Here is a 70,108-nt window from a genome sequence, read left to right as displayed (position 1 = left end):
CAATTAATTTTAACACATCAGTTAAGACATTTTACAACTCATTTGGGTATCTCCGTGTTTTGGGTATCTTCATTAAGTAAAATTGATACCACATACTAGGTGCACTTTCAAGCCGTTTCACAGTTAAAGCTGTTTTTCCTGTTCAGTGAGGGCAGCACGGGGAGCTGCTTAAGAAATAATGACTAAAAACATCCGAGGCATCTGGAATCTTAGACTTCCTTCGCGATCGGAATGTTCCAATTCCCTTGAGTGACCTTTCGGATACATATCTCTTATGAGTACTTCTGTTTTATTACCCAGCCCATCTCCTGTATGTTGTGTTAATTTTGCGAGATTGATAGAGTAGCAGTTTCCCCCTGCCCCCTTAGTTTGGTCCAGGCTCAGATAACATGTACTACAAAAAAAGCAAAAAAATCCAGTTGTTGATGCTATTTTAGTTTTTAATACATAATTGTTCAAAATTATACCAATCTAAACTAACTTTGATCAATTCCAGGAGCTCAAATGGTGCTTGAAATTTCCAAGGAAACTAGAAAGATAACACAAACACTGGAGCTCTGGAAACTCCTTGCTGCTAAGATATCACTGGCAAAGGAGACATAACGTTTAGCAAAAGAGAGGTTTGTATACATTGGAGTGAATATTAATATTGTCAGTAGTAAAATTAAAGGGACTAACAAAAAAATATTTTGCAAATAGGGCTCAGCCCTCTTGTGTATTTACTTAGTATGAGGCTTCAAAAAAAAAAATAATAAAAAGAATGGAAAGAAATTATCTGGTCATCGTATGCAAAGGAAAATTAGAAATGGTCAGATATTTAACAGTTCCTAGTTCCTAAGATATAACTGATGAAGCTAAAAAGTCAGAATTGTTAGTCACTATTAATGATTTTTCCGTTGCGTCAAGGAAGGTAGAAAGATAACACACATTTGGAAAATAGGGCCAAGCCATTTTTTAGCCCGTGACCCTGCACAAAGTCAAAATTTTCAGTCTTTCTTTTGTTTAAAGGATCAGTTGCGTCACACTTGCACAACAACTGCTGGTGATTACATTTGCTGCATTGTAATGAATAGCTGAGTAACCGAACCAGTGAAAAACTTATGCCACACCATAACACTTGAGTTTTCCTACTGTATAATATCCTTCTTCGTATGAGTCATCCAAGTCTCCGAGTCTGATTTGTGTCACAGGCAGAGCAGATTTATCAGTCAACAAACCGCTGTCCTCTCTCCAGCCACTGCCACTGTTACGACAGTTACACTTCTTACCATTGGAACACGAATTTGTTACTCCGCATGCGCACATCTTATAAGACCCTTTAGCTCCTCCCCAGTAGTTCATCTGTGTTCCATTACGTGACACCCACCAGGCGTCTCCTTCCTCAACGAACGCTATGTCATTGTTACATTCAAACTTGATAAACTGTTCACAATTCTGGGAGACTGTAGTGAGCGCTGCTAGCTGAGAAGTGCTGAATCCAGTATATTGCACATCTTTACTGAAACATCCTAAGTTTCCCACATTGCACCCAGGAATGTTCCCAACATGAGTTTTGCTCTCACTATCATGACTGATGACTGTCACACCAACTCCACCTTTGTCAGTCATGTCACAGTACACGCTGAGGGGTGTCACGCTTCCTTTGCCATCAGGGTAAATCATATAAGTACCTGAAGATAATCCTCTATTGTGGGCTTTTATTTCACTACAAGAGGTTGGAAATCCAAGCACGGTGCTTGCAGCTATGGAGCGATGAAAATTTCTCGCAATGCAAGTGTAGGATCCAGCATCAGTCGGGGAAACATTTTTAAGAAGCAGGGAGCCATTTGAATAAACTACGTGACCCGAAGGCAGACCTTGGCCTGTCCGCTGCCACACAATCTCTCTTGCTCCTTGTGCTTCGCAAGTCAGTAACACATTTTCTGAGAGTTTGGCTGAACGTTTAGGTGGAGGGAGTAATGTAAACTTGAGTTGTTCAAACACGATGACTAGTGTATGGGCGGAGTCCTCGTTAATAATATTCTTTGCCGAACATATGTAGTCTCCACCGTCTTTTTTAGTCACACGGGTTATTTCCAGTCTGCCATTAAGAACTTTTGATCTTTCCTTCGACATGTGACCGAATGCTTTTCGCCACGTGATGGTTGGTGTGGGCTGACCAGTAGCTTGGCAGACCAGATTCACTTTGTGTCCCTCTTCAACAATAACCCGAGGTAAGGGTTTCTGAATTATCAATGCACCAACTGAAATGAAACCAAGAGTTAGAAGAGGTAATGACTACAATAATATTTTTTTTCCTCATGGCCAATTTGAAACGACAGAGAAAAAACTTGAATGAAAGTGTTTCCTCTCTGTTCAGTCGCCTTGATCCATCCAAGCACAAAAATAAGATTTACTCTCTACATTAACTTGTGTCAGAACAGTAAAAAAAAAAAAAACCTTGGTTTGTAACGAATTTTTGAGTCGACTGTATAACGACGGAATGTAATATTTCTTACCTTGAACAGTCAACCTAGCCAATGACGTCATAACCCCAAGAATATTCCTTGCTACACAAGTGTAGGTTCCGTCATCTTTGGACGTAACATCCTTGATCAGCAGGCCTCCACCAGTTGAAACAATGCGTTTATCCGCGAGAAGACTGGAGTTATCTTTTAGCCATGTGACTTTTGGCTGCGGATTCCCTTCAACCTCGCACTGAAAGGAAGCTGTACCAGTTTCTTTCACAGCTACAGACGTGGGAGCTGTCACAATAGAGGGAGCTAATACAGATTTACCAGGTTCACCTTTGGCTCCAGGAGGGCCCATAGGTCCAGGAGGTCCCTGAGTGCCCCGAGGACCATGGTTTCCCTTAGGGCCCATTATTCCTTGCTGTCCAGATGGTCCGTGTTTACCTGGAGGGCCTGGAGGTCCAGGTGATCCTTTTTTTCCAGGGGGGCCTCTCTGACCGGGTCTCCCTCGTCTTCCCCTGATGCTTTTTGGGCACTGAACACTACAAGCCTGGCTGTTCATAGCAAGTCGCACTTCTTTTCTGATCGCTTCACGATCGATGCTGACATTGGCGTTCGATTTCGCGTCTATATTTTTCACTTGCCGTTTTTGACGAGTTTGAAGGTCTGCAGGAAACATAAGAGAATAACTACCGCTACCTTCCAACTTAGCTTATTTCACTTTCAAGATGCCTAAAGCCTCTGTTTTAAGAGTCTGAGCTTCAAAACCTCTTACAGAGCAACTTTTTCTTTTTAGCTATGCACTTGGCTTAATTTGAGAGTGAGGTCGTCTAGAACTTAAAAATGGCCCATACAAGTTGGCGCAACTCGTAGCAGCTGTTTTGGAATTTAGTGGACTCGACAAAACGACAGGAAAACTAGAGATTAGTTGCGAAACCGATTTGCCATTCGATTTGTTTCTTGAAGTGTTCATTATCCTCTCGTGTGAATAGTTATATTTAACGGGGTGTTACTAAATAGCCGATCAGCAGACCACGTTAGCCTCCAGATCCTGCGGAACCTGGGGAACCATTAACTTTTCAATAAAAAAAAATAGAATTAAAAAACTAAATTGAAAAAACCTTAACGCTGTTCGAAATTTCGTTTCGGGTGTAAAAGGACGACATTAACAGAGAAATGTTTTTAACGGACTTGACGTCCACCTAGAGATAATTGACTTTGGAGCGACTTTCATCATACAAGGGTCACAAAGAGCAATCATCAGTCACCTAACCCGAATACAAGTAATATAAACCATAATTTGAAAGCTCTAACGGTTTGGCTACCGTGATACCCGTATAACGCATCGTCCGAAGGCTGGAATTGCCGGCCTTTAATTTCATTTAATTGTACATGACCGTGGAATGTGGAACACTAGCAGGGTGATAGGGGTGTCTGGAGCGAATTTACATCTTTTCGCTTCCAGTGGATTCGTTTAGTGGGCGTTACCATAGTTAGTACTGAATAACTATGGCGTTACTCGCAGACATATCTTGGAAAGGATTATGTAGATGGAAAAGCAGATGAACTAAAACCGAGCGAGGTGGCCCTAAATCAGCCCAAAAAATTCACACAATGCAAAATAACAACCACCTGACCGGGGTTAATATTTTTAATTCAAAAATAGTCCAGATTTTTTTTAACGTTTAGAGTGCGACTGTTCAGTCCCATGCAAATCCTTATATATAACAGTGTTCAGATATTTTTAGTCTTTATTTTATTTCATTATGGTTCCGCAGGATCTCCCGGTTTCTCTGGTTTCAGAGGTTTGCAGTCTGCTGATCCATAGTTTGGTAACACTCATTTAAACGTTGTTATGTCCAGCGTATATTCATCCACGTGAGTTTGTTACAAATCTATAACCTCTAGCGTACGAAACTCTCCCCTTTAGCCTTTCTGTGTGGTATCATTGGTGTGAACTGAATTAAGATTCAGCGTCACCGGTTGTTGGAGCTAAATTGGGTATTTCTTTAATAAGAGTAACCATCAAAGGCAGAGAAAGTATTATCTCGTCGTTAAAAACAGCTCTTGCTTATATATTATTTTTTTAAAACAGACCTAGAAAGTTTTGCTTTAAAATCAGAACGACACAAACAGAGTCAAACATATTTTCATTAGAATAGACTCTTTGACATTTGATTGCTGCATCAATGTAAACCTAAAGAATTTTTAAACTGTAAAAATAACCTTTACTGAAATTCTTGCTGTAAGGAGATCGAACGAGCTCGTAGGAAACAGCAAAGAGGGAATAAACTGTATTGAGGAAGTGTTTTTCTTGTCTTTATTGCTGAAAGGCTCAACTTTCGACCTAAAAAAGTGTCATCCCATATTGCTTGCAGTGGACTAACTTCCTTGTTTTGAGTATCGCAATGATACTTTTGTTTTGCGATAGAAATTGTAAAGCTTTAGATACTCGCTGGCGTAATTTTTAGTTCTTATCCTATGAAATAAGGGTAATGAGCACTTATTAAAAGATAGAAAAAGCGGTGCTTCTTATAATCATAAACCAAGCGTGACACCTTGAGCTTACTTCAAAGAAGCTTTCGTTGTGTTGAGATATTCTACACATTATTGATAATTTTCTCCCGCTAATTATTACGAAACTTGAAGTATCCAAACATTTTGCTTTAGTTGAGTGCCACTTGCTTTAAAACTCAAAGATACACATGAAAGAACAACGAGACCAAAATTCAAATGAATTTCAAATGAAAATCTTTAGAATTGCAGTTCAACTTTTATAAGGTTACTCAGGCCCTGAAGTATGGAATTCTAGTTAAAAGTCATTCCACTCTTCTAATTTTTATGTGCTTAAACCCACCTTTTTCTGAGTAAGGGTATAAAATATTCATCTCATTTGTCTTTTCTTCGTTTGCTGTATTCTTCAGTGCGAGTTTCTCGTCTTTTGGTTGATTCAAGACTTGAAGCATTTGTCGATGAGCGTGAAGCTCGATCTCGACGTGAATCAGTCCGGCGAAGCAAAGTACAACGGAGAGAAATAACGTTGAAAACGCCAGAGAGTTAGAGATTGGTTTTGTCTTTGATTTCTCCATATCGCGGAACGTACTGCACAAGTGTCAAGTATGAAAATAGTGTCTTTCACAGAGTGCAACACACGTATTTATAATCACAGCGAGACATTACGTGTGGGTGTGGGGTTCTTATCAACTTTCGCTGGTCACGTAGCATCATATCTTTTTAAGTCAAAGACTCATCGCTTCCTTCAGCTTAAGATTATTATTTGTAATAAAGGCGATGCGTGAACTCGTTTTTCAGTATTGTCTTGCGCTGGTCACGATTCGTCTCTTTTTTAATCCAAATAATCCCTCCGATCGCGAGACATTTTTTAACAACTGGTGGCGTTATGTCGACCGCACTAGCGACCACATTTTGACAGGTGATTTCAACTGTGTACCAGACCTCCGGTTGGATAAATGGGGTGGCGATGACAGTCTCGGGGATCGGGGGATTCCGCAGTTGAACGCAATTGCGGATTCTCTCGCCCTCGAGGATGTTTTTCGGGCCAAACAACCAGCTGCGCGGGAATTTACCTGGTTTAATGGCCCACACTCGGTCGGTTGTCGTTTGGACAGATTTTATACTCCTAGAGCGTGGAGATCGGAAGTGCGTGACCACAACAGCGCATATTTTCCGTATTCGGATCACCACCTGGCGTCCATTAAAGTATATTTGGGGCATTCAAATCCCCGGGGTCGAGGTCTATGGAAATTGAACACGCGGCTGTTAAAATCAGACGAGTTCTGTGCCGACGTGGAAAACTTCTGCCCTCAATGGCAGTCTCAAAAGCCCCTTTTCACCGACCCTAGGGTCTGGTGGGACGCGGGCAAGTTACAACTAAAAGAGATTGCCATATCTCATAGCGTGACCGCCGGAAACACTCGCCGACGCGAGCGAGCCGCTCTTGACCAGGAATTTCGCGATTTACAGGCGCAGGCAGATCCGAACAACGCCGATCACCGTCTTCAACAGCTTGAGATCAAAGATGGCTTGAGAGCAATTGACGACGAAGCGATTTCTGGGTGTATTCTCCGGAGCAAACAACGGAGGACCGAGCAGGGGGAAAAACCCACGTGGTATTTTTACCAGCTTGAACAGTCCCGCCAGTCACGTAATACGATCGCTAAATTACACGTGACTCCCAACACAACCGTTACAACCTCCCGGGGCATTCTCCGAGAATGCAGAGCCTTTTATAAGGAGTTGTACACTGAGGAACCGGTCGATCGAGCGAGCCAGAATTGGCTCCTAGAGCAGCTCGATTCCACTTTGACATCCGAAAATTAAAAACTCTGTGAAGGCGAGTTGACACAGGACGAATGTCACGCTGCGCTCTCTAAAATGGAATCTGGTAAATCGCCGGGTGCGGAAGGCCTTCCTGCCGATTTCTACTCCCGGTTTTGGGGATCTATTGGGCACGACCTTGTCAACACGCTCAATTTTTCCTTCCTTGAGGGTTTTCTCTCGGCAACGCAACGGCAGGGTATCCTGCGTTTGTTATATAAAAATTGGCGCCCGATTTCGCTTTTGAACCTCGATTTATAAGATTGCGACCAAAGCTTTGGCCAATCGGATAAGAAAGGTTCTGCCCAATATCCTCAACGAGGACCAAACCTGCGGCGTTCCCGGGCGCAGTATTTTCAAAAATCTTTTTCTGTTACGCGACACGATTGACTTCGCGAGGCATAAGCAGCTTTCAGCGGCTGTTATAAGCTTCGACCAATAGAATGCTTTCGACCGCGTTAACCTTCCTTTCCTCAAGCGCGTTCTCGAGCAGTTTAATTTCGGGCCCGACTTTTGACGCTGGGTTCGGGTGATTTACACGGATATCACCTCTCGCGACACATGCCGGCTCCCCTCAGGGAGGGTTGTCCGTAGTACATCCCCTCCAAAAGGCGCGAGCTCTTAAACTCCGGTGGATTCCTTCGGTGGGCGACGCGACTTACACCGCTAAATGGGTCTATTTCGGCCGATATTAGGTCGGCTTTCCGCTGAGCCACAGAATTAAAAGCTGGGTGTTTCTCCGCTCTAATAACGTCCCCAAGCATTTAGGGTATGACCAACCCCCTATTTACCGCGCTGCACTGACCCTCGTTGACCGGGTGGGGGAGAATTTCGATTCTCTCCCTGACCACAGTGCTAGAACCTTTTATTCCAGGCTAACTCCCCCTCCTCCCCAGCGGCTCCCTTGTGTCACACGGTGGGAACAGAGGTTCGCGTGCCAATTTAATTGGCGCCACCAGTTGGGAAGAAATCTTTGGTGCTGGTCCGAGCACAAATTGGGAGAGCGAAATTGCGTGGCGGATCGCTCACGGGGTGGTCAAGACGCGGGCTTACTTCAAGTCCTGGCGGGGGCTTGCCGTGAGCGATCAATGCGCGGGCTGCGGCGAGCGCGAAACAATTTTCCATGCATTCTGCTCTTGTCATCTGGTGTCCCCTGTGTGGAGCTGGGTGTCGAACCTGATCAATCAGCTCTATAATTCCCCCTTTTTACTCACTAATTCAATTATTTTATTGCGGCAAGGACTGCCCCGTGGCACCCAGTTCGAGAGCTCAAACGCTCTTACCTCCTTTTTAATTAAACTCACGCTCAACGAGCTGTGGGCCGCCCGGAACCTCGGGACTTTTGAATCCCGGAGGCCCTCAGCTAAATCTGTAATCTCTAAAATCACTACCCGCATACGCCTCCGCATTAATGCGGCTTTCCACCTTTCGCCAGGCGCGACATCTACCACTCTCTGGGCTCATCGGAACGTTCTCTGCTCCTTTGAGAACCGTCAACTCAAAATCAGCGTAAATCGCCCCTTGTACATACTTTTTCCACTTCATAACACCCCTGTGCTGGGTCTCCTTAGCTGGTGTACTGCACAGAGAGCACCTTTCTCGCGTGTAAATAGCAAACAGATTTCTCCCGGAGCTGGGGCCCCTTCACTGGGGTACTGCACAGAGGAGCTAACCTCCCGTAAAACAACCTGTAAATAGTGATAACACCCAGCAACTGTCATAACCTAGCTAATTTACCCTGTGTTGGGTCTCCTTCACTGGTGTACTGCACAGCGGGCCCTTTACCATTAATTCACTTAAGCGAGTTTTAATTGAGTTTTGTTCTGTATATAACACTCATCATTGTATAAATAAAGTTGATTAAAAAAAAAAAAAAAAGTGTGCGCCCTCTCTGCAGTTATATATATATATATATATATATAACTAACTGCAGACAGTACTGTTTCGGCCTTCTGGGCCTCATCAGTGCAGTGCTAATGCTAGGATGGAGGAGAACCAATATGATCACCCCAAACGATCCAACCTTTGTGGTATCGTCTAAGTCATGCCAGAGTGCTCAAACTAGAGTACACTAGCGAGCATGCGCAATTGCAGAGCAATGACTCATCCTAGTTAGAGTGCTCAATTTGAACATGAAAGCAAAGCTTTGTATGCCAAAGAGCTATATCTAACTGCAGACAGTACTGTTTCGGCCTTCTGGGCCTCATCAGTGCAGTGCTAATGCTAGGATGGAGGAGAACCAATATGATCACCCCAAACGATCCAACCTTTGTGGTATCGTCTAAGTCATGCCAGAGTGCTCAAACTAGAGTACACTAGCGAGCATGCGCAATTGCAGAGCAATGACTCATCCTAGTTAGAGTGCTCAATTTGAACATGAAAGCAAAGCTTTGTATGCCAAAGAGCTATATATATATATATATATATATATATAGAACCTAACAACTCAAGTACATGTTGGTATGACGTCAGTACTAACAGTACTAATGCAGTGAATGTTAGTAAGAGTGGATTCAAGCTAAGGAAATGATCTCTCAATAAGGGAATCCTTGTTTACAATATTTGCCTCATTAGCATAAGCAATTCAGTTTCTGAAGGAGCTAAAAATAAATCAGTTCTGAATATCGAAAGGTCAAAGTACGATTAACTCGGCCAGTGAATACGAGCCTGATGCATTGAATACTTTTTGTGCGACACGGGTTTAAAACTCAAAATTTTACATAGAATGTATGAGCTCATTAGCGCTTTTGCCACCCAGAAATTTTGCAGTTTTGGATGGACTATTTCTCCTTGAATATTACACCCAAAGCGCTAAAAATTTCACCATGTACTAAGGTTTTCTAGCTCTTCAGCTGCCTGAAGTCAATCTGTATCTAACATGCTTCCTTCTTTACGCAAAGCCGTATGCAAATGAGCAAAAATGTTAACAATGACGTCAGCATGAATCTGCCAATACAAATAGACCTTATGTTAGTTAAATCACAGGGAGCCTACACAAGCGGCGTGTCTGGGCGTTTGCTCGAAATATAAAGAAATGTATTGGAGAATATTAAAGAGTTGTAATATCGTAAACTTATAGCAAGGAATGTCTATGTTAAGGTTCAAAATAAATGTAAACCTACCTCACTTGCTGTGTATTGTCGTTTCTGTGACTCTAAATGGCGAATTTAAGCGATTTGGTGGGTTTTGCGTTGACTGTTACTTTACGTTATAAAAAGGAGACGCGAAGCCGATTTTCACCCAGAAATCAGTAGAATCGCCCGGCTTCCATATCGAACACCAGATAAACTAAAAGGTTGACGCTTCTTCTCGTGTCATTCAATCCAAGATCCATTCAAAATCCAAGCGCTAACCGCCATAAAATTTTCGAGAAATGCAGCTTTCCAAGCGATCGGCATCCTCGGCACAGATTTCGTGTACCAGGGACCAACCGTCACACTGTTTGCTCCACGCTGATTGGATGATGGTAAACAATGCCCTGATTCAAATGCCTCATGTGAGAGGGGAGTCAGGGGCATATTCGCGCCGGCGAGTCATCTACTTGACTAGCCTGGTGTAAAGTTTCTGGCGCGTGACGGAAACCCGACACGACCTGAAACCTCTTTGTTCGCGAAACCCAATGAGCTTTGAGAGGATACTTGTGACAAAACCGCGAAAACCTCTGTGTTCCCGCCAGCGAAATCTTGTATGGAAGAAATGTATGGGAGAATGTTAAAGAGTCGTAATATCGAAAACTTAAACAGGTGAAAGTCTTCCTGTTTTGAGGTTGAACTAGCTCATCGGAATAGCTAAAAGGAAACTAATTGCGTTGACTCCAGAGGAATTATTTTTCCTGTCTCCACTGCTGAAAGGCTCATCTTACGACCTAACAGAGCGTCACCCTGACTTCCTTGATTTTGAGTGACGCTTTTGATCACAAATTGTTAGTTAACCTCAGATAAATCGCTAGGGCAATTTTTAGAAAATTCTCATTTGAATAATGATGATATGCACTTACAAAGAGATAGAAAAAGCGGTGCTTCTTACCATCATAAATCATGCGTGACCACTTGAGCTTCTTCAGAGAAGCTTTCTTTGTCTTAGATATTTTACGCATCATGGACAATTTTCTTCCTTTAATTTTAACGAAGCTTAAAATATCCAAACATTTTGATTAGGTTGGGAGCCACTAGCTTTAAAACTCAAAGATACTCATCAAAAAACCAGTAGACGAAAATGTGAACGAATTTCAAAAGAAAACCTTCAAAATTAATTCCAGTCAAAGTCTTCTCAGAGTTCTAAGTTTTATGTACTTCAGTAAACCCACCTTTGTCTATGTAAGGGTATAAAATATTCATCTCACTCGTCTTTTCGTCATTTTGCTGCGTTATTCAGTTTAAGTTTCTCTTCTTTTAATCGATTCAAGACTTGAAGCATTTGCCGATGAGCGTAAAAAAGTCGATCTCGACGTGAATCAGTCCGGCGAAGCAAACAACAGAGGGAACTAACGATGACCAGCTTTTTAGGAACTGGGTTCATCTTTGACTTCTTCATACTCTGATTTGCGAGGTTGCGAGGTTGCGAGATCTCGGAATGCAAAGTCTACGATGTAGGGACAGTGTTTTAACTCACACGTTTGAAAATACCTTGAAAGAAGTCCGCAAGGCGTTTTGCTCCTCTATCCTCCGGTCTGACCCTATGTGGTTTCCTCAGTTTTTATTTGATTTGATTCAACTGCATGTTAATGAGTTATGGCTTCGCTTCAGTTTTATTTCAACAGGTTTTTAAGGTCGTTGATGAACAAGTACTAAAGGTCAGGTAAAGAATTAGTTTTAGAAAACAAACGTGTTTTGATCTCGACAGGGCGTGCGCCTCACTCGTGGAGCTCCCGCGGCGCATCAACCTTACCCCAAGAGCTGCCCGCGGCGCGCGAACATCAGATTTTTTTTTTACTGGTTATATTTACTTGGGTGATGAACTTCGCCGAAAAGGAGGAACAGTTCGTAATCTATCTCGAAAACAGATTCCTTTGAGAAATAGAACAAAAAAGATCCTCAATGAGTGGTTTGAGATTATTTCTGGAGCTTTCTTCCTTTATTTTTTATGTTACATCCACGCTTTTCAATCAGATGGAACGAATCTGCAATATCGTCTACAAGCGTCCCACCAAGGAAATTAGACCTTGAACATTCTAGTTTCAATACTTTACACCATAGCGCTGCGCTTTTACTCTAAGAGAGAAAAATCTGCGATAGCCTCCCATGGTGAACAAAATTGACTCAGTTTAATTTTAACACTTCAGTTAAGAGATTTTACAACTCATTTGAGTAGCTCCGTGTTTTGGGTATCTTCATTAAGTAAAATTGATACCACATACGGGTGGTGATTTCAAAGCCGTTTCACAGTTAAAGCTGTTTTTCCTGTTCAGTGAGGGCAGCACGGGGAGCTACTTAAGAAATAATGACTAAAAACATCCGAGACATCTAGAATCTTAGACTTCCTTCGCGATCGGAATGTTCCACTTCCCTAGAGTGACCTTTCGGATACATATCTCTTATGGGTACTTCTATTTTATTACCCAGCCCATCTCCTGTATGTTGTGTTAATTTTGCGAGATTTATAGAGTAGCAGTTTCCCCCTGCCCCCTTAGTTTGGTCCAGGCTAAGATAACATGTACTACAAAAAAAGCAAAAAATGCAGTTGTTGATGCTATTTTAGTTTTTAATGCGTAATTGTTCAAAATTATACCAATCTAAATTAACTTTGATCAATTCCAGGAGCTCAAATGGTGCTTGAAATTTCCAAGGAAACTAGAAAGATAACACAAATCACTGGAGCTCTGGAAACTCCTTGCTGCTAAGATATCACTGGCAAAGGAGACATAACGTTTAGCAAAAGAGAACTTTGTATACATTGAAGTGAATATTAATATTGTCAGTAGTAAAATTAAAGGGACTAACAAAAAAATCTTTTGCAAATTGGGCCCAGCCTTCTTGTGTATTTACTAGTATGAGGCTTCAAAAAAAAAAAAGCAAAGAAATTATCTGGTCATCGTATGCAAAGGAAAATTAGAAATAGTCAGATATTTAACAGTTCCTAGTTCCTAAGATATAACTGATGAAGCTAAAAAGTCAGAATTGTTAGTCACTATTAATGATTTTTCCGTTGCGCGAAGGAAGGTAGAAAGCTAGCACACATTTGGAAAATAGGGGCCAGCCATTTTTTAGCCCGTGACCCTGCACAAAGTCAAAATATTCAGTCTTTCATTTGTTTAAAGGATCAGTTGCGTCACATTTGCACAACAACTGCTGGTGATTACATTTGCTGCATGGTAATGAATAGCTGAGTAACCGAACCAGTGAGAAACTTATGCCACACCATAACACTTGAGTTTTCCTACTGTATAATATCCTTCTTCGCTTGGGCCATCCAAGTCTCCGAGTCTGATTTGTGTCACAGGCAGAGCAGATTTATCAGTCAACAAACCGCTGTCCTCTCTCCAGCCACTGCCACTGTTACGACAGTTACACTTCTCACCATTGGAACACGAATTTGTTACTCCGCATGCGCACATCTTATAAGACCCTTTAGCTCCTCCCCAGTAGTTCATCTGTGTTCCATTACGTGACACCCACCAGGCGTCTCCTTCCTCAACGAACGCTACCCCATTGTTATATTCAAACTTGATAAACTGTTCACAATTCTGGGAGACTGTAGTGAGCGCTGCTAGCTGAGAAGTGCTGAATCCAGTATATTGCACATCTTTACTGAAACATCCTAAGTTTCCCACGTTGCACCCAGGAATGTTCCCAACATGAGTTCTGCTCTCACTGTCATGACTGATGACTGTCACACCAACCCCACCTTTGTCAGTCATGTCGCAGTACACGCTGAAGGGTGTCACGCTTCCTTTGCCATCAGGGTAAATCATATAAGTACCTGAAGATAATCCTCTATTGTGGGCTTTTATTTCACTACAAGAGGTTGGCTTTTGAAATTCAAGCACGGTGCTTGCAGCTATGGAGCGATGAAAATTTCTCGCAATGCAAGTGTAGGATCCAGCATCAGTCGGGGAGACATTTTTAAGAAGCAGGGAGCCATTTGAATAAACTACGTGACCCGAAGGCAGACCTTGGCCTGTCCGCTGCCACACAATCTCTCTTGCTCCTTGTGCTTCGCAAGACAGTAACACATTTTCTGAGAGTTTGGCTGAACGTTTAGGGGGAGGGAGTAATGTAAACTTGAGTTGTTCAAACACGATGACTAGTGTATGGGCGGAGTCCTCATTAATAATGTTCTTTGCCGAACATATGTAGTCTCCCCCGTCTGTTTTAGTCACATTAGTTATTTCCAACCTGCCATTAATAGCTCTTGATCTTTCCTTTGACATGCGACCGACTGCTTTTCGCCACGTGATGGTTGGTGTCGGCTGACCGGCAGCTAGGCAGACCAGAGTCACTTTGTGTCCTTCCTCAACAATAACAGATGAGGGTTTCTGAATGATCAATGCACCAACTGATATAAAACCAAGAGGAATACAAGAGGTGAGCAAACTTCCGAAGTGTCATCTCGAGGTGTTGACTATAATCGTATTTTTTCCTCGTGGCCAATGAAACGATAGAAAAAAAAACCCTATGAATTAAACATTCTGTTTCCTCCCTGTTTTAGTTACCTTGATCCCTCAAAGTACAAAAACATGATGTACTCACTACATTTATTTATATCAGAACAGTCCAAAAAAGCACAGTTTATGATGAATTTTTGAATCGAGTGTATAACAACAGAACATAATATTTTTTACCTTGAACAGTCAACCTAGCCAATGACGTCATAACCCCAAGAATATTCCTTGCTACACAAGTGTAGTTTCCGTCATCTTTTGACGCAACATCATTGATCAGCAGGCCTCCACCAGTTGACACAATGCGTGTATCCGCGAGAAGACTGGATTTATCTTTCAACCATGTGACTTTTGGCTTCGGATTCCCTTCCACCTCACATTGAAACGAAGCTGTACCAGTTTCTTTCACGACTATAGACATGGGAGCTGTCACAATAGAGGGGGCTGAGATAGATTTACCAGGCTCGCCTTTAGCTCCAGGAGGGCCAGTAGGTCCGGGAGGTCCCTGAATGCCCTGAGGACCATGGTTTCCCTTAGGGCCCATTATTCCTTGTTGCCCAGGTGGTCCGTGTTTACCTGGGGGGCCTATTGGTCCAGCTGGTCCCGGAATTCCTTTTGGCCCAGGTGATCCATTTTTTCCTGGGGGGCCTCTCTGACCGGGTCTCCCTCGTCTTCCCCTGATGCTTTTTGGGCACTGAACGCTACAAGCCTGGGTGCTCATAGCAAGTCGTACTTCTTTTCTGATCGCCTCACGATCGATGCTGACATTGGCGTTTGACCTCCCATCTGTATTTTTCACTTGCCGTTTTCGACGAGTTTGAAGGTCTGCAGGAAACATCACAGGATAACTACCGCTTCGTTCCCCATAGCTTATTTCACTTTCATGTTGCCTAAGCTTCTGTTTTAAAACACGGAAATCTCAGTCTGCTGAACCTCTTATAGATCAACAAATTTTTGTCATCATACGCGAATCATCAGTTTGTGAGTGAGGTCGTATAAACTCAAAAGTGGCCTATTCAAGTTGGCAGTTTTTTTTTTTTCGGAAATGAGAGGACTCGACAGAACGACGGGAAAACTAGAGATTAGTCGCGATACCGCGACAAATTATGTGTTATGATTATGATGCTCGATTCGCCGTATGTCTCTTGAGGTGCATGTTATTTATCCTCTCGTATGAAGAGTTGTTTAAACATTGTGTCCAAAGCATATTTATCTACGCGAGTTTGTTACAAATTCATAACCTGTTTTATTATTGGTGTGAACCGAGTTAAGATTCAGCATCCCCAGCCGTTCGAGCTAAATTGAGTATTGCTACGGTAAAAGTGCCCATCAAAAAGGGGGAAATTTAAAGCAGCTCTTGCTTATCTTTTTGAAATTTTTGAAACAGACCAGGGAAGTATTGCTTTGAAATCAGAACGACGCCGAAACAAAACCAAACATATCGTCATTAAAGTAGATTAGCAGCTGACTCTGGACGTTTGATTGCCTATGATTATATTTATCATAAATCTAAAGAATTTTTAAACTGTCAAAATAACTTTCACTTCCCGTGTTTTGAGATTGAACGAGCTCGTCTGAAACGTTTTTTTTGTCTTCAGATGTGATACGCATTATGGAGAATTTTCTCTCTTTAATTTTTACGAACAAATGAAACTTCCGAAACATAAAAAGATTTTGATTGGGTTGGGAGCCACTTGCTTTAAAACTCAACTTAATTTGGTTACATCAAGTAAGTTGTTATAGTAAAATGGCCACCGTAACGAGTTAAAAAGCTGACGTTTCGAGCGTTAGCCCTTCATCAGAGGGAATTAAAACTCTAAGACAGTCATGGAAGAACTAGTAGACGAAAATATGAACGAATTTTAAAAGAAAAGCTTCAAAATTAATTCTAGTTAAAAGTCCTTTTTAGAGTTCTAAGTTTTGTGTGCTTAACTCACCTTTGTCTGTGGAAGGACATAAAATATTCATCTCATTCGTCTTTCCGTCATTTGCTGCGTTCTTCAGTTCAAGTTTCTCCTCTTTTGGTTGATTCAAGGCTTGAAGCATTTGTCGATGAGCGTGAAGCTCGATCTCGACGTGAATCAGGCCGGCGAAGCAAACAACGGCGAGAAATAACGAGGAAAACACCAGCTTGTTATGAACTGGGTTCATCTTTGACTTCTCCATAACTGACTGAAGAGGTTGCGAGATTTCGAAAAATTAAGTCCTTCTTTTATGGACAGTATCTCAACGCAGTTCTTTGTAATCACAAGAGAGACATGAAAAATATATGCGCCCTGCGTTTTGGTCATCTAATCCTTCAGTCTGACCCTATTTGGCTCCCTCAGCTTTTATTGGACTTGATTCAACTTCTTGTTATTGAGTTATGGTTTCAGTCCTCATGTCAACAAGTTCATCTTTGGGTTGTTGATGGAGAGAGTTGTAACTCTCTATCAACAACCCACCTTCAAAAGGTCAATAGTCAGTCAAAAAAAAAAACCCTTGTTTTGTCTCTGACGTGGCTGCTCAAATTCCATGTTAAATCAAGGTAGAAAGACTCTCTTTAAGAACTAAGGATAGAGAAATGACCTTCAATGAATGGAACCTTGATGGAGCTTTTTTTTGTCCGATATTTCATGTTACCGCCAGACTTTTCAACCAGACGAGAAGAAGCTGTCAGTGATATCGTGCCGTGGCAAAAGCGTCTTACGGATAGAAATTAGACCTCGAACATTCCTCTAGCGCTACGTTTCATGATCGTGCTGGGCTTTCCACAAAACAGGAAGAATCTGTGACAGGGCAAATGCAAAAGCCTCCGGTCCCGTGAAACGAAATTCGACTTTAATGAAAAGTTTATCGCCCCACGTTATTTTTCAGCAGCGTGATAGTAAAAGTTCACATTCAAAACATGTAAATCTTGTGATATTTTTTTCCTTTGAGCCTCTGAAGTCTCAAACTCTGAAATGCAACGGAAAGTGTTGCTTAAAGTCAAACAGTTTTATTATCGATGTTATTTTTTCGCATGCTTGACATTTGACCGCTATGTTATCTTAGTGTCCTTTGAAGATAATTCATCAATAAAATTGTTGTTTTCCTCGAAGCGATTTAAGAGAGGAAAAGCGTTTCTTCCATGTTTCAGTCTCTTGTAAAAACGTGTTTCATGTTCTTCATCCATTTATATCTAAACAATCCAAAGTAATTGTAGCTGATGACAGGGTTCACGTTGGTGATAACTGATAGTGAGCCCAATTTATAACAAGTGAAAGTAATATTTCTTACCTTGAGCAGTCAACCTAGCCAAGGATGTCTCACCCCAAGAAAATTTTCCTTGCTACACAAGTGTAGGTTCCGTCATCTTTAACGTACGTTACTGATCACCAGGCCTCTACTTGTTGGCATCACTCGTTTATCCTCAGGAAGAGTACATGGTTGTTTTTTAATCATGTGACTTTTGGTTTTGGATATTCCTCGACCTCACATTGAAATAACGCTGTGCCAGTTTCATTTGCAACTACAGACATGGGGGTGCCATCATGGAGGAGGCTGAGATGGATTCACCAGGCTGCCCTCAGCTCCTGGAAGGCCCATACGACCGGGAGGTCCCTGAATTCCTTGGGGCCCTGATTTCCCTTTGGTCCTTGTGGCCTGGGTGGTCCATTTTTTCCTGAGGGCCCTCTCTCACCAGGTCTACTTCGCTTTCCTTTGATGATATTTGGGCAGTAAACGCTGCAAGCCAGGCTGTTCATGGCAAGTCGAACTTCTTTGCTGATCACTTTACGACTGACCTTCGATATCCTGTCGGTATTTCCCACTTCCCTCTTGTGACGAATTTGAATTCCTGTAAGAAAAACAACAAAATATATTCCGGTTGGGATCCACCTGGTTTAGTTCACCTCGGCTTAAAAAGGGACGCATTGATTTAGGAGACAGGGCACGTCGAGTAACACTTTTCGCTCACGTGATTATTAAGTCATGTAGGCATGGGGTCAAACTACGTTTCCTTTTTTGCATTATACTATTATACTTCCTTCCATGTGTTTCATATGAATAAGTATCTCTCCAGAGCATTGTGGCTTGACGCTTTAACTAGGCTATAAAAATTAAGTGGGCATTTGAATTTTCTCCAAAATACATTCTATCCGTGCGAGAACCTCATTAAAAATCAACCCTCCTAAAAAGGCGAACTGGGTGCACTTTTATTCGTTTTTCTTTTAGTAAAAGTATCCCTTAAATTTGGTCAAACCTACCTTCATCTGAGTAAGTACGAAAATTTTTCATCTCATTCGTCTTTCCATCTTTGCTGCGTTCCTCACTTCGAGTTTCTCTCTTGTTTTAGAGTGTGGGTGCAGACGCTTTTTATTTTCGCGCTCCTGCCCTCGTGCGTAGCTCTCGCTTTGTGCTCGCCCTGCGCTCACCTCTGTTAGCCTGAAAAAAAAAAGCACAACGGGTTGCTAACCTGCATAACAGGCATTTTTTCGGGTGTTTTTTTGGACTAACGGAGGTAAGGTCTTACGAATCAAGAATGGGAAAGAAGGCCAGCTGTTTTTGTAGCACAACAAACCATTGAGAGTCGTTTAGGCTCTCTTAGTTTTGACTATCTTCTACCATTTTTAGCGACCCCATCGTCGACACTCTACAAGAATTACGAACTAATTTGTAAGTTCGCAGTTTTCTTATCTGGGCGGGACCAAAGCGGGCAGTCCCGAGTGGGCAGGAGCTTGGGTAACCAATCAGAATACACGATTCGCTCTATATTGCCCACAGGCACTGCCAGCTATATAATGATAAAGGATAGTGACTGCTGACAGAAATGCACACAACTCATTACGGAGCTGTAGTAAAAGGTCGTCGTCGAAGCTATAGGTAGCTTGAATTGTCCACGTTTTAGAAAAAAGAGCTAAGAAAAGTCCTTTAAACGTACAGTAGAGCATACTGCTGTGAAGTGACCAAGAGATAATCTGTTGGTGGTGACAGTGTACCCCAAGACATGTAAGGAAATCATATATCAAACGCAAAAAGCAAGGAAGATTCGGGTAAACATTTAAAAATCGTGTAGGGGACAAAACTGTAAAATACGTAGGGGGAATGATATAATATTTTATCTCGTATTAGAGCTTTCCGCGCACTGATTGGTTGGTTAGGAGGTGATTAGGAAGTACGAGGGTCTGGATGGGGTTTGGTCAGGTTAAGTGTTGTTTGGCCTTTTTTTAATGTTTAGTGTTAAAATTTGTAAAATTTTAATGTTTAGCGTTTTAAAAACGTTAACTGTTAAGTGTTAAAAGGTGTTAGAACAGTGATTTCACTTGGGCCTTTCTCGATTATGCTAGCATTTTTTTTCGGCAGTTTTTGGGAAAACGAGCATTTTTTTCGTTTTTTCTTGAAAAAGAATTGCTAGCATTATCTGTCATTTATCATGATTGTGATCCAGATTTCAGCACTCAGAAGAATAAATAATCCTAAAGTTTTACAATTTTAATTGTTTTCTGTCTGTTTCGACTGTTTGTGCGTTGTGTTACTTGTGTACTTGTGTTGTGTTACTTGTGTGTGTAGATTGTATGTTTCCGTAACATGACGTACTAACACCAACGGAAGAAAGGTATGGGTGGTCAACGGGTAACTCTTTCTCTTGCTCAGCCAAGATGGCGTCGGCCACGAACTTGCAAGATAGACCAGTTCCATCATCTATAGCAAGAGATCGATCTCTACAGTCCACTACCGGTAAATACAAGCGACGAGGAAATAGCGACACTGTGAAAGTGCTGTTACACGAGCGAGTACGACAGTTTCCTGATGAGAACTTCATTGTTAGAGAAGGAAGCTGTTTTGCAATGCTTGTAGAAAGATCCTGTCGACGAAGAAAAGTGTTCTGAAAATACACGTCTCATCTAAAAAGCACCAAGACGGGAAGCAAAAGATGAAAAGATCCAAACTAAGGGAGCAGACCATGCTGGAAAAGTTTTAATTCTGACCCCAAGTTTTATAAACAAACAATGATTAAGTATCAGCTGTTGCTGAAATGAGCATAAAATGTAAGCGTTTGTACGTTTTGTTTGAAATAAAATAAAGCATTTTTTGGAATTCAAGTGGCATTTTTTAAAGAAATCAGGCATTATTTTAGCATTTTTTTGGCTTTATGCGAGAATTTTTAGTAGCATTAAATGCCAGTTTTACTAGCATAGTCGAGAAAGGTCTAATTTCACTCATTTAAGATCAACAAAAGTTTCATAGAGAAGGCAATAATGTTCATATCAAACTGTTTCCCCACTGCGATGGACATTTGTTTTTGTCGGTTCCAGCCTGGTGCGGCCGCTAACCCAGATGCCCTCCTAAGCAAATTTTCAAAATGGCGGACAAGCCAAAGAGAGAGATAAGAGAACCAAAGCGATTCTGCAACGAATACTCTACATACACCCCTGTTAAAAAGGTCATTTCACAGGGAAAAGATACAAAATTGTATGATGTTGAAGTCACGGAGGTTGACAAACCCAACAAGAGACTGAAAATTCACTACATTGGCTACAGTACACGGTTCGATGAGTGGAGACCCTTCGGGGTTCTGTCCTCGTGTACCGGTTCACAAGAGCCAATACAAAAGACCAAACAATACACAATAGCTAACCGATAACTCCTAAACAAAGAAAGAACGATGGTAATTCCCTTGTGAACCGGTACACCAGGACAGAACCCCCTTCGGGGACGGTGAAGCATCTGAATATTTTCCTTCGAAACTGTATAAATTAGTAGGCTGCAACAAAAATTTATTGGACGACGTTTAGGGTAAAAACAGAAATCTAACCTGAAAAAAATGTATTTATTCCGACTCTTTCGGAAAATAACTTTACAAATCTTACTTGTTTATCTCGTAAGTAAACGATGGTGAAGCGCTTTCCGAGCTACCCGATTCTTTTCCTACTGCTTTCACGCTTATAAAACAGGAAACGAGCAAAAGGAGAAAGGTGTGGCTGTTTTGACTAGCCATTTGACGAGGTTCAATCTGCTCCTTGTTCGACAATTTACATATCAAAACAAAGGAAATTTGTTCCTCTCTTTGATTTTGGCGGTACATTTTCAATTTACGCTTGCGTAAGAGAGAAATCGCCCAAGACTCCTTGCTCGGTCTTGTTTTGACCACGAACGCCTTCTTAATTTTGACGGACCCGCTCGGGAAAAGGTGAAAATGACGAGGGAAAAACTTTACTTTGTAGTACGAAAATACACAAAATGGAAAGCGATGATATTATAGTACAATATTTCGGTGGTACATTGTTAACCTTTTATACAGAGAGTCGGCAAAATGATATAACATCCAAAAATCGCGCTCGATTTCAGTGGCCGATGAACTGGGCGTGGTCACGAGATTCAGTAAGAGACTATTTGTACCCCGTGAGTTTGATATGGAAAAAAAAAGACGAAGATTCTTCAAACTTAGCTCTTATGATAAAGGGTGCAAAACTAGAAACAAAAGGGCCTGCGCGGAACTGACCGAATTGGTCAGCATGCATACTTTGTGCTCATGCCCATAAGTTCTGGGTGCAAAACTAGAAACAAAAGAGCCTGCGCGGAACTGACCGAACTGGTCAGGATGCATACTTTGTGCGCATGCCCATAAGTTCTTCAGACATTTTGTGGTCAGCGGTTTTTAGCAGACTTCTGTATGCAAAATGGCCGCTACGTCCGTATCGGCGGGAGTAGTCAGCTCTTATAGATGTGGCGAGGAAAGTGCTTTTGAAAGGCGCAGAATTCCAATCGGTAAAGAGCAAAGAAATATAACGGACGCAAAGAAGCATTTGATCAACTTTCTTGGTATTTCGCAAATGGCAACCTCGTTGGGGATGGGAAATTTCGAGTTGAAACTGTACCGGCTGGCCAGGTATTACCACGGGTAAACGAAGAATTTACATATCCTTACGCAACATCAATGGGAAGTGGTAGTTCCACTCCTTGTTTCTGACGAAACCCAGAGTGAACTCAAGAGTATAGAGTTGGCAGGTGTTAAAGTGATGAAGCCTCCAACAGCTGCAAGGATAGATCCTCCAATTGAAGTAGCGATGAAGGAGTTAGTGGACAAATATCGTCCTGTGAGGCAGAGAACAGTGCGGAGTGAAACCACAAAAGACAAAGCCGGAGCTCTCCCACCAGCAGTGTATTACGCTCAACCTCCTCATTCCAAAGTAATGTTCCACGACGACTCAACTGTTGAAGGTCGAGAAGGAATGGAACAAATTATGCCGCAAGTCACAGATGACGATGGGGACTCGCACGTACCCAGCATCACGTTTGTGAACGATAGCACGGTTGGAAATAGTTGCCGTTGGTGAAGTGCCAGATCAAGAGAATGAATACGACACCGACTCAGGCAGCGATATGGATGATGACGATCACGGTTGCTACCCCCACACAACAACACTCACCAGGTCTGATCGCGCCATTCGCGCTCATTTTCGCCTTGACTTGTAGAGTTTGCACGATCGGGCGTGCGCATATACATCACCTTGTGAATGACTCTGTGATCCAGAGTCAATTAAATGAAAACCCGAAAATAGCGCTACCTTGGACCCGGGAAGCAAGGGGAGTTCAAATTCAAAGGCTGGCTTGCTTCTGATACATGTGCTAAGAAACGAGAGGATTGGCTATTGAGGACGCAAAAGCCTTTTTCCCGGTAGGTAAAAGGAGCATGATGATTGATTAAACAAATTTTTCACATGAAAGATTGCAAAAGTGAAATAACTACAGAGGAAAATTTTCATTGTCGAGCATAATGTACCCTTCTGCTGAGAAATAGTCTCCCATGATTTTCCATGATAGAAACATAGACAATGAACAAACCCAAAACTGTAATCAAAATGACAGAGTCTGTAAATTAATTGTAGATATTATTCCATATCGAATGTCCACGTTCGTCTTGATTAGTATCTTTCGCTTTCTTAAGCCATTTGCGCTTACATTTGTATCAAATTTAGTGTTACAGTGAATTTTTTATTGTTAGATGTTAAACAGCCTACAATTTAAGATGGAAAAATTTTAGTGTTTAGTGTTTTCGAGGCACCCCCATCCAGACCCTCTTGTAATCATGGCCTCCTTGGTGCTTGCTTCTCTTTTTCGTTTTCAACTTCTTTTGCTTTTAAAGCGAACTCTTCTTCGCGGATCTTAAGCTCCTTTTCTGACTTTTCCCGTAGAAATTCGAGAACATCAGCTCCGCTTCTTCGTTGCCTTTTCGCTTTTCTTTCCCTTCTTTTTGTTTCACCAACTCTTTCCAAGGCTTGGAAACGCGTCTCTTCGGATTTTTTTGCGATCTGTTTCGACACTCCTGCTACACGATTCTCTCGTTGATTCTGCTAATTTCTCTCTTTCAGAAATTTCTTCCAACAGTGCGTCGAGTTTTGTTGGTTCGGGAGATATACCACTTGCATTTTCTTCTTGTCTACTTTGCTGTCAAAATCTTCCGAGTAGCAAGTCAAATCGCTCTCTTACCGCTCTTTGATTCACTTTGAATTTGACTGCAGTTACACTGTTGAGGTTCTCGGAAATTTTCGTCTAAATACTTCCTCTCTCATTACTCCCTTTCTTGAACTTATAAAACTCCTGTACCAAATTTCTCTGCACAGCAACACGTGCGCTGTTGTCCACTCCATTGGGTTGTTGTAAAAATCAAATTAACAGAAATAAATAAACATTCTAGTAACTTGTTGCACGTATCAGTATCCACCAGCTTAGTGCCGGATAAGCAAACCGAAGAACTCGACTGAGTCAAAAAGAATAAAACAAACGAAAACGATAAGGAAATACTTACGATTGCCGCTTGGACGGTGTTGGTGGCAGAACCTGAAGCTGTCCCTGGTTTTGACATCTTTTTTAGTTCTACAAATAAATTTTGACAAAATTGCGTTTATCCATAATTCATCAACTCGTAAAGAAACGCAATTAATTTGATCACAAGGAAAAAATTCAAATAATTAAGACTTCAAACAAAATATTACGGCAAATTCTGACGTACTCACTACTACGGGAACGAAGTGATTATACCGCAGCAGATGGCAAGAGTACGGCGTGAATTCCCGCCTTAAACATGCACAGTCCGACAAGTAAGTGTAGGATCCAGAATCATTTGGGGTAAACATTCTTAAGAAGCAGGGAGCCATTTGAATGAATTACGTGACCTGAAGGCAGACCTTGTGCTTTCCTCTGCCACACAACTTCTCTTGCCCCTTGTGCTTCGCAGGTCAGTAACACGTTTTCTGAGGTTGACTTCGCTTTTACTAGGTGGCGGTAATGTAAACTTACGTTCGTCGAACACCATAACTTGTGCATGGGCCGATTCCATGCTATGAACGCTCTTAGCAGAACATATGTAGTCTCCACCGTCTGTTTTAGTCACATTGACCAATTCCAGTCTTCTATCAAGAATTCTTGATCTTTCCTTTGACATGTGACCAACTGCCTTTAGCCACGTGACCGTTGGTGTCGGCCGACCAGTAGCTTGGCAGACCAGAGTCACGTCTTGTCCTTCTTCAGCAATAACGGATGTGGGTTTTTGGATGATAGACGCACCAACTAGGTTGAACAGTGAAAAATAAAATGATGTAAGATAACCAGATTATGTGCTGCGTAGAACATGGGCAGGATCCCGGCCATGACTAGTAGAAATTGCTGCCAAGTAATATTATTTCGAGTCCCCTTTTTTCCGCAGACTCCTGCAATTTCGAATATTTTGCCGTTACTTATTTCAAAATTTCTGCACTGTGACATTTTCAGCACTGATAACGATAACTTTACAATAGATTTCTACGATTTGAGGAACGTGAGGAATATGCCTTTAGTTAAAGAGTCGAATAGATGTTTTTCTCCTTGGAGATAAATAAACGTTTCAAATCCTTAACGTTGGACAAATTATTTGCGAGAATAAAATGTTAATATTGCCTCTTTATGTTCGCTATCGAGTAATGTAGATAAAAAAATGTATCCGACCAAGACGTAAGATAATTATTTCCTTCCTTGAACAGACAGCTCAGCAAATGACGTAATCATTCCAAGAATATTTCTTGCCACACAGGTGTACTTTCCATCATCTTCTGACCTAACGTCATTAATCATCAGGCCTGCACGTGACGGAACAATTCGTTTGTTCGTGAGAAGACTGGAGTTACCCTTCAGCCATGTGACTCTAGGCTGTGGGTTTCCTTCAACCTCACATTGAAACATGGCTGTGCCAGTTTCGTTTACCACCATTGGCATTGGAGGCGTCACAATGGAGGGAACTGAGATAGATATACCAGGCTCGCCCTTAGCTCCAGGAGGGCCCATAGGTCCGGGTGGTCCATGAATTCCCTAGGAGCCCTGATTTCCTTTAGGTCCTTTCACTCCCTGTGGCCCAGGAGGGCCCCTATGACCAGGTCTGCCCCGTCTTCCTCTGATGCTCTTGGGGCAGTGAACACTGCAAGTCTGGCTCTTGATAGCAAGTCGTACTTCTTTTCTGATCGCTTCACGATTGATGGTGACACTGGCGTTCGATCTCCTTTCTGTTTTTGTTACTTGCCGTTTGTTACGAATTTTTGGTTCTGCAACAAATCACCACAGAATTATTTCGGCTAACATCCACTCAGTTGAAATTATAAATTGGCCACCGTAAAGAGTTAAAGCTGACCTTTCGAGCGTTAGCCCTTCGTCAGAGCGAATCATTCGCTCTGACGAAGGGCTAACACTCGAAACGTCAGCTTCCAAATTACCTTGCTCCCCCACCGGCGGAGCACCACAGTTTCTTTAGAAACTTACCCCCTTTAACATCCACTCAGCTGACAGAACACCTCCAAGTTGCATAGGGCCTCGGTTTCAAAACGAGGCTTAGTGTAGAGCCTCGTACGAAAATCAACTTTTAAGTATCGTGCCCTTGGCCGTGGCCGTTGGCAACTCAAAAATAGCCAATTCAAGTTGGCTCGATTTCCAGCTGCTGTTTAAGGAGTAAGTGGACTCGACAGAACTACAGAAACTTAGCCGGCCAGCCGTAATTAGAGTGTAGTTGCGTTATACTTCGCTGATGATATCGAAGTACAATTTGTCGGTTGTTTTCTCAACTTTCTGCGGTGTTTCTCTCTAGGTTTTTATTTATCTTGTTATTTGAAAAATTGTTTAAAAAACGTTTATGTCCAAAGTGTATTTATCTGGGCGAGTCTGTTACGAAGTGATAACCTTCTACCCTTTAGCTTTCCTTTATGACTTTTTTTTTATATGGTATAAACTTCATTAAGAATTAGCTTTCTTTGCCGCTCGGGCTCAATTTAATTTGATTTTCGGGTAGTTCTTCAATAAAAGTACCTACCATTGCAAAGGGAAAGAAAATGATAAAGTAACTTGTTTTCCCTAAAACAGATTTAGTAGGTTTTTTTCTTTTTTCTTGTTGTTTTCTTAATTTAATCTTTCAAACAGACCTGCAATGTTTTCATTTTTAATTCAAAACGAGACAAAACACAGCCAAACACATCGTCTTTTAAGTAGATTAGCAGCTGATTCTTTTACATTTGATTGATTTTTAGCATTGATCACAGACGTAAAGAATGTATAAAGTGTCAAAAACCCTTCATTGAACATTATTTGATTTTAAGATTGAACGAGCAAGCCGTCTGGAAAACCGAAAGGAAAAATCGGGTCGAGAGCCACTTTTCCAAAGATTAAAAGATACTTAAGACAGAACGAGCGAGGAGACGCAGTAAGTATTTAAACAAATTTGAAATGGGAACATTCAAAACTGCAGATAAACTTTTCAATTTTTTTAACGTTACTCAGCAGCCTCATTTATATTTAATGACCAGGATAGGTCGGTCTACCGCTATGAGTGTTTTGCGCTTAAACCTACCTTTATCTAAGTAAGGGAATGACATAATCATCTCACTCGTCTTTTCGTCGTTTGCTTTGTTTTTTGGCTCAAGTGTCACTTCTTTTGGTTGATTCAGGACATTAAGCATTTGTCGATGAGCGTGAAGCTGGATCTCGACGTGAATCAGTCCCGCGAAACAATCAACGGTGAGAACTAACGATGAAAACACCAGCTTGTTATGAACTGGGTTCATCTTTGACTTCTTCATACTCTGATTTGCGAGGTTGCGAGATCTCGGAATATAAAATCTACGATGTAGGGACAGTGTATTAACTTACACGTTTGAAGAGACCTTGAAAGAAGTCCGCGAGGCCTTTTAGTCATATAATCCTTCAGTCTGACCCTATGTGGTTTCCTGAGTTTTTATTGGATTTGATTCAGCTGCATACATGTAACTGAATTATGGTTTCAGTTTTTATGTTAACAAGTTTTTAGGGTTGTTGATGAAAAGCTAAATGTCAGGTAAGAATTAATTTTTAGAAAAAAAAACGTGTATTGATCTCGACGGGGAGAGCACCTCAGTCATGGCGCTCCCCGGTGCATCGACGTTACTCCAATTCAAGAGATCCCCGCGGCGCGCTAGCAACAGGTTTTTTCCCTAAATTTTATTTTTTCTTTTGTTTCTTTTGCTCCAGGGACGGACTTTGCCGAAAAGGAGGGACTGCTCCTAGTCTAGCTCTGAGAAATGCTTTTCATCACAGCCCTGAACTTTTCTTCTGAGTGGGAAAAAATCTGGGTAGCCTCACAGAAATCAAGTCAGTTTAGATTTTCTCAAAACGCGACTTTGCTAATACGGGCATCCGAATGAATGCTGGGATTGCTTTCGTTTCGGTTCATAAAAACGTAAAACAATACCAATCTCATCCATTCATCTTAACTGAACATGTTAGTAAAGGATTTGAGATATACCGAAAGACCTAGCTGTTGTAATTAAGAATCAAGAATGACTTGGCAGGAGCTACCAAAGGCCCAAGATAAACACCGAACGTTATAAGTAGATAAATTAATTTTTTAATAGAGGTTTTGCACAGCAGCCATGTTGGATGGCAGGAACAATAGATTATTTTACCCATGGGGAAAAAAATTTCTTTCTCATGCAAAATATTTTCATTGTTCCTGCCATCCAACATGGCAAAACCTCTATACAACCTTTTATGATATTTTATGACAGATATGAGTAACTAGTTTTTCACATTTTTAATCTTTTTATTCTATTGTAATTTAGCTGAACTTTTAATCTTTTTGTCTTGTAACATTAGACATGCATTTTATCTAATGAGCAAAAGGACATTTTATTTATTTATTCTTTAATTAATAAATGGAGTTATGAGGAGTCATCATTGATCAAATGCGACTTGTGACCTTTTTTAGCCCCTACGCCTGGTGTATTGGCGCAACGTGAAGCTTCGACACTGAAACCTGATGTCAAGCAAAAGAATTTTAAAAAAGGCAAGTTTCTAACAGTTCTTAGTTCCCGAGGTAAAGTAATAAACCTAAAAACTTGAAGAGAATGTGTTTTTTTTTTAATTTTTAATTCGTTTACATTACAGGTAAACAAAAACCCGTGTAAGTAATTACGTTTACTCCATTGTTCAGTTAGCAGCTTCTGTGTAACTCTAGCACAATGTCTGTCACCTTATGCCACACCGTAACACTTGAGATTTCCTAGTGTATAAAATCCTTCTTCATCTAAATTATCCAAGTCTCCGAGTCTAACTTGTGTCACGGGGAGAGCAGACTTGTCTGTCAACAGACCGCTGTCCTCTCTCCAGCCACCGGCACTATTGTGACAATTACATTTGTTGCCATTGGAACAAGAATTTGTTACTCCGCATGCGCACATGTTATCAGAGCCTGTTGCTCCTCCCCAGTAGTTCATCCTTGTTCCATCACGTGACACCCACCAAGCATAATTCTCCTGAATGAAAGCTATGTCATTATTGCACTCAAACTTGATAAACTGTTCACAGTTCTGTGAGACTCGAGCGAGTGCTACCAGCTGAGCGGTGCTGACCCCAGTGTATCGCACATCTTTCCTGTAACATCCTTGCGAGCCACAACCAACAGATTTGTAATTAACATAGGTTCTCCTCTCACTGTCGTGACTGATGACCGTCACACCAACTCCACCTTTGTCAGTCATGTCACAGTACACGCTGAAGGGTGTCACGCCTCCTTTGCCATCAGGGTCAATCACATAAGTACCTGAAGATGTTCCTCTATAACGTATTCTAATTTCACTACAAGAGCTTAACGATGAGTTTCTTACTTCAAGGAGAGTACTTGCTGTTATGGATCGATAGAAATTTCGCGCGATGCAAGTGTAGGATCCAGCATCCTCAGGGGAAACAGTTTTAAGAAGCAAAGACCCATTTGAATAAAAGATATGACCTGAAGGAAGACCTTGGCCTGCCCTCTGCCAAAGGATTAGTCTTGCTCCTTGTGCATGACAATTCATTTTCAAATCATTAGAAACGTTTACCATAATTTTACTCGGAGGAGGTAAAGTAAACATGAGTTCCTCCAGCGCCGTAACTTGTGCGAAAGCAAAGTCCTCGTTTAGTAAGTTCTTTGCCAAACATATGTAGTCTCCACTGTCTGTTTTAGTCACATTGGTTATTTCCAGTCTGCCATTAACAACTCTTGATCTTTCTTCTGACATGTGACCGACTGCTTTCCGCCACGTGACAGTTGGTGTCGGCTTACCAGTAGCTAAGCAGACCAGACTCGCTTTGTGTCCTTCTTCAACAATAACAGATAAGGGTTTTTGGATGATCGAAGCGCCAACTAGTTTAAACATTGAAAAAAGAATATGTGAGATAACACGATCATTTGCAGCGTAGATTCTATGACCTAGATCCCGGCTTTGACAGTTATAAATTACTGTAAAGTAGTGTTATTTCGATTCACTGACCGTTTTTCTGAAAACTCCTGCGCTTTCGTATGATCTACCGTATGGTTACTCTTCTCAAAATTTCCGCACTGTGACATTTTCGGCATTACGAGAGCTCTAAACTAGATTTCTAGAGTTGTGTTTTTTAACATGAGGATAAACGAAAGTTCTTTTCCTTTAGGGATAATATCATTCGAGAGTAAATAAGATTAATACGATTTTTTATGTTCATTATCGAGTGATGCAAGCAGGGAAGTTTATGCATGGCTCTTAGATACAGGATAATTATTTCTCACCTTGAACAGTCAGTTCAGCCAGGGATTTCGTCATTCCAAGAATATTTCTTGCGACACAGGTGTACATTCCACCATCTTCTGACCTTACGTCATTAATCATCAGGCCTTCACGTGACGGAACAATTCGTTCGTTCGCGAGAAGAGTGGAGTTATCCTTTAACCATGTGACTTTAGGCTGTGGGTTTCCTTCAACTTCACATTGAAAAGAGGCTGTGCCAGTCTCGTTTATCACTATTGGTATCGGAGCTGTCACAATAGAGGGGGCTGAGATAGATTTACCAGGCTCGCCCTTAGCTCCAGGAGGGCCCATAGGCCCGGGAGGTCCTTGGATGCCCTGAGGACCATGGTTTCCTTTTGGGCCCATTATTCCTTGTTTCCCAGGAGGTCCGTGTTTACCTGGTGGGCCTATTGGTCCAGCTGGTCCCGGAACTCCGTTTGGCCCAGGTGATCCAATTTTTCCTGAGGGGCCTCTCTGACCGGGTCTCCCTCGTCTTCCCCTGATGCTTTTTGGGCACTGAACGCTACAAGCATGGCTGTTAATAGCAAGTCGTACTTCTTTTCTGATCACTTCACGGTCGATGCTGACATTGGCGTTCGATCTCCCATCTGTATTTTTCACGTGACGTTTTTGACGAGTTTGAAGGTCTGCAAGAAACTCACAGAATAACTACCGCTACGTACCGACTTAGCTTATTTCACTTTCCGAGATGTCTAAAGCTTCTGTTTTAAAACGTGGGAGTCTGCGGAGCAGAACCTCCTATAGAGCTACAAATTTACATCATCATGCACTTGGCCCCATCTTGTAAGTGAAGTCGTCTTGAACTCAAAAATGGCCTATTCAAGTTGGCGCGATTCCTAGCGGCTGTTTCGGAAATGAGAGGACTCGACTAGACGACTGGAAAACTAGAGATTAGTTGCGATACCGCGACGAATTATCTGTTCAGAGTAATTACAATGCTTGATTTGCCCCATGTCTCTTGAGGTGCATGTTATTTATTCTCCCGTATGAATTGTTGTTTAAATATCGTGTCCAAAGTATATTTATCAACGCGAGTTTTTACGAATCCATAACCTTCTACGTATGAAAAACTTGAGATTAGTCGCGATACCGAGACGGTTTATCTGTTTAAGAAATAATTTGAATATATCAACAAAGTTGAAATGGTAAATTGGCCACCGTTACGATTATAAAAGCTGACGTTTCGAGCGTTAGCCCTTCGTCGGAGCGAAGAGAGGAATTGTAGGTTGTGTGTACTTTTAAAGGCAGAAAATGGAGCTACGTTATTGGTGGGAACATGGCAACGAGAAAAACACGAATAAATTAGTTGCAGAAATACTTGTGCTATCAAGACTCGACTATTGTCACCTCTGCCGCGATACTTGCTGAAGCGCCTTCAAAAAATTGAGTTTGCTGCCGCAAGTTTTGTTTATGGCAGATATGTTAATAACATTGGAGACATTTTTAAGCTAAATTGGCTTCCTGTGGAAGAAAGGAGGGATTTCAATTTGCTGAAGTTGACCTTTAATGCGCTTTATTTTAAACAGTGGCTAACATATCTGAACTTACAACGAGTCCCTATACGTAGAGAGCTACTCTCATCAGACTGTATTAGACTACAGGTTCTTTTAGAAAAGGAGACCTTTTAAGACACCTCGGCCGTTTTATTTAATAATCTACTAAAGAAACTGAAAACCTGTGAGGATTTGCATATTTTTGCATCGCGTTTATTTAAATACTTAAAAAAGCGGGCGAAGGCACGCCTTAAGTAATCTTAAATCAGTTTAAGTTTTAAGTGTATACAGACTGGAATGTTTAGCTATTTTAAATGCTATAATGTATTTAGTTAGTGACAGATGAAGAGCCACTTTGTGCAAACACTGTCAATAAATTTTACTTTACTACTACTTATTTTACTTACTAAAGGACTTGACGTCCAACCAGAAATGGTTGACTGACTTTCTTTGTGGCGACATTCATCGTACAAGGGTCATAAAGAGCGATTCGCAGTCATCCGCGAACGCAAGTAATTTAAACTGGCATTATTTGAAAGCTTTAACGATTGGCAATCGCGATATTCGTATTACGCCCGGCCCCGTTCGAACTCTCAGCAAACCTTCAGGCTAGAATTGGCGGCCTTTAATTCCAGTTCATTGTACATGACCGTGGAATGAGGAACACTAGCCTAAAGTAACATCATCACCCGTGATACACGTGGAATTACGGGGTGATTGTGGTGATCGGGGTGTCCGGTGCGAAGCCGGATGAGCTTGATTGGCGTAACTCGCAGACGTGTCTTTGAAGGGATTATGTAGAGGGCAAAGGATACTAACTAGAACCGAGCGAAGTGGCTCTAAATCAGCCCAAGAAATTCACACGATGCAAAAAAACAAACCCTTCATCGCGGTTAATTTTGTCCTTATTCAAAAATAGTCCAGATCTTTTTTAACGTTGAGAGCGCGACTGTTCAATCCCATGCACATCCTTATATTTATCACTAGGTATTTTGAGTTTTTTTGTTTTTAATTTCATTACGGCTCCGCAGGTACCGCCGGTTTCTTTGGTCTCAGAGGTTCCGCGGTCTGCTGATCCATAGTTTAGTAACATTCATTTAAAGTTGTTGTCTCCAAAGTATTTTTATCTACGTGTGTTACAAATCCATATCCTCCAGCGTACGGATTATGCTTTTCTTTGTTTTATTTTTGGTGAAAACGGAATAAAGATTCAGCATCCCCGGCTGTTGGAGCTAAATTGGGTATTTCTTTTATAAGAGTAACCATCAAAGGGAGAGAAAATGTTACCTCGTAGTTAAAACAGCTGTTGCTTATATTTTTGAATTTTAAAAGAGACTTGAAAAGTTTTGCTTTGAATCAGAACAACACGAAACACAGTCAAACATATCGTCAAACATATTGTCATAAGAATAGACTCTTTGAAATTTGATTGCTGCATCAATGTAAACTTAAATAATTTTTAAGCTGTAAAAGTAACCTTTACTGAAACTCTCCCTGTAATGAGATTGAACGAGCTCGTAGGAAAAAGCTAGGAGGGAATAAACTGTGTCGAGGAAGTGTTTTTCTTGTCTTCAATGCTGAAAGGCTCAGCTTCCGACCTACCAAAGTATCATCCCGTATTGCTTGCAATACACTAACTTCCTTGTTTTGAGTAACGCTTTTGATGGCAATGACGCTTTTGTTTTTACTGCGATAGAAATTGTAAAACCTCAAATCATTTGAGTACTCGCCGACATAATTTTAATTTAGGCTAAGTATCCTTTGAAATAATGATGATGTGCACTTATAAAAGATAGAAAAAGCGGCGCTTCTTCTCATCAAAAACCATGCGTGACCCCTTGAGCTTCTTCAAAGAAGCTTTCGTTGTCTTGAGATATTCTACGGATCATGGATAATTTGCTCCCGCTAATTATTACGAAGTTTGAAGTATCCAAACATTTTGGTTTAGTTGAAAGCCACTTCCTTTAAACTCAGAGATACATATGAAAGAACAAGAAGATAAAAATGTAGTCGAATTTTAAATAACCTTCAAAATTGCAGTTCAACCGGCTTTTGTAGGGTTACTCAAGCCCTGAAGTAAGTAATTCCAGTAAAAACTATGAGTCGTTCTACTCTTCTGATTTATACGTTCTTAAACCCACCTTTTTTTGAGTAAGGGTATAAAATATTCATCTCATTCATCTTTTCGTCGATTGCTATGTTCCTCAGCGCGAGTTTCACGTCTTTTGATTGATTCAAAACTTGAAGCATTTGTCGATGAGCGTGAAGCTCGATCTCGACGTGAATCAGTCCCGCTAAGCAAACAACGGAGAGAAATAACGTCGAAAACACCAGAGAGCTAGAGATTGGTTTTGTCTTTGATTTCTCCATATCGTGGAACTTACGACGAAAGTGCCGTAAGCTATGTCAAGCATGAAAATAGTATCTTTCACAGAGTGCAACACACGTATTTATAATCACAACGAGACATTACGTGTGCGTATGGAGTTCTTATCAACTTTCGCTGGTCACGTTGCATGTCCTTTTGAGTCAAAGTTTCATCACTTCCTTCAGCTTGAGAGTATTATTTATAGTCACAGCGAGGCGTTGGGTGGCATATATGGTTTTTATCCTATTGTGAATACGTTTTTCAGTATTGTCTTGCACTGGTCATAATTCGTCTCTTTTATAATCAAAATTTCATCAATTCCTATCATATCTTATGCTGAAGAGGAGAGTTCCAGTAATTGGAACTCTCCCGTTCAGTGTAAGATTTTAACGATTCCAATTGAGACGGAGTCACACTCTTTTGGGTTCCCCTGTGCTCTGAACATCTCCATTAAGAAAAATTGATGCCTCTATAACGTGGAATTTAGGAATTCGAAGTTTCATTGACATTGTTTTCCATGTTCAAGGTGTCACGGCGTGATAGGAAAAGAATAACGATCTTGGATATCCAGAGCTTTAGAATTCGGATTGTCCCCTTCTTTAATTGACCTTTTAAATATTTATCTTTCAATGGGTGCAGGCAAAGAGATAGGCAGTGCTTTTTTTTCGAGCCTAATTCAGGGCTGTTGAGTCGGTCACGAGATATATAGGTTGTCAGTCTTCCGCCCTTCCTTAATCTGGCCCAAGGCTAAAAAAGGGTCATCAAAATAGTAAAAAATGCTGTTTTTGATATTATGCTTTGAAATCAGAACGTCACGAAACAGAGCAAACAGATCTTTATTGGAGTAGATCAACAGCTAATTCTTTGACATTTGATTGCAGTAGGAACGTAGGGAATGAGTGGAATCGACCGAGCGACAGTTATTGATGAAAACCCTAGTTTCCATTCTCACAAATGAGTGTTTTGATCATTTAATCCTTTCACCTGACCCTATGTGGTTTCTTCAATTTTTATTGGATTTGCTTCACTGAGCTGCCTGTTAATGAGTTATGGTTTAACTTTTTATGTCAACAAGTGTTTAGGTTGTTAATGAAAAGCTAAGGTCAAGGGAATAAGTTATCTTAAAAACCAAACGTGTTTTGATCTAGACGGGTGTGAGCGACTCACTCATGGGAAATTTCTGACAATTCTTTATCCTTTTTAGACGTCAAAGTTTCAATTGAAGGTAACGGTTTATGCACTAGTGTGTATTACAAACCTACAGACTCGCATAATTACTTGTTATATTCGTCTTCGCATCCATCTCACGTTAAGAATTCCATTCCTTTTTCTCAGTGTCTAAGACTTCGTCGTTTATGTAGTGATGACTCTGATTTCCACCCCAAATCAGAGTCAATGTGCCAGTTCTTCGATAAACGTGGTTACCCTGTTTCCGTCGTTCAAGCGGGTTACCACCGCGCTCAACTTATTGATCGACATTCAGCACTACAAACGTCGCAAATTAAGATTCCGACCGCATTCCATTCACTCTCACGTTTCACCCTCACAACCACTCAGTTAAATCCATCATTCTTAAAAACTTTGAATTACTTCAAAACGATCCAGAGACAAGCACTATCTTTTCGCAACCTCCGCTCATTTCATTCAAACGCGACAAAAACATAGGCAATTTTTTGGTCAGAAATTCTTTTCAGACTAATGACCAACCAGACACTTTTAAATGCGCTCGTGCACGATGCAAAACGTGTCCTTTCATTTACAACACTGATAAAATATCGGGACCTAAACGATCCATTAAGATCACCGATCACTTCACGTGCACTTCCGCCAATGTAATCTATTGCATAACTTGCACTTATTGCAAAAAGATATACATCGGCGAAACAGGCAGAAGACTAGGTGACCGATTCCGAGAACACCTTCGAGACGTGGAAAGGAATGACAAGGACACATCGAAACCAGTCGCTAGACATTTTAATTTACCTAATAATTCTAAGCAACACATGGCAATCTGCGGTCTTTCCTTGCACTTAGGTAGCACGGAAAGCCGTAAAAATCTTGAACAAAAGCTCACCTTTCAAACCGGTAGTCTAAATCCCACAGGGATCAACGAACGCTTTTCATTCCACTAATTTATTCATGTTTTTCTCGTGGCTCCGTTTTCTGCCTTTAAAAGCACACACAACCCACAATTCCTCTATTCGCTCCGACGAAGGGCTAACACTCGAAACGTCAGCTTTTGTAATCATTACGGTGGCTAATTTATCATTTCAACTTTGTTGATATATCCAAATTATTTCGTTACTCCCACCGACGCAGCCCCAAACAGTTTCTTTCGAAACTATCAGCCTTTATTAAAACGAAATTAATTGCGTTGACTCCAGAGGAATTGTTTTTCCTGTCTCCACTGCTGAAAGGCTCAGCTTACGACCTAACAGAGCGTCATCCTGACTTCCTTGATTTTGAGTGACGCTTTTGCATTGTAATGAATAGCTGAGTAACCGAACCAGTGAAAAACTTATGCCACACCATAACACTTGAGTTTTCCTACTGTATAATATCCTTCTTCGCTTAACTCATTTAAGTCTCCGAGTCTGATTTGTGTCACAGGCAGAGCAGATTTATCAGTCAACAAACCGCTGTCCTCTCTCCAGCCACTGCCACTGTTACGACAGTTACACTTCTTACTATTGGAACACGAATTTGTTACTCCGCATGCGCACATCTTATAAGACCCTTTAGCTCCTCCCCAGTAGTTCATCTGTGTTCCATCACGTGACACCCACCAGGCGTCTCCTTCCTCAACGAACGCTACCCCATTGTTACATTCAAACTTGATAAACTGTTCACAATTCTGGGAGACTGTAGTGAGCGCTGCTAGCTGAGAAGTGTTGATTCCAGTATATTGCACATCTTTACTGAAACATCCTAAGTTTCCAAAGTCGCACCCAGGAATGTTCCCAACATGAGTTCTGCTCTCACTATCATGACTGATGACTGTCACACCAACCCCACCTTTGTCAGTCATGTCGCAGTACACGCTGAAGGGTGTCACGCTTCCTTTGCCATCAGGGTAAATCATATAAGTACCTGAAGATAATCCTCTATTGTGGGCTTTTATTTCACTACAAGAGGTTGGCTTTCGAAATTCAAGCACGGTGCTTGCAGCTATGGAGCGATGAAAATTTCTCGCAATGCAAGTGTAGGATCCAGCATCAGTCGGGGAAACATTTTTAAGAAGCAGGGAGCCATTTCAATAAACTACGTGACCCGAAGGCAGACCTTGGCCTGTCCGCTGCCACACAATCTCTCTTGCTCCTTGTGCTTCGCAAGTCAGTAACACATTTTCTGAGAGTTTGGCTGAACGTTTACGGGGAGGGAGTAATGTAAACTTGAGTTGTTCAAACACGATGACTAGTGTATGGGTGGAGTCCTCGTTAATAATATTCTTTGCCGAACATATGTAGTCTCCAACGTCTTTTTTAGTCACACGGGTTATTTCCAGTCTGCCATTAAGAACTTTTGATCTTTCCTTCGACATGTGACCGAATGCTTTTCGCCACGTGATGGTTGGTGTGGGCTGACCAATAGCTTGGCAGAACAGATTCACTTTGTGTCCTTCTTCAACAATAACCTGAGATAAGGGTTTCTGAATTATCAATGCACCAACTGAAATGAAGCCAAGAGTTAGAAGAGGTAATGACTACAATAATATTTTTTTCCTCATGGCCAATTTGAAACGACAGAGAAAAAACTTGAATGAAAGTGTTTCCTCTCTGTTCAGTCCCCTTGATTCATCCAAGCACAAAAATAAGATTTACTCTCTACATTAACTTGTGTCAGAACAGTAAAAAATAAAAACCTTGGTTTGTAACGAATTTTTGAGTCGACTGTATAACGATGGAATGTAATATTTCTTACCTTGAACAGTCAACCTAGCCAATGACGTCATAACCCCAAGAATATTCCTTGCTACACAAGTGTAGGTTCCGTCATCTTTGGACACAACATCATTCATCAGCAGGCCTCCACCAGTTGACACAATACGTTTATCCGCGAGAAGACTGGAGTTATCTTTTAGCCATGTGACTTTTGGCTGCGGATTCCCCTCAACCTCGCACTGAAAGGAAGCTGTACCAGTTTCTTTCACAACTACAGACGTGGGAGCTGTCACAATAGAGGGAGCTGAAATAGATTTACCAGGTTCACCTTTAGCTCCAGGAGGGCCCATAGGTCCGGGAGGTCCCTGAATGCCCTGAGGACCATGGTTTCCCTTAGGGCCCATTATTCCTTGTTGCCCAGATGGTCCGTGTTTACCTGGGGGGCCTATTGGTCCAGCTGGTCCCGGAATTCCTTTTGGCCCAGGTGATCCATTTTTTCCTGGGGGGCCTCTCTGACCGGGTCTCCCTCGTCTTCCCCTGATGCTTTTTGGGCACTGAACGCTACAAGCCTGGCTGCTCATAGCAAGTCGTACTTCTTTTCTGATCGCCTCGCGATCGATACTGACACTGGCGTTTGACCTTCCATCTGTATTTTTCACATGCCGTTTTCGACGAGTTTGAAGGTCTGCAGGAAAATTCACAGGATAACTACCGCTTCGTTCCCCATAGCTTATCTCACTTTCATGTTGCCTAAGCTTCTGTTTTAAAACACGGAAATCTGCTGAACCTCCATCAACAAATTTTTGTCATCATGTGCTAATCATCATTTTGTGCGTGAGGTCGTATAAACTCAAAAGTGGCCTATTCAAGTTGGTAGTTTTTATTTTTTTCAGAAATGAGAGGACTCGACAGAACGACGGGAAAACTAGAGATTAGTCGCGATACCGCGACAAATTATGTGTTATGATTACGATGCTCGATTCACCGTATGTCTCTTGAGGTGCATGACCTGATTTTCTTCTATAAAGAGTTGTTTAAACATTGTGTCCACAGCATAGTTATCTAGGCGAGTTTGTTACAAATTCATAGCCTGTTTTACTATTGGTGTGAACTGAATTAAGATTCAGCGTCCCCAGCCGTTCGAGCTAAATTGAATATTGCTACGGTAAAAGTGCCCATCAAAAAGGGGGAAATTTAAAGCAGCTCTTGCTTATCTTTTTGGAATTTTTGAAACAGACCTGGGAAGTATTGCTTTGAAATCAGAACGACGCGAAACAAAACGAAACATATCGTCATTAAATTAGATTAGCAGCTGACTCTGGACATTTGATTGCATGTCATTATATTTATCATAAACCTAAAGAATTTTTAAACTGTCAAAATAACTTTCACTTCCCGTGTTTTGAGATTGAACGAGCTCGTCTGAAAAGCTTTTTTTGTCTTAAGATGTGCTACGCATTATGGAGAATTGTCCTTATTTAATTTTTACGAAGCTTCCGAAACATACAAAGAGTTTAATTGGGTTGGGAACCACTTGCTTTAAAACTCAACTTAATTTGGTTACATCAACTAAGCTATTATTTAACTATTGGTTCATGCTTTAGCGTGCACTATCGAGTTATGGAGCACGCGGGAAGTTTGGAGAGCACGAAAGAAGCGTAAGAGTTGCCCGAGGCGATAGCCGAGGGCAACTCTAGCTTCTTGAGTGCTCTCCAAGCTTCCCACGTGCTCCATAACTCGATAGTGCACAGCTGAAAGCATGAACCAATTGTTTTAGAACATAGCCGGTGGAATTGTGCATCAAATGCGACGCGAAAAACGGACAACAATATCAGTTGATGCGAATCGTGACTGCGCTCAAGCCGAGTCTCCTTTTCCTATGTTTTTCTCTTTTTCTGCCTCATTTAAGAACTCTAGCCCATGGGAAAAGGTCGAAACGTTGTCTTCGTTTTCGGACTAGCAGGCCTAGTTTCTGTTTGTATCCATTATTGTCGCGAAATGTATTATTTTTCCCCGCACTAGCAATGGCCGCTCGCGCGAAAAAAAAATTTCTAGCGAAGTCGGATTTGCTGACGCTATCAGCGTGCACTATCGGGATTTTGAGCACGCTTACGTATAATGAATTTGATTGCGCGACTCTGCTAGCTATGTTCTAAAGTAAATTGGCCACCGTAACGAGTTAAAAAGCTGACGTTTCGAGCGTTAGCCCTTCGTCACAGCGAATTAAAACTCCAAGACAGTCATGGAAGAACTAGTAGACAAAAATATGAACGAATTTCAAAAGAAAACCTTCAAAATTAATTCTAGTTAAAATTCCTTTTTAGAGTTCTCAGTTTTGTACTTAGCTCACCTTTTTCTGTGTAAGGATATAAAATATTCATCTCATTCGTTTTTCCGTCATTTGCTGCGTTATTCGGTTCAAGTTTCTCTTCATTTGGTTGATTCAAGGCTTGAAGCATTCGTCGATGAGCATGGAGCTCGATCTCGACGTGAATCAGGCCGGCGAAGCAAACAACGGCGAGAAATAACGAGGAAAATACCAGCTTGTTATAAACTGGGTTCATCTTTGACTTCTCCATAACTGACTGAAGAAGTTGCGAGATTTCGAAAAATTAAGTCCTTCTTTTATGGACTGTATCTCAACGCAGTTCTTTGCAATCACAAGAGAGACATGAAAAATATATGCGCCCTGCGTTTTGGTAATCTAATCCTTCAGTCTGACCCTATTTGGCTCCCTCAGCTTTTATTGGACTTGATTCAACCTCTTGTTATTGAGTTATGGTTTCAGTTTTCAGGTCAACAAGTTCATCTTTGGGTTGTTGATGGAGAGAGTTTTAACTCTCCATCAACAACCCACCTTTAAAAAGGTCAGTAGTCAGTTAAAAAAAAAAAACCTTGTTTTGTCTTTGGCGTGGCTGCTCACATGTTATATCAAGGGAGAAAGACTCTCTTTAAGAACTAAGGATAGAGAAATGACCTTCAATGAATGAAAACCTGGATGGAGCTTTTTTTTGTCCGATTTTTCATGTTACCGCCAGAATTTTCAACCAATCGGGAAGAAGCTGTCAGTGATATCGTGCCGTGGCAAAAGCGTCTTACGGATAGAAATTAGACCTCGAACATTCCTCTAGCGCTACGTTTCATGATCGTGCTGGGCTTTCCACAAAACAGGAAGCATCTGTGAAACGGCAAATGCAAAAGTCTCCCATGAAACGAAATTCGACTTTGATCAAAAGTTTATCGTCCCGCGTTGTTTTTCAGCAGCGTGATAGTAAAAGTTGTCATTCAAAACATGTAAATGTTATGATATTTTTTTTCGTTTAAGCCTCTGAAGTCTCTAGCTCTGAAATGCAACCGAAACTGTTGCTTAAAGTCAAACTGTTTTATTATCGATGTTATTTTTTCGCACGCTTCACATTTGATCGCTATGTTATCTTAGTGTCCCTTCAAGATAATTAATCAATAAAATTGTTGTTTTCCTCGAAGCGATTTAAGAGAGGAAAAGCGTTTCTTCCATGTTTCAGTCTCTTGTAAAAACGTGTTTCATGTTCTTTACCCATTTATATCTAAACAATCCAAAGTAATTGTAGCTGATGACAGGGTTCACGTTGGTGATAACTGTTAGTGAGCCCAATTTATAACAACTGAAAGTAATATTTCTTACCTTGAACAGTCAACCTAGCTAAGGATGTCATCACCCCAAGAAAATATTCCTTGCTACATAAGTGTAGGTTCCGTCATCTTTAACGTACGTTACTGATCACCAGGCCTCTACATGTTGGCATCACTCGCTTATCCTCAGGAAGACTACATGGTTGTTTTTTGATCATGTGACTTTTGGTTTTTGATATTCCTCGACCTCACATTGAAATAACGCTGCGCCAGTTTCGTTTACAACTACAGACATGGGGGGTGCCATTATGGAGGAGGCTGAGATGGATTCACCAGGCTGCCCTCAGCTCCTGGAAGGCCCATACGTCCGGGAGGTCCTTGAATTCCTTGGGGTCCCTGGTTTCCCTTCGGTCCTTGTGGCCTGGGTGGTCCACTTTTTCCTGGGGGCCCTCTCTCACCAGGTCTACCTCGTTTTCCTCTGATGATATTTGGGCAGTAAACGCTGCAAGCCGAGCTGTTCATGGCAAGTCGAAGTTCAATTTCTGATCGCTTCACGACTGACTTTCGATATCCTGTCGGTATTTCCCACTTCCCTCTTGTGACGAATTTGAATTCCTGTAAGAAAAACAACAAAATATATTCCGCTTGGGATCCACCTGGTTTAGTTCACCTCGGCTTAAAAAGGGACGCATTGATTCAGGAGACAGGGCACGTCGAGTAAAACTTTTCGCTCACGTGATTAAGTCATGTAGGCATGGGGTCAAACTACATTTCCTTTTTTTGCATTACACTATTATACATCCTTCCATGTGTTTCATATGAATAAGTATCTCTCCAGAGCATTGTAGCTTGACGCTTTAACTAGGCTATAAAAATTAAGTGGACATTTGAATTTTCGCCAAAATACATTCTATCCGTGCGTGAACCTCATTAAAAATCAACCCTTCTAAAGAGGCGAGCTGGGCGCACTTTTATTCAGTTTTCTTTTAGTAAAAGTATCCCTTAAATTTGGTCAAACCTACCTTCATCTGAGTAAGTACGAAAATTTTTCAACTCATTCGTCTTTCCACCTTTGCTGCGTTCCTCACTTCGAGTTTCTCTCTTGTTTTAGAGTGTGGGTGCAGACGCTTTTTATTTTCGCGCTCCTACCCTCGAGCGTAGCTCTCGCTTTGTGCTCGCCCCGCGCTCACCTCTGTTAGCCTGAAAAAAAAAAAACACAACGTGTTGCTAACCTGCATAACAGGCATTTTTTCGGGTGTTTTTTGGACTAACGGAGGTAAGGTCTTACGAATCAGTAAAGGCTGATAGTTTCGAAAGAAACTGTTTGGGGCTGCGTCGGTGGGAGTAACGAAATAATTTGGATATATCAACAAAGTTGAAATGGTAAATTGGCCACCGTAACGATTACAAAAGCTGACGTTTCGAGTGTTAGCCCTTCGTCGCTCCGACGAAGGGCTAACGCTCGAAACGTCAGCTTTTGTAATCGTTACGGTGGCCAATTTACCATTTCAACTTTGTTGATATATCCAAATTATTTCTTACGAATCAAGAATGGGAAAGAAAGCCAGCTGTTTTTTTGTAGCACAACAAACCATTGAGAGTCGTTTAGGCTCTCTTAGTTTTGACTATCTTCTACCATTTTTAGCGACCCCATCGTCGACAATCTACAAGAATTACGAACTAATTTGCAAGTTCGCAATTTTCTTATCTGCGCGGGACCAAAGCAGGCAATCCCGAGTGGGCAAGAGCTTGGGTAGCCAATCAGAATACAGGATTCGCTCTATATTGCCCACAGGCACTGCCAGCGATATAATGATAAAGGATAGTGACTGCTGACAGAAATGCGCACAAGTTATTACGGAGCTGTAGTAAGAGGTCGTCAAAGCCATAGTTAGCTTGAATTGTCCACGTTTAATATAAAAGAGCTAAGAAAAGTCCTTTAAACGTACAGTAGAGCATACTGCTGTGCAGTGACCAAGAGATAATGTCTTGGTTGTGACAGTGTACCCCAAGATATGTAAGGAAATCATGTTAAACCCAAAAGGCAAGGAAGATTCGGGTAAACATTTAAAAATCATGCAGGGGACAAAACTGTAAAATACGTAGCGGGACTGATATAATATTTTATCTCGTATTAGAGCTTTCCGCGCACTGATTGGTCGGTTAGGAGGTGATTAGCAAGTACTGTTCACCTCCGAGTAGCCGAACTTGAGACAGAACCGCGCTTCATGAGTTTAATTCCCGACCATACTTGGTCTATCGGTAGAAATAAACTAATTATCTTGGTTTCTGTGTGCTATATACTAAAACACGCATTCACCTCAGAGTCAGTGAAGGTGGTTGATATTAGGGACTTTAAGATACGGTACGGTGAATCTGTACTACAGCTACCTTGGCTGCGATGGACTAGGGTGAGTACGGCGTATTTCCTGCCAAATACGAATCGTTAAGCTACGGCGGCACTACGGCGAAAGTTAACAGCGCAAAGCGTTGTTGTGGAGTCATTCAAGTTATTGGGAAAAATGTCATCCTTCAAGGAAGCAAGAGTGTAAGTCCGTCTTTGTTATGAGGTGAATTACATTTGTGATGACGAGTTTTTGTTGCTTTACACTAGCTACGAATCACAAAACTTAGAACTTACATATGAAGTAGGGAGCGCTATTTATGCCAAAAGTTCGCTATGGCATAAATAGCGCTCTCTACTGCGAGGATCGTGCATCATACGTATCTAATACCGCAGTTCAAAATATATGAACTTCATATATTCATTGTATCTGATTTATCATCACGGGTTTATTACGAATAAACTTAACGGCCTGCTCTCATTTGGCTTGTTAGTTCAATTAGTAGATCGCTGCACTAGTATCGCAGAGGTCAGTGGTTCGAATCCCGTACAGGCCTGATTTTTTTCAGGTCTGATTTTCTCTATTGCATAAATAGCGCTCTCTACTGCGAGGATCGGGCATCACACGTATCTAATACCGCAGTTCAAAATATATCAACTTGTGTACTTGTGTTGTGTTACTTGTATGTGTAGATTTGTCTGTTTCCGTTACATGACGTACTAACACCAACGGAAAAAAGGTATGGGTGGTCAGCGGGTAACTCTTTCTTTTGCTCAGCCAAGATGGTGTCGGCCACCAACTTGCAAGATAGACCAGTTCAATCATCTATAGCAAGAGATCGATCACTACAGTCCACCTCCGGTAAATACAAGCGACGAGGAAATAGCGACAATGTGAAAGTGCCGTTACACGAGCAAGTACGACAGTTTCCTGATGAGAACTTCATTGTTAGGGAAGGGAAGCTGTTTTGCAATGCTTGTAGAAAGATCTTGTCGACGAAGAAAAGTGTTCTGAAAATACACGTCTCATCTAAAAAGCACCAAGACGGGAAGCAAAAGATGAAAAGATCCAAACTAAGGGAGCAGACCATGTTGGAAAAGTTTTAATTCTGACCACAAGTTTTATAAACAAACAATTATTAAGTATCAGCTGTTGCTAATATGAGCATAAAATGTAAGATTTTGTACGTTTTGTTTGAAATAAAACAAAGCATTTTTTGGAATTCAAGTAGCATTTTTTAAAGAAATCAGGCATTATTTTAGCATTTTTTTGGCTTTATGCGAGAATTTCTAGTAGCATTAAATGCCAGTTTTACTAGCATAATCGAGAAAGGTCTAATTTCACTCATTAAAGATCAATAAAAGTTTCATAGAGAAGGCAATAATGTTAGAAAAAAAGGACTAAGATTCTTCAAACTTAGCTCTTATGATAAAGGGTGCAAAACTAGAAACAAAAGGAGAAGAGCCTGCGCGGAACTGACCGAACTGGTCAGCATGCATACTTTGCGCTTAAGTTCTTCAGACATTTTGTGGTCAGCGGATTTTAGCAGACTTCTGTATGCGAAATGGCCACCACGTCCGCATCGGCGGGAGTTGTGGAAGTATTAGTCAGCTTTTAGAGATGTGGCGAGGAAAATGCTTTGGAAAGGCATCGAAGCACAATTCCAATCGGTAAAGAGCAAAGAAATATAACGGACGCAAAGAAGCATTTGATCAACTTTCTTGGTATTTCGCAAATGGCCACCTCGTTGGAGATGGGAAATTTCGAGTTGAAACTGTACCGGCTGGCCAGGTATTCCCACGGGTGAACGAAGAATTTACATATCCTTACGCAACATCAATGGGAAATGGAAGTTCCACTCCTTGTTTCTGACGAAACCCAGTGTGAACTCAACAGTATAGAGTTGGCAGGTGTTGAAGCGATGAAGCCTCCAACAGCTGCAAGGATAGATCCTCCAATTGAAGTAGCGATGAAGGAGTTAGTGGACAAATATCGTCCCGTGAGGCAGAGAACAGTGCGGAGTGAAACCACAAAAGACAAAACCGGAGCTCTCCCACCAGCAGTGTATTACGCTCAACCTCCTCATTCCAAAGTTATGTTCCACGACGACTCAACTGTTGAAGGTCAAGAAGGAATGGAACAAATTATGCCGCAAGTCACAGATGACGATGGGGACTCGCACGTACCCAGCATCACGTTTGTGAACGATAGCACGGTTGGAAATAGTTGCCGTTGGTGAAGTGCCAAATTAAGAGGATGAATACGACACCGACTCTGGCAGCGATATGGATGATGACGATCACGGCTCCTGCCCCCACACAGCAACACTCACCAGGTCTGGTCGCGCCATTCGCGCTCATTTTCGCCTTGACTTGTAGAGTTTGCACGATCGGGCGTGCGCATATACATCACCTTGTGAATGACTCTGTGATCCAGAGTCAATTAAATGAAAACCCGAAAATAGCGCTACCTTGGACCCGGGAAGGCAAGGGGAGTTCAAATTCAAAGGCTGGCTTGCTTCTGATACATGTGCTAAGAAACGAGAGGATTGGCTATTGAGGACGCAAAAGCCTTTTTCCCGGTAGGTAAAAGGAGCATGATGATTGATTAAACAAATTTTTCACATGAAAGATTGCAAAAGTGAAATAACGACAGAGGAAAATTTTCATTGTCGAGCATAATGTACCCTTCTGCTGAGAAATAGTCTCCCATGATTTTCCATGATAGAAACATAAACAATGAACAAACCCAAAACTGTAATCAAAATGACAGAGTCTGTAAATTAATTGTAGATATTATTCCATATCGAATGTCCACGTTCGTCTTGATTAGTATCTTTCGCTTTCTTAAGCCATTTGCGCTTACATTTGTATCAAATTTAGTGTTACAGTGAATTTTTTATTGTTAGATGTTAAACAGCCTACAATTTAAGATGGAAAAATTTTAGTGTTTAGTGTTTTCGAGGCACCCCCATCCAGACCCTCTTGTAATCATGGCCTCCTTGGTGCTTGCTTCTCTTTTTCGTTTTCAACTTCTTTTGCTTTTAAAGCGAGCTCTTCTTCGCGGATCTTAAGCTCCTTTTCTGACTTTTCCCGTAGAAATTCGACAACATCAGCTCCGCTTCTTCGTTGCCTTTTCGCTTTTCTTTCCCTTCTTTTTGTTTCACCAACTCTTTCCAAGGCTTGGAAACGCGTCTCTTCGGAATTTTTTGCGATCTGTTTCGACACTCCTGCTACACGATTCTCTCTTTGATTCTGCTAATTTCTCTCTTTCAGAAATTTCTTCCAACAGTGCGTCGAGTTCTGTTGGTTCGGGAGATATACCACTTGCATTTTCTTCTTGTCTACTTTGCTGTCAAAATCTTCCGAGTAGCAAGTCAAATCGCTCTCTTACCGCTCTTTGATTCACTTTGAATTTGACTGCAGTTACACTGTTGAGGTTCTCGGAAATTTGCGTCCAAATACTTCCTCTCTCATTACTCCCTTTCTTGAACTTAGAAAACTCCTGTACCAAATTTCTCTGCACAGCAACACGTGCGCTGTTGTCCACTCCATTGGGTTGTTGTAAAAATCAAATTAACAGAAATAAATAAACATTCTAGTAACTTGTTACACGTAACAGTATCCACCAGCTTAGTGCCGGATAAGCAAACCGAAGAACTCGACTGAGTCAAAAAGAATAAAACAAACGAAAACGATAAGGAAATACTTACGATTGCCGCTTGGACGGTGTTGGTGGCAGAACCTGAAGCTGTCCCTGGTTTTGACATCTTTTTTAGTTCTACAAATAAATTTTGACAAAATTGCGTTTATCCATAATTCATCAACTCGTAAAGAAACGCAATTAATTTGATCACAAGGAAAAAATTCAAATAATTAAGACTTCAAACAAAATATTACGGCAAATTCTGACGTACTCACTACTACGGGAACGAAGTGATTATACCGCAGCAGATGGCAAGAGTACGGCGTGAATTCCCGCCTTAAACATGCACAGTCCGACAAGTAAGTGTAGGATCCAGAATCATTTGGGGTAAACATTCTTAAGAAGCAGGGAGCCATTTGAATGAATTACGTGACCTGAAGGCAGACCTTGTGCTTTCCTCTGCCACACAACTTCTCTTGCCCCTTTGTGCTTCGCAGGTCAGTAACACGTTTTCTGAGGTTGACTTCGCTTTTACTAGGTGGCGGTAATGTAAACTTACGTTCGTCGAACACCATAACTTGTGCATGGGCCGATTCCATGCTATGAACGCTCTTAGCAGAACATATGTAGTCTCCACCGTCTGTTTTAGTCACATTGACCAATTCCAGTCTTCTATCAAGAATTCTTGATCTTTCCTTTGACATGTGACCAACTGCCTTTAGCCACGTGACCGTTGGTGTCGGCCGACCAGTAGCTTGGCAGACCAGAGTCACGTCTTGTTCTTCTTCAGCAATAACGGATGTGGGTTTTTGGATGATAGACGCACCAACTAGGTTGAACAGTGAAAAATAAAATGATGTAAGATAACCAGATTATGTGCTGCGTAGAACATGGGCAGGATCCCGGCCATGACTAGTAGAAATTGCTGCCAAGTAATATTATTTCGAGTCCCCTTTTTTCCGCAGACTCCTGCAATTTCGAATATTTTGCCGTTACTTATTTCAAAATTTCTGCACTGTGACATTTTCAGCACTGATAACGATAACTTTACAATAGATTTCTACGATTTGAGGAACGTGAGGAATATGCCTTTAGTTAAAGAGTCGAATAGATGTTTTTCTCCTTGGAGATAAATAAACGTTTCAAATCCTTAACGTTGGACAAATTATTTGCGAGAATAAAATGTTAATATTGCCTCTTTATGTTCGCTATCGAGTAATGTAGATAAAAAAATGTATCCGACCAAGACGTAAGATAATTATTTCCTTCCTTGAACAGACAGCTCAGCAAATGACGTAATCATTCCAAGAATATTTCTTGCCACACAGGTGTACTTTCCATCATCTTCTGACCTAACGTCATTAATCATCAGGCCTGCACGTGACGGAACAATTCGTTTGTTCGTGAGAAGACTGGAGTTACCCTTCAGCCATGTGACTCTAGGCTGTGGGTTTCCTTCAACCTCACATTGAAACATGGCTGTGCCAGTTTCGTTTACCACCATTGGCATTGGAGGCGTCACAATGGAGGGAGCTGAGATAGATATACCAGGCTCGCCCTTAGCTCCAGGAGGGCCCATAGGTCCGGGTGGTCCATGAATTCCCTAGGAGCCCTGATTTCCTTTAGGTCCTTTCACTCCCTGTGGCCCAGGAGGGCCCCTATGACCAGGTCTGCCCCGTCTTCCTCTGATGCTCTTGGGGCAGTGAACACTGCAAGTCTGGCTCTTGATAGCAAGTCGTACTTCTTTTCTGATCGCTTCACGATTGATGGTGACACTGGCGTTCGATCTCCTTTCTGTTTTTGTTACTTGCCGTTTGTTACGAATTTTTGGTTCTGCAACAAATCACCACAGAATTATTTCGGCTAACATCCACTCAGTTGAAATTATAAATTGGCCACCGTAAAGAGTTAAAGCTGACGTTTCGAGCGTTAGCCCTTCGTCAGAGCGAATCATTCGCTCTGGCGAAGGTCTAACACTCGAAACGTCAGCTTTTTAACTCGTTACGGTGGCCAATTTACAATTTCAACTTAGTTGATATAACCAAATTACCTTGTTCCCCTACCGGCGCAGCAACACAGTTTCTTTAGAAACTTACCCCTTTAACATCCACTCAGCTAAACAGAACACCTCCAAGTTGCATAGGACCTCGGTTTCAAAACGAGGCTTAGTGTAGAGCCTCACGAAAATTAACTTTAAGTATCGTGCCCTTGGCGGTGGCCGTTGGCAACTCAAAAATAGCCAATTCAAATTGGCTCGATTTCCAGCTGCTGTTTAAGGAGTAAGTGAACTCGACAGAACTACAGAAACTTAGCCTGCCAGCCGTAATTAGAGTGTAGATGCGTTATACTTCCCTGATGATATCGAAGTACAATTTGTCGGTTATTTTCTCAACTTTCTGCGGTGTTTCTCTCTAGGTTTTTATTTATCTTGTCATTTGAAAAATTGTTTAAAAAACCTTTATGTCCAAAGTGTATTTATCTGGGCGAGTCTGTTACGAAGTCATAACCTTCTACCCTGTAAATTTCCTTTATGACTTTTTTCTTTTTTTATGGTATAAACTTCATTAAGAATTAGCTTCCTTTGCCGCTCGGGCTCAATTTAATTTGATTTTTGGGTAGTTCTTCAATAAAAATACCTACCATTGCAAAGGGAAAGAAAATGATAAAGTAACTTCTTTCTCCTTAAAACAGATTTAGTAGGTTTTTTCTTTTTTTTTTTTTAATTTAATCTTTTAAACAGACCTGCAATGTTTTATTTTTAAATCAAAACGAGACAAAACACAGCCAAACACATCGTCTTTTAAGTAGATTAGCAGCTGACTCTTTTACATTTGATTGATTTTTAGCATTGATCACGGACGTAAAGAATCTGTATAGTGTCAAAAACTCTTCATTGAACGTTATTTGATTTTAAGATTGAACGAGCAAGCCGTCTGGAAAACCGAAAGGAAAAAAAATTTGTTGGCTCCAGTGGAAATTTCTTTTCATGTCGTTAACACTGAAAGGCTGAGGTTCCTTTCCAAGAGATCTAGAGTGTCATCCTGTTTCGCTTGGAGGGCATTAACTCCCTTGCTTAAAGTAACGCTTCTGATCATAAATTTTGTTTTATTGTGATAGAAAATGTAAAATTTTTTCACATTACTCGCTGGTGTAATTCTCAGCTATACATTCTTTGAAATAGGAATAATATGCAGCCATAAAAAGATGGAAAAACCCCGGTGATGTTTCTTATCATCAAGAACTCTACGTGACAACTTGGGCTTCAACAGCTAGAGGAGCTTCTTTCTCATGAGAAATTCTGACATTGTATGAAAATTCTTAATCGTTAAGAAGCTCAAGATAGTGAAAAAAAAAGACTGTATCGAATTGAGGGCCACCTTTCCGATGATTAAAAGATACTGATGACAGAATGAGCGAGGAGAAGCAGTAAATATTTAAACAAATTTCAAATAGGAACATTCAAAACTGCAGATAAACTTTTCAACTTTCCTAACGTTACTCAGCAACTCATTAAGTAATTGTTTTAAAGATATATCTAATGACCATGCAGGATAGGTTGGTCTACCGCTCTGAGTGTTTTGCGCTTAAACCTACCTTTATCTGTGTAAGGGAGTAACATGATCATCTCACTCGTCTTTTCGTCGTTTGCTTTGTTTTTCGGCTCAAGTGTCTCTTCTTTTGGTTGATTCAGGACATTAAGCATTTGTCGATGAGCGTGAAGCTCGATCTCGACGTGAATCAGTCCGACGAAGCAAACAACGGAGAGAACTAACGATGAAAACACCAGCTTGTTATGAACTGGGTTCATCTTTGACTTCTCCATTGACTGATAAGCGAGGCTGCGAGAACTTGGGAAATATAGTCTTCGTTATAGGGACAGCATTTCAACTTGCGCGTTTAAAATTACACCGAAGACCTGGAAAGATGTCTTCAAGGCGTTTTGGTAATCTAATCCTTAAGTCTGACCCTATGTGGTTTCCTCGATTTTTATTGGATTTGATTTAACTGCGTTTACTGAGTTATGGTTTCAGTTTTTATCTTAACAAGTTTTTAGGTTCCTTGAAAAGCCAAAGGTCAGGTGAAAAACTCATTTTAGAAATAAACGTGTTTTTTGATCTCGACGGGGCGAACGCCTCATTCATGGAGCTCCCACGGCGCATCGACTTAACTTCAAGATTCTACCAGACGGGAAGAATCTGTGATATCACAGTTTGGCAAAAGCGTCCCACAAAGGAAACTAGACCTTGAACATTGTAGTTTCAGTACTTTTCATCATACCGCTGGGCTTTTCCCCCAAGCGGGAAAAATATGTGAAAGCCTCCCTTGAAACGAAATTGAGTCAGTTTAATTCTTTACAATTATGATGCAATTAAGAGATTGTACAACTCAGTTGAGTATCGCCGTGTTTTTGCTATCTAAATTAAGTTAAATTGGTGTCACACATACGGTCAAATTTAAGCAGTTTCACAATTGATGCTGTTTTTCCTGTCTACTGAATGCAGTACGGAGAGCTGCCTAAGAAATAATGACTATGAACAAGCGGGACATCTAGAATCTTAGACTTCCTTCGCGATCCGCGGAATGTTCCACTTCCTTTGACTAACTTTTCAGATACGTATCTTTAACGGGTACTTCTTTACATTACCCAGACTCTCTCGCGTGTGTCATGTTGAAATGATCTTGATCTGAGGGACTGATAAAGTAGCAGTGTCCCTACCCCCTCTCCCCCCCCTTAGTCTGGTCAAGGCTTAGATAACATGTTATGCGAAAAAGCGAAAAATACAGTTGTTGATGTTATTTTAGTTTTTTTTTTGCGGAACTGTTCAAAATGATTTTAATCTAAAGTAGCGTTGATCAATTCTAGGAACTCAGATGCTACTTTAAATTTGCAAGGAAACTGCTAGAAAAGCTAACTCAAATTTCTAGAGTTGAGGACACGCCGTGTTGCTAACGATATCACTGGCGAAGAAGGCATAACATGCACTGAGGTGAATACTATGACTGGCACAAGAACTAAGAAAAAAAATTATAAAGCTGATATATAAGCCGAGCCTTATTGTATATTTACTTAGTACGAGGCTTCAAAAAAGGGAAGCTATGTGATCGCCTTATACAAAAACAAATTTTAAATAGCTAGGTATATAACAGTCCTTATTTTTTAGGGTGCGACTGATGAAACTGAATTTAATTTGAAAGGAAAGTATAAAACTAATAAACACAAATTTAACAAGCAGGGCTGAGCCTTTTCATCGCCCCTTGCCTTGTGTATTTAATTAGTATGAGGATCCGAAAATTAGAAATTATGTGATCACCTCATTAAAAAATAAGAATTAGAAATTATCAGGCATGATTATAAGATGTAAGTGACTAAACTAAAATTTCAAAAGGATCAGTATTCTTTTGTTTCACATTTAAATAACAACTGATTAACCGACACAGATAAACCTTAGACCACACCATAACACTTGAGTTTTCCTAAGGTATAATATCCTTCTTCGCTTGAGTGATCCAAGTCTCTAAGTTTGATTTGTGTCACAGGTAGAACAGACTTATCGGTCAACAAAGCGCTGTCCTCTCTCCAGCCACCGCCACTGTTACGACAGTTACACTTCCTACCATTGGAACAAGAATTTGTTACTCCGCATGCGCACATCTTATAAGACCCTTTAGCTCCTCCCCAGTAGTTCATCTTTGTTCCATCACGTGACACCCACCGGGCGTCTCCTTCCTCAACGAACGCCACACCATTGTTGCACTCAAACTTGATAAACTGTTCACAATTCTGTGAGACTCAAGTGAGTGCTGTCAGCTGAACAGTGCTGACCCCAGTATATCGCACATCTTTACTGTAACATCCTAAGTTTCAAACGTCGCACCCAGGAATGTTCCCAACATGAGTTCTTCTCTCACTGTCGTGACTAATGACTGTCACTCCAACCCCACCTTTGTCAGTCATGTCACAGTACACGCTGAAGGGTGTCACGCCTTCTTTGCCATCAGAGTCAATCGTATAAGTACCTGAAGATATTCCTCTATTGTGTGGTTTTGTTTCACTACAAGAGGTTGGCTTTCGAAGTTCAAGCACAGTGATAGTGGTTATGGAGCGATGAAAACTTTTCGCAATGCAATTGTAGGTTCCAGCATCGTTCAGGGAAACATTTTTAAGAAGCAGAGAGCCATTTGAATTAAACTACGTGACCCGAAGGCAGACCTTGGCCTGTCCGCTGCCACACAACCACTCTCGCTCCATGTGCTTTGCAACTCAATAACACATTTTCTGAGGGTTTGGCTGAACCTTTATTAAGGGTAGGGAGTAATGTAAACTTGAGTTGTTCCAACACGATGACTTGTGTATGGGCAGAGTCCTCATTAATAATGTTCTTTGCTAAACACACTGTCGGTTTTGGTCACATTGGTTATTTCCAACCTGCCAGTAAGAACCTTTGATCTTTCCTTTGACATGCGACCGACTGCTTTTCGCCACGTGATCTTTGGTGTCGGCTGACCAGGAATGTCACCTGATCTTTGGTGTCGCTCCGACGAAGGGCTAACGCTCAAAACGTCGGCTTTTGTAATCGTTACGGTGGCCAAGTTACCACTTCAACTTTGTTGATATATCCAAATTTTTTCGTTACTCCCACCGACGCAGCCTCAAACAGTTTCTTTCGAAACTATCAGCTTTTTATCAATTTTTCAAGATATTGTTCAGTTTTATGATAAATTTTAGACGAATTGTAAACTGAAATTCTTGACCGGTCATTACAAGAAAATGACGACAGGTCATTATGCGCCAACAGCCAATCAGATCGTGAGAAATTTACAAACCATAGAATAAATTTCTTTCAGTCAGGCTTGTTATATGGATGTGAATGAGTAATCAATTATGCAGTATTATTATAGTTAACTTTAGGTCTTGACAGTACGGACCGAGCGCAGCGAGGTCCGTACAAAAAAGACCGAGGGTCGATATTCTTCCAATACGGTCCCGAGCAAGCTTGGTTAATAAGAGATTTATTATACGACTAAAGTTCAAAAGGACACAAGTGCAGTATCATTCGGGACCATTCGGGACAGTGCCCGGTCCAATACTCAGAGAATATTGACCGGCAATAGAGCATTTTGATTGGTTGATTTTAGTTATTGGCCCCCTCACTGCCCGAGTCGTGTAATAAATAAAATAATTGTCTAAGTAAAATAAAGGCATATCATTTTTCCTGATTGGAAATTTATAAATCCCACTGGTTGTTTATCCCAATACCCAATTGAAAAAATCCAACAAATAAAACCAAAATTCCAACAAATAAATACAAATCCCAGCATGACTGCGTAGACTTGCACTTTTGATAGAAAGTTATTATTTCAACAGTCCAAATGAAAAGCATTATGAAATAGTTCTCAAAAACTTAAGAAGCAGTATAGAATGCAGGTTGAACAATTTTATTTCACTAATACAATTGAACTTGGGTTTTACAATATGCTTCGGGAGAAGAATATTGTATCGTAAAATCAAAACCGAGGCTTTTTTTTTCTATATTTTTTAATTGTCGAGAGCGCTATTTATGCAATAGCGAAAATCTCTACTGCGTGGATCGTGCATCATACGTATCTATAACCGCAGTTCAAAATAATTTATATGAACTTCATATATTCATCGTATCTGATTTATCATCACGGGTTTATTACGAATCAACTTAACGGCCTGCTCCCAGTTGTCTTGTTAGGTCAATTGGTAGAGCACTGCACTAGTATCGCAGAGGTCAGTGGTTCGAATCCCGTACAGGCCTGATTTTTTTCAGGTCTGATTTTCGCTATTGCATAAATAGCGCTCTCTACTGCGAGGATCGTGCATCATACGTATCTATAACCGCAGTTTAAAATATATGAACTTCATATATTCATCGTATCTGATTTATCATCATGGATATATTACGAGTTAACTTAACGGCCTGCTCCCAGTTGGCTTGTTAGATCAATTGGTAGAGCGCTGCATTCGTATCGCAGAGGTCAGTGGTTCGAATCCCGTACAGGCCTGATTTTTTTCAGGTCTGATTTTCGCTATTGCATAAATAGCGCTCTCTACTGCGAGGATCGTGCATCATACGTATCTATAACCGCAGTTCAAAATATATGAACTTCATATATTCATTGTATCTCATTTATCACTTTCACGGGTTTATTACGAATCAACTTAACGGCCTGCTCCCAGTTGGCTTGTTAGCTCAATTGGTAGAACGCTGCACTAGTATCGCAGAGGTCAGTGGTTCGAATCCCGTACAGGCCTGATTTTTTTCAGGTCTGATTTTCGCTATTGCATAGATAGCGCTCTCTACTGCGAGGATCGTGCATCATACATAAAGGATGATACCTTTAATCACGGAACCACGAACCACGGTCAGTGGTTCGAGTCCCGTACAAAGGCATGTATTGCGTTAAACCATTCGCTCTAGGGTTCATTCTACGCATGCGCTTACACTTCACGCATGCGCAGTAGTGGTACTGCGTTTTGTGACTGAACGCAAAAAAGAAAAAAAAGAAAAGAAGCCAAGCCGAAGTGATACGTCGGGCATTTCCTTCGGAAATCCCAAATAATTACGAACTGAGGTAAAGTAACAGCCAATATAGATGGCACGAAATGGTAACGAAATGTTCCATACCGACCATAATACTCGGTCAAATCAAACTTTCTCTTCTTAATTATTTGAACCACGACTATGGATAACAATGTTTTCTGTTTAACCTTCCTTCCTTACACTTCTATAGCAATGAAAGGGTGACGAGCCCGAAAGTTTTACAATGGATTTAAAAAAAAAAAAAAAAAGAAAAGGAAAAAAAAAAAGAAAAAAACGGGGCAAAACGAACTTCTGAACGTCGAGGTTTTATCTCGTAAGGACATTTCTCGATCGTGGCAAGTAACTTGTAAAGGCCTCGCAAGAACGCTAAAGAGTAAAACCAACTGACCGCTGCCAGCAGTCTTTAAAACCACAGTCAAATCTGGCAAGTAAGCGGTCAAATCTAATCGTGCCAAGTAACTTGTAAAGGCCTCGCAAGAACGCTAAAGAGTAAAACTAACTGACCGCTGCCACCAGTCTTTAAAACCACAGTCAAATCTCCCTCGTTCCTTTAGGCGAGAGGATGAAGTCTTAACGAAAAGGGTCCTGATTTTATATTTACATATGAGCTTTTAAAATGCTCCGAGTCAGATGCTACTTTGAATCTGTGTTAAAATTTGAAGTTAAAATCAAGGTTTTTATGGAGACATAATTTGGATATATCAACAAAGTTGAAATGGTAAATTGGCCACCGTAATGATTACAAAAGCTGACGTTTCGAGCGTTAGCCCTTCGTCGGAGCGAAGTTTTTATGGAGACGTCATGTTAGCGTCTGGAATGATGGTTCTTCAGACCACACGAATGATCTTGAAATAAAATGTCTAAGTAATTCTTGATAATTTTTTTTCCCTTTAGATTCGGTAAGGTATCTTTTAAACAAAACAAAAACCGTTAAAAAATTGCTTTAACGGTACTCTGTTTAGCAGCCAAGTAACTTCAATGCTGTACAACCTAAGCCACACCAAAACATTTGAGTTTCCCCAATGTATGATATCCTTCCTCCTGTTGGTCTCCCAAGTCTCCAAGTCTTATTTGTGTCACTGGAAGTACAGACTTGTCTGTCAACAGACCACTATCTTCTCTCCAGCCATAGCCAGCGTTGTTATGATGACAATTGCATTTTTGCCCATTGGAACAAGAGTTCGTCACTCCGCACGCACACATCTTATCACGGCCTGTAGCTCCGCCCCAATAGTTCATCCGCGTTCCATCACGTGACACCCACCAGGCATAACCCGCGACGATGAATGCCACATCATTATTGCACTCAAACTTGATAAACTGTTCACATTTCCGTGAGACGCGAGTTAGTGCCGCGAGCTGAGCGGTGTTGACTCCAGTATAGTGCACATCTCTTCTGCAACTTCCCTTGCTTTCACATCCACTGACATAGATTCTGTTTTCACTGTCGTGACTGATGGTGGTCACGCCAACTCCGCTCTTGTCACCCATGTCACAGTACACGCTAAAAGGTGTCACGCTTCCTTTGCCATCGGGGTCTATCATAAAAATGCCAGAAGATGCTCCTCTATTTTTTGTTTTAATTTCACTACAAGAGCTAAAGGTTGATGTGACTTCAAGAAAAGTACTTGCTGTTATGGAGCGATGGAAATTTCGAGCGATGCAAGAGTAGGATCCAGCATCATCAGGGGAAACATTTTTAAGAAGCAAAGATCCATTTGGATAAAGGATATGACCTGAAGGAAGACCTTGGCCTGCCCTCAGCCAAAGGATTACTCTTGCTCCTTGTGAATGGCAATCAATTTTCAAATTGTTGGAAACGTTTACTGAAATTTTACTCGGAGGAGGTAAAGTGAACATGAGTTGCTCCAGCACCATAACTTGGGCAAAAGCAAAGTCCTCGCTTAGTAAGTTCTTTGCCAAGCATATGTAGTCTCCACCGTCTGTTTTAGTCGCATTGGTTATTTCCAATTTGCCATTAAGAACTCTCGATCTTTCCTTTGACATGTGACCGACTGCTTTTCGCCACGTGACCGTTGGCGTCGGTTGACCACTAGCTAAGCAGACCAGACTCGCTCTATGTCCTTCTTCAACAATAACAGATGAGGGTTTTTGGATGATCGACGCTCCAACTAGTTTACATAGTGTAAAGAAAAAAGTAAGATAAGATAACCCGATATGTGCAGTGTACAAAGGGAAACAGATCCCGGCCCTGACTTAGAGAAATTAAAGTAAAGTAGCATTTATTTCAAGTCCTCTATTCTTTAAAAACTCTTGCGCTTTCGAATATTATGCCGCTACTTGTCTCAAAATTCCCGCACTGTGACATTAGACTAGATTTCTAGAATTGGTATTTGAACTTGAGGAATACGCCTTCAGTTGAAGAATCAAATAAACGACTTTGTCCTTGGAGATAAAGAAAATTTTTTTTTGGTTTTGAGGGGTAATATCGTTCGAGAGAATAAAAGGTTAATTTTTCTGTTTTATGTTCATTATGGAGTAATGAAGGTGGAGAGGTCTATGGCTCCTTGGTGCAATTAGGATAATTATTTCTCACCTTGAACAGACAGCTCAGCCAATGACTTCATCCTTCCAAGAATATTTTTTGCTACACAGGTGTACATTCCACCATCATTTGACGTTACGTCATTTATCAGAAGACCTGCATCTGACGGAATAATTCGTTTGTTCACGGGAAGACTGGAGTTATCCTTCAGCCATGTGACTTTAGGCTGTGGGTTTCCTTCAACCTCACATTGAAACGAGGCTGTACCAGTTTCGTTTACAACTGTGGACTTACGAGGTGTCACAATAGAGGGAGCTGAGATAGATTTACCAGGCTCACCCTTAGCTCCAGGAGGGCCCATTGGTCCGGGAGGTCCCTGAATTCCCTGGAGGCCCTGATTTCCTTTCGGTCCCATTAATCCCTCCGGCCCGGGTGGTCCATGCTTACCTGGATGGCCGGGTGGGCCTCTTTGACCAGGTCTGCCACGTCTTCCCCTAATGCTCTTGGGGCAGTGGACGCTGCAGGCTTGGTTGTTGATAGCAAGTCGTACTTCCTTTCTGATCGCTTCACGATCGATAGTGCCACTGGCGTTCGAACTCCTTTCTGTGATTTTTACGTACCTTTTGTGACGCATGATTTTTGGTTCTGCAAGAAAAACCAGATAACAAGTTCGGCTTCCATCCAACCAACTTAAGAGGACGCTTTAGAAATGTCGTAGGCCTCTGTTTTTAAATGAGGCCCCGTGCCGGTAGAGCTTCTCATGGAATGAACGAATTATTTTATGATCATGCACTTGGCCGTTTTGTACTCAAAAATGGCCCATTTAAATTGGCTCAATTTCCAGCAGCTCTTTCAGGAGTGAGGGGACTCGACAGATCGATAGAAATTTGAGCTGAAACTAGGTAATGGCGGACCTATCAAAGCACGATTTGTCGATTACGATACTCAATTTTTTTCCGTGTGACTCTTTAGGTTTAATATATTTTGTCATGTGGAAACTGTTTTTAAAAAACGTTTCTGTATAACAGGTATCTATCTATATGAGTGCGTTACAAAGTCATAACCTTCTAACCTTAAGCCCTTCTTTATTATATTGTTGGCTTAAACCATTAAGCATTCCATTAAGCATTCCCTTCCTCGGTAGATCGAGCTTAATATAATTAGACTTTTGTTTTGTTCTTCGTTAAAAGTACCTATCGTGGCAAAGCGGAAGAAATAAAGTAACTTCTCTTCCCTTAAACAGCTTTTGTACATGTTTTTTTGAATCCTTAAAACAGACTCAAAACAAAGCCAAACACATTGTCTTTTAAGTAGATTCATTTAGCAACTGAGTCCTTTACATTTCATCGATGCTTTGATCTCAAACCCAAAGGTATATGCACTGAACATCTTTTGATTTTGAGATTGAACGTGCTCGTTTGGAAAACCAAAAGGAAATCAAATTTGTTGGCCTCAGTGAAAGTTTTTTTTCTTGTCGTTAATGCTGAAAGGCTGAAGTTCTTAATGCTTCATGGAGTGCATTAATAAAACAAAGAAAGAAGTAAGCTAGGATCGCAGGTCGCCGCAGGCGAATAAATACAGAGGCAGAGGTCCTTATTCAGAAGCGCGTCGATGAAGGAGAAAAAAGGTGGAAGCCTTATCTGAAATACTTCAGGATGCAGTGCACCTCAATCCAGCCAAGAGGCCAGTTTTGGAAAATATTATTATAATTTTTTTTTTTCTCAGTTTAGGAACGGCTGGGTGAAAAAATTTCATATTAACTTTTTTTTCGCCACATTGACCCTCTCGCATGTTAATTTGCAGCATCTTTCAGCTGGCTTTAGGTAACTATTGAATGTAGAAGCAGGAACCACGAAACAAAACGCTCTGCAAAGTGTCAAAGTTACTGTTTTCCTACTCCGATAAGAACAGCAACTATCGCGCGCCGTATCATCGATCGATTGATTAATGGCTTAGAGAACTCATATGTTCGTACCAATAATTCTCTCTAAGGTTCGTACCGTATAATTCTTATTTTTTTCTCAAAGTTTTCTTTACTAAAAGTGCTCCTGCTTGGCTCAACACAAAGGAAACGACGCACACTTCAATACGGGCGTCTGTTTCGTAATTTTTGTTTATATTGAGAAGATGCATTTTCTATATTTTGTAATGCGCAGAGCGCACTTGATACTTACCTCGTAATGCTGTCTAGATTGACGTGTCAAATTAACTCTGTTGATAGATAGCCATGTGCCGAACCTTATTTCTTAACACGTTTCTTGTGAAAATCCTTCATTAAATTTTTGCCCCGCAGAGATGCTACGTGAAGAAAAACTAGACCCCCTCCTGACTTTGCGCTATCCAATAGTGCAAAATCGGTAGGGGTCAAGAAATTCAAACTCGTATAAAGCTTGTCGTGTAAAGTAATGTTTCTGACCGAAAATTTTAATTTACTGTTATAAAAAATGTGAACTTTTCTCATATTACTCACTGGTGTAATTTTCAGCTATATGTCCTTTGAAATGGGAATGAATGCAGCCATAAAAAGATGGGAAAACCCCGGCGATGTTTCTTATCATCAAGAACTATGCATGACACCATGGGCTTCAATAGCTAGAGTTGCTTCTTTCTCATGAGAAATTGTAGCATTGTATGAAGAATTTTCTTAATCCTTAAGAACCCCTCTCTTGTAAATTAGGAGATATTATGACAGAACGAGGAGACGTAGAGAATATTTAAACAAATTTCAGATGAGGACATTCAAAATTGTAGATAAGCTTTTCAATCTTTTTAACGTTACTCGGCAGCTTCAATAAGTCCTAGTTAAAGATTTATTTTATGACAAGGATATGTCGGTCTGCTGCTTCTAAAACTTTTTTCTGCTGAAACCCACCTTTGTATGAGTTAGGGTGTAACATATTCCTCTCATTTGTCCTTTCGACATATGCTGCGTTCTTCAGCGCAAGTTTCTCTTCATTTGGTTGATTCATGACTTGAAGCATTTGTCGGTGAGCGTGAAGCTCGATCTCGACGTGAATCAGTCCCGCTAAGCAAACAACGGAGAGAAATAATGATGAAAACATCAGAGAGTTAGAAGCTGGTTTTGTCTTTGATTTCTCCATAACATGGAACGGACATCAAAACTGTCGTAAGCCTGTAGAGCATGAAAATTACTTCTTCAAGGGCCAACACACGTACATACAATCACAGCGAGAAAGCGTGAAGGTATGTCACGGTTGTTCTTACCCTCTATTGACCTTGCTTCATCGGTATCAACTTGCACTGGTCACGTTTCATAATTTTTTTTAAAATCAAAGTTTCATCATTTCCTACTTCCCTGGTCAGCTTAAGATTTTGCTTTTGTAATAGTGGGACTCATAGTCATTTGGGTATCCCCATGCTCAAAGTAACACCATTTACTTAAATTGATATCAGATATAACTTGGAATTTTGACAGTTTCACAGTTGATGCTTATTTTCCTCTTCAAGGCGGCACTATGAGCTACAAAAATTGGGATAAAAAATACCGGTATCTGCGAGATATAGAATCTTAGAATTCTTTCAGGATAGGAATACACCACTTCTTTCAATTAACCTTTCAGATATAGAAGGTTCTTCTGTTCTTGTACCCAGTCTCTCTCTGTATGTAATAATGTAGTAATGTATGTATGTTGTAGGTGGTTTTAGGTGGTTTTAGATGATTGTAGGTGGTTGTAGGTGGTTGTAGATGGTTTTAGGTCATTCCTTGTTTTAGTAATTACGACGTTTACAGACGTTTTCAGCCACACGAGGCAGTTTTTTTTTTTGTTTTTCAGGCGCCCCCGGCCACGGACCCATTAGTGCAATGGTCAGTGCTGCAACGGCCGGACGACATATATACTTAACGGAACCGGAGTGCAATGGTTCCGCCGAGTAACGCCTGAAGGAGGGTACACCAGTACGCCAAAATCGCCCAGGAATCGAACCTGGCCCCCCGGAAGCGCTCCCCGCCTAACGGGGCACCTGAACAGTCGGGGTGTGCAAGGACTGCTGTTGGGTAACGAGTCCCATAATGCAGAGAACTACATGCTATGAGACCCTAACCCGCGTCAGGTAAGTATCAGTGCCACACGAGGCAGTAATTTTCCAAGAATCACGTGTACGAGTTCACAATGATGTAACGCACCTAAATTAAGCTATTATTACAAAATATCACGTTCTTTCTCCTTATTTGGTTCAGTAAACACACTACGGACTTCGATCACGGATTGCGAAATATCGTGGCTATTCCTGTACGTTACAAGGTTCATGTTGGGACATAGTCATGTGTTTTTCTACTTAATATTCAATTTCAATAGTAATCAACGAATTTTTTTCCGACAATTACGTTTGCTCCATTGTTCGGTCAACAGCTTCTGTGTAACTTTAGCACAATGTGTCCTTATGCCACACCGTAACACTTGAGTTTTCCTGATGTATAATATCCTTCTTCTTGTGAATCATTCAAGTCTGCGAGTCTGATTTAATTTGTGTCACAGGCAAAGCACATTTGTTTGTCAACTGACTGCTGTCTTCTCTCCAGCCACCATCGCTATTGTAACAATTACACTTTTTGCCATTAGCACAAGAATTTGTTACTCCGCATGCTCATATCTTATCGAACAGAGGTTCCCGCGGTGCGCCAACATTAGCATCTTATTCAACGATTTTTTTTACTCGCGCGACGGACCTCGTCGAAAAGGAGAGACTGCTTGTAGTCTAGCTCTGAGAGAAATTCTTATAAGAAGAGGAACGAAATGATCCGCAATGAGTGGCGCGAAATTGCTTCTGAAGCCATCTTAACCGAACATGCATAGTTCGTAAAGGATTTAATATATATATATATCTTATTAACCAAGCGCGAGGGCCATACTGGGAGAATATCGGTCCGAGGTCTTGACAGTACGGACCGAGCGCAGCAAGGTCCATACAAAAAAGACCGAGGGCCGATATCCTTCCAGTACGGTCCCGAGCGAGCCTGGTTAATAAGAGATTTATTATACGACTGAAGTTCAAAGGGACACAAGTGCGGTATCATTCGGGACCATTCGGGACAGTGCCCGGTCCAATACTGAGAGAATATTGACCGGCAATAGAGCATTTTGATTGGTTGATTTTAGTTATTGGCCCTCTGACTGCCCGAGTCGTGTAATAAATATATATATATATACCGAAAGACTTAGCTGTTATAAGAAGCAAGAATGACTTGACAGAAGCTGCCAGCTACAAAATAAATGGCCTTGTGAGGAGTCATTATTGATTAAAAGCGACTTGCGCCCTTTTTTGCCCCATACGCCTAGTGTATTGATGTAACGTGAAGCTTCGAAAAAACCTGATAATCCAGCTAAAGAATTTTAAAAAAGGAAAAGTTTACAGTTCTTAGTTCCTAACTAAAATAGTAAACTTAAGAACTCGAAGAGAATGTCATTTCTTGATTTGAATGTCGTTTTACGTCACAGGTAAACAACAACGGTGTAATTACGCTTGCTCGACTATTTACTTAACAGCTGCTGTGTAACTCTAGCACAATGTCACCTTATGCCACACCGTAACATTTAAGTTTTCCTTATGTGTGATATCCTTCCAAATGTGAATTAATCAAGTCTGGGAGTCTGATTTGTGTCACGAGGAGAGTAGATTTGTCTGTCAACAGACCGCTGTCTTCTCTCCAGCCACTGAAACGGCCTCTACAGTTACATATGAAACCGCTAGAACAAGAATTTGTTACTCCGCATGCGCACTTTTTGTCATGTCCTGTAGCGCCGCCCCAATAGTTCACTCGTGTTCCATCTCCGTGACACCCACCAAGCATTACCACCTTCAAGGAACCCTACACCAGCGGTACACTCAAACTTGAGAAACTGTTCACAATTTTGTGATCTACGAGTTAGTGCTGCCAGTTGAGCAATGCTAACTCCAGGGTATCTTTACATCTTCACTGTAACATCCTGGCGGGCCACAACCACCAGATTTGTAATCGACATAGGTCTACTCTCACTGTCGTGACTGACGACCGTTACGCAAACTCCACCTTTATTCCTCATGTCACAGTACACACTAAAGGGTGTCACGCCTCCTTCGCCATCAGGGTCAATCGTATAGGTACCCGAAGATGTTCCTTTATTTTGTTTTTTAATTTCACTACAAGAAGATGGTTTTCCAACTTCAAGCACGCTGCTTGTTTCGATGGAGCGATGAAAATTTCTCGCAATGCAAGTGTAGGATCCAGCATCAGTCGGGGAGACATTTTTAAGAAGAAGGGAGCCATTTGAATAAACTACGTGACCTGAAGGCAGACCTTGGCCTGTCCGCTGCCCCACAACCTCTCTTGCTCCTTGTGCTTCGCAAATCAGTAACACATTTTCTGAGGTTATGGCTAAACGTTTAAGGGGAGGGAGTAATGCAAACTTGAGTTGTTCAAACACAGTGACTTGTGTATGGGTGGAGTCCTCGTTAAGAACGTTCTTTGCAGAACATATGTAGTCTCCACCGTCTGTTTTAGCCACATTGATTATTTCCAGCCTGCCATTAAGAACTCTTGATCTTTCCTTCGACATGTGACCGACTGCTTTTCGCCACGTGATGATTGGTGTCGGCTTTCCAGTAGCTTGGCAGACCAGACTCACTTTGTGTCCTTCTTCAACAATAACAGATGAGGGTTTCTGAATGATCAATGCGCTAACTGAATTTAGTATAATTTCAGAGCTGAGCAAAGAGTTTCCAGCAATCTGATTGGTCGAGCGGTTCCTTATATGACGCTATATAAACCGCTCCACGTGGTTTATATAAAATGTTAAAATAAAAAGTTAATAAATGTTACTAAAATGTTATGATTTTAGAAATTTCTCAGTTGTTCAACTCTGAAATTATACTAAAACAATTATTCGCCTCAGGTTCGGTGAATCTTGTCGAATAATCCCCTCGACTTCGTCTCGGGGATTATTCGACGATATTCACCTCGCCTTCGCCGAATAATTGTTAAATAAAGCCAAGCGGTAGAAAAGGTGAGTAAACTTTCTGAGTGTCATCTCGAAGTATTGACTTAAGTCATAATTTTTTTAAGACTTACAGGACATGACAAAGAGACAGAATCGCACTTCGACAGTTTAAATTCCGACCATACCTGATCTATTGGTAGAAATAAATTAATTTTCTTGGTTTCTGTGTGGTATATACTAAAACACGTATTCACCTCAGTGTCAGTGAAAGTGGTGGATATTTACCTCCGCTTCGGTTAAATAATTGTTAAATATTCCTGAGGGCAGCGCCTTTGACTGATGTCTAGTTGATTTGGATCTTAACACATACCCTTCGTGATAAGTTTAAATATAAAAAACCTCAACAGGAGATTAAAAATGAATCATTTTTAACTTATTTTTGAAAGTATTTTCTATTTCAATCGACCACAACGATCAGCACAATGTTGAATTACCTCAGGCCTTGAAGATTATTCAAAGCTTGGACAATGATAAGCTAATTGTCTCTTGGGCAACCAGTAAACGCCATTCTATGTTTTGATAACCACGAGGTACTTTCTACTACAACGAATTTCTCACAGGAAATTTGTAAAAGGCGGGACTTAAGCTTGGCAATCAAAAGCTTTTGTGGCATAACTTGAATGGTGGTACCAGGAAATGACCAGTTTGGTTTCTCATTTTAAAGAACAAAATAGATGATTTGTTTTGAGAAACTTATGAACGTCATCACTGAAAAAAATGGCAATAGACTGTTTTCAGGTCCATAGAGCCACAACAGTGCATTTTCGACCATGTACATAATTTAACCTTTTAAAGTTACTATTTAAGTTAATTTAAGATAAGGGGCCGATTTTGAGTCTCCATGGTCAACCATGCAGTCTACCCAAAGTATCTGGCCGATAAGCCAGACCGAATCGATAACAGCCATGCAGAACTTTTATAAAAAGCAAAAAAACCAGGTCGTTTCATAAAAGCAGGCGCCATTTATGGCAAATTAAAACAGTAAAGAGACATAACATTGTTCCTGAAAATGTTAAGAATTCAGAACCATACATTTGTGTGGTAAAAAAGACCAACTTTTAGAATGAAATTTTTAAATGCGTAAAACTCGCGAGTGCAGAGATAAAACAGTGCTGCTAGCTTTGTTAATTATCATGGTGTGCTACAACATTCTATAAAGAAAATGGAAGAAAAGAAGTTAGACTAGTACAAATTTAATCTAATAAATTTTAACACATCCTTGTAACGTAGCGGTTGTCAGTTGAAAATTTGAACAATAGCATAACTCTCCATAACATCCATTTGTGTTGGTCTGTGAACACCTTACACAGCTCAATTCTCCTCTACTGTTCTTCCAGATCTCTGACTAAAATTTTCGCCTTTATTATGACCCTACACTTCTGAAATTTTACAAGCAAAGGGATGACAGATCTTGAATTAAGACCTGGTAAAATTAAATTAAAATTTCGTGGTTTAAAAACCGTTAAAGAGACTCCTGTCTTAAACATACTGGTTAATTCTACAGGTTTGCCAGACCATGGTGGATTTAGATTTCATTACCGTCAATTACTGGCATGTATTCTACGAAAACGTACACATTTTTCCTCAATACCTTATTGTGCTCTTTCACTCTCTCTGAGGTTTGAGAATCGCACAAGACACACTAACAGCTGACAAAAAAACTGAAAATGTAGCGATAGACGTTTCTTTCATCATTAGTCGTTATCTTTCTTTGTTCTTCGCTCGTCATGATACGAGAAAAACATCTTTCTTGACTTCATTAGCGTGGACAAATTTATCATAGCTGTGAATATGTACCAAAATATTTGTAGACGTATGGTTGAAGCGAAACTTCCAATGTTTGCATATATCATCTACCTTTAACAGGAGACTGAACGTCAAAATATAAAGATACAACCGATAGCGTCAGCTTTTTTAGTTACCCCGCACTTTGTGAAAGACCTGCAGTGGCGAAAATCCGCCGCTACATACGCATGCCCTGGACAATCAAAAAACAAAAGAAGCAATACATCCAACATCAAGAGAGTTTATTGCATTGTTCTATTTAAATGTTAACTTTGTTCGTGGTATTTTGGAGCGTTTCGTTCAAAAAGCTTGATAAATTGAAGGTAATTTATTTCCTCCTTTTTTCAGTTAAGTAGTATAAGGCAATTTTGCTTTTGATTCAATGGTTCTTTTCGTTGGAGCTTTAGATCTTTTCTCCCTTGAATTCTGCTGTTTCCGAATTGACTACAATATTTCAATTGTGGACCAATAATACAGAAAAGTACAGTTACCTATTAGTTACTAGTTTGTGGAATTTAACTTCATTTTACACTTTTTTACTTGTTTTGCTTTAACAAAAGAACAGCGTTCTCAGCGATTGCAATTTAACATTTAGGTGACTATTAAATATTAAAATCATGAGTCTTCCATTGATGTGACAATTGCATCAGAATACTAATGATGAAAGCGACAGTATAAAAACTCTTAGTCTATCAGAATACAAACCTCAACAAACATTCTCATATCTATTTGATACGGCTCAGTCCTTGATTCTTTTGGTCCGTATTTCTTTGGGGAGAATTCTAAGCAAGATCTCTTTCTCTTGTAAGCCTTTCCCACGTATACAAAATGGATAACCTGTTCCTTTGTACAACACTCATGTTATATAAATTTGTAAAAATTGTCTGCATACGTTTTTCCATGGAAAAGCTTGGATAACTCGAAAATATATTCACCATTGCTAAAACGGAGACAAAAGAATAGTCATGTAAGAAAACCTGCAAAGTGTTTGGAAACCAGGAAAATGCTTTGTTAGTTATGAAAAGAACGCGTACGTTACAAATTTATCGACTGACCGGCCGTAAGAGTTTTAGCATCTCAATCTGACGTGGAAAAGGAATGGGAAAACTAAATACAAATGTTCGAAAGTATCAACAAACCCGGTTTGTGTATCAAAAGCTAGGAATACCATTTATTTTGTTTTACAATGCAATCAACGTAATTAATTTGCGTTTAAAATGAAATCTTCGCGGTAACTTTAATTTCGATGAGATATTCAACAAATTTGTAATTAAATAATGGTACATGTTTCACACTTGTTACCTATATTGTTAATCGATTTAATTGCAAATCATTTTGAAGAGGGAAGATTAACCTCGTTTGCTTCAATTTTGAATGATTCGTTGATAAGATTTTACCCATTTTCCCAGTAGGTCTTTATTATCTTTTTCAACATGCAGAAACTGGAAAGCATTTTAAACGCTTTCCTTTAGACACTTTTCATTACAGAGACTCTGGAAATGATGATTTTTCTCCGGATCTTACATCGGTAGGTGAGTCTGCGTTTCCTAAAGTACATAATGGTGTAAAATTGATAGTTTTGCAAATGAAAGATAGTCAAATTAGTTTTAAATCCGAAGGAAATTTTCCGTATTTAGAGACTCCAGTCGAAAATTGCCACCTTTCCTAGCTGCAGAGGAACAACTACTGAAAAAACCATAATGTTTCTTATTAAAACCAAAAAGTTTAATTTTTTCTAAAAGCTACATTTAACGGTATAGCTATGGTGGTATCCTTTCTCTGATATCTTGTGTCCTATGAGGAAACTCTTATAAATTTTTTGTTTGTCCAAATACAAACCTTCCCGTTGAATTATGTGAGAAATTCGAATAAATTGTTACAGGATGCAACACTAGAAAATAAATTTTAAATGCAATCTTTTTTGACTGATACATCACTTTTTTTTTCTTTCTCTCTCGGCTTTTTTGGCTTTGATGTTCTTACTACATTGAACGACGAGTTTTTGAATTGAATCAAATTTAATTTTGATTCATTTGTCATTTGTTATTAGTCATCTTAAACAGCGCTGGTAATACACAAGAAGCGAAACAAATTTAGTACGATTCCGGCTAATAAAGGAGTGAAAAGCTTGCTCTTACACAAAACGTTTAAGCAGTATGCAATAAAAGTACAATAAAGTGACTCTAACCTAGAATGATTTATCTTTTTGTATTAGTAATGTGCTGTTGGGGATAAAAGCCAGTCATCAGTTTTGAACGAAAAACTACGTTGACTGCTTTTAATAGCTTTGTATATGGCCTCAGCAACCCATGCACAGAAGACTTCAGTTTCCGAAGTATGATATTTCCAGTCAATCTTACCATCATATCCCTGTTGAAATAAAAAAGGAAATGGGGGCGGAGGACGTAGGAGAAATTGTTGTATTTTTATATTCAAATACGATGGATCTTTAGCCTTTTTTTTTC

General features: G+C 40.7%; 6 protein-coding genes and 3 pseudogenes across 8 annotated transcripts; all 9 read right to left on the bottom strand.

Annotated features, from left to right (window-relative positions):
• Positions 1-414: 414 nt before the first annotated feature.
• Positions 415-6,215, bottom strand: LOC111318855 (uncharacterized). Its single transcript, XM_088725582.1, has 3 exons — positions 5,308-6,215; positions 2,499-3,116; positions 415-2,243 (listed from the first exon to the last, which is right to left on the bottom strand). The coding sequence occupies exons 1-3, from the start codon at positions 5,537-5,539 to the stop codon at positions 1,099-1,101; spliced, it is 1,995 nt and encodes a 664-aa protein (XP_088581708.1). The 5' UTR covers positions 5,540-6,215; the 3' UTR covers positions 415-1,098.
• A 6,252-nt stretch (positions 6,216-12,467) lies between these two features.
• On the bottom strand, positions 12,468-16,798 carry LOC111340368 (uncharacterized). Its single transcript, XM_088724402.1, has 3 exons — positions 16,326-16,798; positions 14,569-15,213; positions 12,468-14,282 (listed from the first exon to the last, which is right to left on the bottom strand). Exons 1-3 carry the CDS (start codon positions 16,552-16,554, stop codon positions 13,135-13,137), a joined length of 2,022 nt encoding a protein of 673 aa, XP_088580528.1. The 5' UTR covers positions 16,555-16,798; the 3' UTR covers positions 12,468-13,134.
• A 167-nt stretch (positions 16,799-16,965) lies between these two features.
• LOC148728035 (uncharacterized) lies at positions 16,966-25,927 on the bottom strand. Its single transcript, XM_088724403.1, has 4 exons — positions 24,537-25,927; positions 24,158-24,225; positions 18,615-18,792; positions 16,966-18,205 (listed from the first exon to the last, which is right to left on the bottom strand). Exons 1-3 carry the CDS (start codon positions 24,791-24,793, stop codon positions 18,788-18,790), a joined length of 330 nt encoding a protein of 109 aa, XP_088580529.1. The 5' UTR covers positions 24,794-25,927; the 3' UTR covers positions 16,966-18,205; positions 18,615-18,787.
• Positions 25,928-28,151: 2,224 nt separating this feature from the next.
• Positions 28,152-34,394, bottom strand: LOC111339646 (uncharacterized). The gene is made up of 3 exons (XM_088724673.1): positions 34,078-34,394; positions 30,425-31,069; positions 28,152-30,022 (listed from the first exon to the last, which is right to left on the bottom strand). The coding sequence occupies exons 1-3, from the start codon at positions 34,304-34,306 to the stop codon at positions 28,872-28,874; spliced, it is 2,025 nt and encodes a 674-aa protein (XP_088580799.1). The 5' UTR covers positions 34,307-34,394; the 3' UTR covers positions 28,152-28,871.
• Positions 34,395-36,261: 1,867 nt separating this feature from the next.
• LOC111319362 (contactin-associated protein 1-like) lies at positions 36,262-41,987 on the bottom strand. 2 transcript variants are annotated; one of them, XM_088724401.1, is made up of 3 exons: positions 41,850-41,987; positions 38,226-38,870; positions 36,262-37,973 (listed from the first exon to the last, which is right to left on the bottom strand). In XM_088724401.1, exon 3 carries the CDS (start codon positions 37,384-37,386, stop codon positions 36,823-36,825), a length of 564 nt encoding a protein of 187 aa, XP_088580527.1. In that variant the 5' UTR covers positions 37,387-37,973; positions 38,226-38,870; positions 41,850-41,987; the 3' UTR covers positions 36,262-36,822. The 2 variants fall into 2 exon arrangements, with proteins under 2 accessions (XP_088580527.1, XP_088580526.1); XM_088724400.1 differs by lacking the exon at positions 41,850-41,987 and adding an exon at positions 40,536-40,850.
• On the bottom strand, positions 40,912-51,720 carry LOC148728034 (uncharacterized; annotated as a pseudogene). The gene is made up of 5 exons (XR_015988456.1): positions 51,382-51,720; positions 49,059-49,620; positions 47,855-48,618; positions 42,820-42,997; positions 40,912-42,412 (listed from the first exon to the last, which is right to left on the bottom strand). The product of XR_015988456.1 is annotated as an uncharacterized LOC148728034 (transcript).
• A 411-nt stretch (positions 51,721-52,131) lies between these two features.
• Positions 52,132-54,571, bottom strand: LOC148728033 (contactin-associated protein 1-like; annotated as a pseudogene).
• Positions 54,572-56,462: 1,891 nt separating this feature from the next.
• Positions 56,463-62,092, bottom strand: LOC111318856 (uncharacterized). Its single transcript, XM_088725633.1, has 3 exons — positions 61,736-62,092; positions 58,915-59,508; positions 56,463-58,489 (listed from the first exon to the last, which is right to left on the bottom strand). Exons 1-3 carry the CDS (start codon positions 61,962-61,964, stop codon positions 57,348-57,350), a joined length of 1,965 nt encoding a protein of 654 aa, XP_088581759.1. The 5' UTR covers positions 61,965-62,092; the 3' UTR covers positions 56,463-57,347.
• Positions 62,093-64,396: 2,304 nt separating this feature from the next.
• On the bottom strand, positions 64,397-65,936 carry LOC148728032 (neurexin-4-like; annotated as a pseudogene).
• Positions 65,937-70,108: the final 4,172 nt, after the last annotated feature.

Source organism: Stylophora pistillata, chromosome 6, assembly GCF_964205215.1.
Source record: "Stylophora pistillata chromosome 6, jaStyPist1.2, whole genome shotgun sequence".
NCBI lineage: Eukaryota > Metazoa > Cnidaria > Anthozoa > Scleractinia > Pocilloporidae > Stylophora > Stylophora pistillata.
This window is presented reverse-complemented; position numbering and strand designations above follow the sequence as displayed.

Bases quoted from the DNA above. Each gene is read 5' to 3' on its own strand.
- LOC111339646 (XM_088724673.1), bottom strand. From the start codon at position 34,306: ATGGAGAAATCAAAGACAAAACCAATCTCTAGCTCTCTGGTGTTTTCG. The intron at 31,070-34,077 runs GTGGGTTTAAGA...AGTTTCTTGCAG, and splicing joins ATACCCTTACTCAAAAAAAG to ACCTTCAAACTCGTCAAAAA. The intron at 30,023-30,424 runs GTGAGAAATAAT...TGTTTAAACTAG, and splicing joins GGCTGAACTGACTGTTCAAG to TTGGCGCTTCGATCATCCAA.
- LOC111318855 (XM_088725582.1), bottom strand. From the start codon at position 5,539: ATGGAGAAATCAAAGACAAAACCAATCTCTAACTCTCTGGCGTTTTCA. The intron at 3,117-5,307 runs GTGGGTTTAAGC...TGTTTCCTGCAG, and splicing joins ATACCCTTACTCAGAAAAAG to ACCTTCAAACTCGTCAAAAA. The intron at 2,244-2,498 runs GTAAGAAATATT...GTTTCATTTCAG, and splicing joins GGCTAGGTTGACTGTTCAAG to TTGGTGCATTGATAATTCAG.
- LOC111318856 (XM_088725633.1), bottom strand. From the start codon at position 61,964: ATGGAGAAATCAAAGACAAAACCAGCTTCTAACTCTCTGATGTTTTCA. The intron at 59,509-61,735 runs GTGGGTTTCAGC...TTTTTCTTGCAG, and splicing joins ACACCCTAACTCATACAAAG to AACCAAAAATCATGCGTCAC. The intron at 58,490-58,914 runs GTGAGAAATAAT...TATGTAAACTAG, and splicing joins GGCTGAGCTGTCTGTTCAAG to TTGGAGCGTCGATCATCCAA.
- LOC111319362 (XM_088724401.1), bottom strand. From the start codon at position 37,386: ATGATTTACCCTGATGGCAAAGGAAGCGTGACACCCTTCAGCGTGTAC.
- LOC111340368 (XM_088724402.1), bottom strand. From the start codon at position 16,554: ATGGAGAAGTCAAAGATGAACCCAGTTCATAACAAGCTGGTGTTTTCC. The intron at 15,214-16,325 runs GTGAGTTAAGCA...TGTTTCCTGCAG, and splicing joins ATGTCCTTCCACAGACAAAG to ACCTTCAAACTCGTCGAAAA. The intron at 14,283-14,568 runs GTAAAAAATATT...GTTTTATATCAG, and splicing joins GGCTAGGTTGACTGTTCAAG to TTGGTGCATTGATCATTCAG.
- LOC148728035 (XM_088724403.1), bottom strand. From the start codon at position 24,793: ATGTCAAAGGAAAGATCAAGAATTCTTGATAGAAGACTGGAATTGGTC. The intron at 24,226-24,536 runs GTCTGCCTTCAG...ATTTATTTGTAG, and splicing joins GTGGCAGAGGAAAGCACAAG to AACTAAAAAAGATGTCAAAA.